The sequence below is a fragment of the Mobula hypostoma genome, chromosome X2, assembly GCF_963921235.1.
Source record: "Mobula hypostoma chromosome X2, sMobHyp1.1, whole genome shotgun sequence".
In the NCBI taxonomy this organism is placed as follows: domain Eukaryota; kingdom Metazoa; phylum Chordata; class Chondrichthyes; order Myliobatiformes; family Myliobatidae; genus Mobula; species Mobula hypostoma.
The window spans coordinates 6468612-6540700 of record NC_086129.1 but is presented as its reverse complement, the minus strand read 5'-3'; the positions used below and the strand labels follow the sequence as shown (position 1 = coordinate 6540700).

The 72089-nt window shown below is 45.7% G+C and overlaps 2 pseudogenes; one reads left to right on the top strand and one right to left on the bottom strand.

Moving 5' to 3' along the window:
* Positions 1–38406: 38406 nt before the first annotated feature.
* Positions 38407–54193, bottom strand: LOC134340840 (E3 ubiquitin-protein ligase TRIM39-like; annotated as a pseudogene).
* Positions 54194–56191: 1998 nt separating this feature from the next.
* On the top strand, positions 56192–68481 carry LOC134340841 (zinc-binding protein A33-like; annotated as a pseudogene).
* The last annotated feature ends 3608 nt before the right edge of the window (positions 68482–72089 follow it).

Sequence of the window (72089 nt, the reverse complement as noted above, 5' to 3'; positions counted from 1 at the left end):
CTCTAGGAAGAGGTACAGTCGACGTTTCAGGCCGAGACCCTTCGTCAGGACTAACTGAAGGAAGAGTTAGTAAGAGATTTGAAAGTGGGAGGGGGAGGGGGAGATCCAAAATGATAGGAGAAGACAGGAGAAGATGGAGACAAGAGCTGGACAGGTGATAGGCAAAAGGGATACGAGAGGATCATGGGACAGGAGGTCTGGGGAGAAAGACAAGCGGGGGGGGGGGGAACCCAGAGGATGTGCAAAGGGTATATTCAGAGGGACAGAGGGAGAAAAAGGAGAGTGAGAGAAAGAATGTGTGTATAAAAATAAATAACGGATGGGGTACGAGGGGGAGGTGGGGCCTTAGCGGAAGTTAGAGAAGTCGATGTTCATGCCATCAGGTTGGAGGCTACCCAGACGGAATATAAGGTGTTGTTCCTCCAACCTGAGTGTGGCTTCATCTTTACAGTAGAGGAGGCCGTGGATAGACATGTCAGAATGGGAATGGGATGTGGAATTAAAATGTGTGGCCACTGAGAGATCCTGCTTTCTCTGGCGGACAGAGCGTAGGTGTTCAGCAAAGCGGTCTCCCAGTCTGCGTCGGGTCTCGCCAATATATAGAAGGCCACATCGGGAGCACCGGACACAGTATATCACCCCAGCCAACTCACAGGTGAAGTGATGCCTCACCTGGAAGGACTGTTTGGGGTCCTGAATGGTGGTAAGGGAGGAAGTGTAAGGGCATGTGTAGCACTTATTCCGCTTACAAGGATAAGTGCCAGGAGGGAGATCAGTGGGGAGGGATGAGCGGGGGACGAATGGACAAGGGAGTCACATAGGGAGCGATCCCTGCGGAAAACAGAGGTGGGGGGAGGGAAAAATGCGCTTAGTGGTGGGATCCCGTTGGAGGTTATTTCCCCATTCAGAAATGTGATAGTGGAGGGAATGACGCTGTTCCTGAAATGTTGAGTGTGTCTTCAGGGTCCTGTGCATCGACCTTGATGGTAGCACTGAGATGAAAGCATGCCCTGGGTGATGGGGGTCCTTAATGATGGATGCCACCTTTTTGTGGCATCATCTTTTGAATGTATCCTGGATGCTGTGGAGTCCAGTGTCCATGAAGGAGCTGGCTGAGTTTACAACTTTCTGCTGCATTTTCTGATCCTGTGCAGTCGCCTCTCCACACCAGGCAGTGACAAAGCCAGTTAGAATGCTCTCCACAGTACATCTGTAGAAATTTGCAAGTGTCTTTAGTGACAGACTGATTCCCCTCAATCTCCCAATGAAATATAGCCTGTGTTGTGCCTTCATTGTAACTGCATAAATATGTTGGGCCCAGGATAGTTCCTCAGAGATGTTGACAGGCAGGAAATGGAAACGGTTCATGCATTTCACTTCCGATCCCACGATGAGGACTGGTGTGTGTTCCCTCGACTTCCCCTTCCTGAATCCACAATCAATTCCTTTGTCTTAATGATGTTGAGAGCAAGGTTGTTGCTGTGACACCACTCAACTTGCTGATCGATTTCACTCCTGTCCTCCTCCTCATCACAATCTGAATTATGAGCTCAATATTCAGCATTGTCTTGATTTCTCCTCATCATCCTTTATTGTTTGATCTTTTTGACTCTATAGGGAGCATTCTCTGGAGGATCATTCTGTTCTCGAAAGTGGAAAAAGTCTGCTTTGTGAGGGGTAAGATATGGTCCATGTAGAATTCAGAGAAGTCAGTACTAACAAGCAACACCGACGCACCTCAAGGATACATCCTTAGCCCGCTGTTCTACTCTTTCCGCACACGACTATGTGGCTAAGCACAACTTAAGTGCCATATATAGTTGCCAGTAACTCAATGTACTGTTGGCAAAAGTACAGATGGTGACAGGGAGGTGTACAGGAACAAGATAAATCAGTTGGTTGAGTGGTGTAACAACAATAACCATTGCAGTGAACATAAGCGAGACCAAAGAATTAATTGCAGACTTAAGGAAGGAGAAGGCAAGGGAATACAGACCAGGCCTTGTCCAGAGATCAGCAATGGAAAGGGTGAGCCATTTCAAGTTCCTGAGGTGTCAATATATCTGAAGGTCTAACCTGGGCCTAACATCTTGATGCAGCTACAAAGAGCGCATGACAGCGGTTATACTTCATTTGGAGTTTGAGGGGAATTGGAATGTCACCAAAGAACTCAGAAATTTTCAAATTTACCCTGTAGAGTATTCCAACTATTTGTGTCACTGTCTGGTATGGAGGAGTATTGTACAGAATTAGCAAAAGCTGCAGGCGATCATTTAAAACTCTGTCAGCTCCATTAGAAGCACGAGCCTCCCCAGGATTGAGAGCATCTTCAAAGACACCCAACACCCTCTTCTCATTGCTGCCATCAAGGAGATTGAAGACACACACTCAATGCTTCAGAAACTAATTAAACAGCGTATGCTGGTGATATTAAACCCAACTCTGATTCTGAATAAAGAAGGCTTGATGTAAACGAGGGGCAGGGAAACTATATCACAAATTCAGTCTGCAGTTAGTGAACTGGAAGGTATAAAGTGGTCCCAAGGCTGAATAACTTGTACAGGCAAAATAGAATGAGAAAGTAGAATGAATATCATGGGTCAGGACAAGAATTTTAAAAGTCGAAGCAGTAGGCATGAGTTGCGACTAGATGCCTATAAGCAGAAAACTCAGAAGGAATGTCCGGCATGTTTTGACATGCTGAGACACTGTGTGAGTGAAAATTCAGGGAGCTGCTCCAGTATACTGGAGATATTTACTACAGGTTTCACACCCAGTTAGTTGTGCTAAATGTACCAAATTCTGGTAGTTTTGCCTGTTTCTGAAATTTGCTCTATTTAACTCAATAGATCCATATTTCAGAAGTGCCCATTTAAAGGGATAACTATCCTAGCAATTGAATTTAAAGATGGTAATGTAAAAGTCATTTTAATGCATAATAGTTTGGTATAATAGTAAGCTTAGTATTATTTATGCATTTTTTTTCCTTTCAGAATACTTTGTACTGTTCATTGTGATGGCCAAATCCACCATCCAGATTTTTCATTCAATCCAACAGTTGTGTGACTTGGTGCTGATAGACATCTGAGGATGAACTGGGACATATTGGAGGTGATGTAAACTGGAGTCATTGGGTGTTTTTGGTTTTTCAATATTAGACACCCTTACCCAGGCCACCCAGCGAGGGTTGATCAGACCCGAGTTTGTGTCCCGGGCACATTGGTCACAGCTCACACTTCTTGATCCATAGCCATTTGGAGGCTCATTCTGCAGCCTCTGTGATAGTCCTGATGGCTCTTCTCTTTGTAGCCCCCTTACTGCCAGGGACAGATTAGGTTCTGCACTGTCTATTCCGGATGGTTTACGGCGATATATACACCACTGGACTAGATATGCCCAGGCATCATCTGCATTGAAGATGGCAGAGTTTCTAATCGAAACATCAGTTAAAGTCAATACCTGTGCCCACCTGGAATCAGGAGAGGAATTATTAGTTTATTATTCATTCATCACTGTCGAGATAACTTTGTTTATGTTATAAAAGTGATAGATCTTACAGAAACGCTCCTTTTAATTTCTTTGCCTCAGACTTCAGAGCATTAATTCCCCTCGGCATCGTTTCTCAGCTCTTTATCCAGTTTGCTTAGTATTTGTCCATTTCTTTGTACTCTGAGATAAACTGAAATCTTGGAATTAAGGTCACTCATTATTTTTTGACTCCTGAGAGAGCCCAAAGGATCAGAAATTGAACAGAGTAGCAACAGGAGAAGAAATCAGTCATGAAGGGATGGCAGGGCAGGCTCGATGGGCCTAATGGCCTAATTATGCTCCTGTGTCTCATGGTCTTTCAGTCCATCAACTTGCGCAGCTGCCTTGAGGGATCTATGACCAGAGGAGACCATCAGATACAGGTGCAGAATTCGGAGAGTGCTCGGTAAATACACTCCTTATACACACAGACATTGTCTTGTTGTACGGTTGTCGATCGGCTGAATATACGCACTTAATTGTCTTCCCCGGTATTTTCACCGGGTTGATATGCTTGGGTTGAATATCTGGAGCCTTTCCGATCATACGCAGAGGAATATTCGATGTCTCTGGTGATGGGGATGAGTAAATGTGTATATGTTGTTTGTATACTGGATGCAGATAGATTTTTCTGTTTATTTTGTAATATCATTGTCACTGTATTGTTTGGTGCATCATATTCTAACGTGTGATTTTAAGTTAACTTTATGGCTAATTAAAAACGGTGTGTCCTGTGCCCAATAAAATGCTGAATGGGAAGGTGAGATGGGAATCTTCACTCAGTTAGTGAGAGTGTGAACGAGCTGCCAGAGCAAATGGTTGATGTGGCTTCGATTCAACATTTCAGAGTAATCTGCACAGATACTGGAGGGGAGGAGTTTGAAGAGGTACGGGTGTCGATGGGTCAAGGCAGAATGGCAGTTTGGCACCAGATAGATGGGCTGAGTGGCCTGTTCGGGTTCTATGATTTTATGTTAACGGTCAGTAGCAGCTCTCTAACAGTGGATCCCGCAGTTCTGCCCTCTCACGGTGATTTGCCCAAGGTAAAGCGGATATGAATCAGTGACCAACTATTTCAGCTATTTTTATTTATGTTTTACATGTCGTGTGGCTCCTACATCACGATGGTAGGATGTCTGCTGATGATCAGTCCTCCACCGTGAGTGTGGCCAGTCTCACAGGGAACAACAATCCAGCTCATTATCGCAGAGGATTTTTTTTCCACAGCGTCACTATACAGACACGGCCCCATGGTACAGAATCCTCAAATGTCTTCATATTCAGAAATGTTGGGATCTGCCCAGGGAGAAGGAGGGTTAGTGTAGACCTGGCTTCTCTACAGTGAGGCCTATTACAGTCGAACAGCCTTTCCCTGAAGGCTTTAAGTTCTGGTAAAGCCCCCCATCCCACCTCTCCTTCACCAATTCCCATTCCCTTTCCACTCTCTCACCTTATCCCCTTGCCCCCTCCCCATTTGCCTCCCTCTGGTGCTCCCTTCCCCCACCTTTTCTTTCTTCCACGGCCTTCTGTCTGTTTCACCAACTTACTTCCCTGCTCTTTACTTCATCCCCCCACCCTTCAGGTTTCTCCTATCACCTGGTGTTTCTCTATCCCCTCCCTCCCCACACTTTTAAATCTACTCCTCAGCTCTTTTCCCCCCAGTCCCGCTGAAGGGTTTTGGCCTGAAATGTCGATTGCACTCTTTTCCTAATTGCTGCCTGGCCAGCTGAGTTCCTCCGGCATTTTGTGTGCGTGCTGTATCAAGTTCAAGTTCCAGTTCCAGTTTACAGTGATTCAGCCGTACACCGGTATAGAGCTAAAACTAAACAACACCCTGGTAAATTTCCAACGCACCCTCTCTAAAACTTCCACATCTTTCCTATCAGGAAGAGACCAGAACTGTGCTGTGCTGTCTAACTAGACTTTCAGAGATCTGTAACATTATCTCGATAAAATCCCCGACTAATGAGGACCTTACGCCTTTTTAAACACCCGACCAGCTTCATTGCAATGAGGTGTTTGTGCGGGCAATGGGGAAATTTTCCCTTCAGTGTTTGTCGATCTCTTACTGGAGATTCCATATCACTTCACGCTACCACTTTGTTTTGGCCCACGTCTTCATTATCCAGGTTCTGCATTTGCCTTTACGGGGATCTTCCTCCTCGTGAAACCCATTTTAAAGTTTAAAGCTACCTGTATGTTCAGGTAGAGGGGTTATTGCTGATGGACGAGGAGAGACTGCACAGTTTCGCCCTGTCCTGAGGCTTTCTCAAGGGAATCTGCTGTTCGGGCCTCAGACGGGCTCAGTTTAAAATTGGGATTCTGTGCCTCCCCCTCCCGGAGTGATCTGCCCAACCCCCAACAGTCCCGGCATTGTTTTACCAAACCTGTTTGTCTGCCTCGGCTGCAAGTCCTTACTGTTGCTGGGATACCGGCCTGTGTGTTTGTTTATTCCGCTCGAAGTACTGTCAGGGGTTCGGGTGTAGAAATACAATTGGACAGGGTGTTGGTGAGGTTGAATCGTGATATTGATTGTGGGTCAGGACCCCTGTGTAAGAAAGTGATCAGTATACTAACACTGAATAAGGTCAAACAGATATTCATTCTTCATAAACAAAAACAACTGAAACAATCAGCGCCAGATTCGTTGGTCGTTTAGAAGAAGGTTTCCCATTTTACCGAGCCGTACAATATCCCACATGAGTGTGAGTAGACGGAGAGATTCAGGTGCAGAAATAGACAACGCGGAAACACCCCCTGTCCGACTTACGGCCGGTACTGTCCATGGTCGTCACATTCAAGTGTAATTGTCATTCAGCCAGACTCCTGTATGCGAGACGGTATAAAACCATAAGATATGGGAACAGAAGTTGGCCATTCGGACCATCTATTCTGCTCCTGCATTCAGGGCTGATCCAATTCTTCCACTCATCCCCACTCCCCTGCTTTCACACCATGCCCTTTAATGCCCCGGCTAATCAAGAGCCGATCTATCTCTGCATTAAATGCACCCAATGATGGCCTCCACAGTGGCTCATAGCAACAAATTGCACAGGTTTACCACTCTCTGACTACGGTAATTCCTCCACATCTCTGTTCTAAGAGGACGTCCTTCAATCCTGAAATCTTGTCCGCTTCTCATAGACTCCCCTACCATGGGAAATAGCTTTGCCATATCCAATGTTTTCTGGCCTTTTAACATTCAGAATGTTTCTATGAGATTCACCAGGTTTTCCTGAACTCCAGGGAAGACAGCCTAAGAGCTGCCAGACGTTCCTCATAAGGTAACCCTTTCATTCTTGGAATCATTTTCATGAATCTTCTCTGAACCCTCTCCAATGTTAGTATATCCTTTCTAAAATAAAGAGACCAAAACTGCACACAATACTCCAGGTGTGGTCTCATGAGTGCCTTATAGAGCCTCAACATCACATCCTGCTCTTATATTCTATACCTCGAGAAATGAATGCCAACATTCCATTTGGCTTCTTCACCAACGACTCAACCTGGAGGTTAACCTTTAGGGACTCCCAAGTCCCTTTGCATCTCTGCATTATCAATTCTTTCCCCATCTAAATAATAGTATGCCCGTTTATTTCTTCCACCAAAGTGCATGACTGTACACTTTTCAACATTGTATTTCATTTGCCACTTCTTTGCCCATTCCCCTAAACTATCTAAATCTCTCTCCAGGTTCTCTGTTTCCTGAACACCACCAACTCCTCCACCTATCTTAGTATCTTTAGCAATTTAGCCACAAATCCATTAATCCCATACTCGAAATCATTGACATATATCGTAAAAAGCTGCAGTCCCAAACTGACCGCCCGCCATACACCAGCATACAGCTAAAAGAAACAACACTCTTGTAAATTTTCTTTGCACAACCCCACCCCTTAAAACTTCCACATCTATCTTTATTTCCTTTCTGCTTTGTGTTTTCGTCATTTAAACATGTCGTGTGGCTCCTACATCACGATGGTGGGATGTCTGCTGATGATCAGTCCTCCACCCTGAGTGTGGCCAGTCTCACAGGGAACAACAATCCAGCTCATTATCCCAGAAGCTTCTGTCTACAGCATCACTGTCCGGACACGGCCCCATGGGACAGAATCCTCCAATGTCTTCACATTCAGGAGTGTTGGAATCTGCAGTGGGAGAAGGAGGGTTAATGTAGAACTGGCCCGCCTACGGTGAGTCCTGTTACATTCCAGCAACCTTTCCCTGACTGTTTCAAGTTCAAGTTCCAGTTTTCCATGATTCAGTCGAACAGCTGCATACGGCTAAAACCAAACAATATCCTGGTAAATTTCTGATGCACCCTCTCGAAAAACATCCATCAGGAGGAGACCAGCGCTGACACAAAATTCTCACAACACACACAAAAAGTGCTGGTAAACACAACAGCACACATCAAAGTTGCTGGTGAACGCAGTAGGGCAGGCAGCATCTCTAGGAAGAGGTACATTCGACATTTCGGGCCGAGACCCGTCGTCAGGACTAACTGAAAGAAGAGCTAGTAAGAGATTTGAAAGTGGGTACGTGGAGGGGGAGATCCAAAATGATAGGAGAAGACAAGAGGGGGAGGGATGGAGCCAAGAGCTGGACAGGTGATTGGCAAAAGGGATATGAGAGGACCATGGGACAGGAGGCCTAGGGAGAAAGAAAAGGGGGAGAGGGGGAAAAAGCCCAGAGGATGGGCAAGGGGTATGGTGAGAGGGACAGAGGGAGAAAAAGGAGAGAGAGAAAAATAATGTGTGTATATAAACAAATAACGGATGGGGTACGAGGGGGAGGTGCGGCATTAGTGGAAGTTTGAGAAGTCAATGTTCATGCCATCAGGTTGGAGGCTACCCAGACAGAATACAAGGTGTTGTTCCTCCAACCTGAGTGTGGCTTCATCTTTACAGTACAGGAGGCCATGGATAGAGATATCAGTCAACTGTACCTCCTCCTAGAGATGCTGCCTGGCCTGCTGCATACACCAGCAACTTTCATGTGTGTTGCTTGAAATTCCAGCATCTGCAGATTTCCTCGTGTTTGGGTAAACACAGCAGGCTAGGCAGCATCTATAGGAAGAGGTACGGTCGATGTTTCAAGCTGAGATCCTTCGTCACGACTAACTGAAAGAAGAGATCGTAAGAGATTTGAAAGTGGGAGGGGAAGGGGGAGATCCGAAATGATAGATGAAGACAGGAGGGGGAGGGATGGAGCTAAGAGCTGGAATGTTGATTGGCAAAAGGGATTTGAGACAGCAGAAGGGAAAGGATCATGGAACAGGGAGCCTCGGGAGAAAGAAAAGCGGGGAGGGGAGCCCAGAGGATGGAGAGCAGGCAAGGAGTTATAGTGAGAGGGACAGGGGGAGAAAAAGAGAAAGAGAGAGAGAAAAAAAGAAAAAAAATAAATATTAATTATAATAAATGAATAAATAAGGGATGGGGTACGAAGAGGAGGAGGAGCATGAACAGAACTTAGAGAAGTCGATGTTCATGCCATCAGGTTGGAGGCTACCCAGACGGAATATAAGGTGTTGTTACTGCAACCTGAGTGTGGCTTCATCTTGACAGCAGAGGAGGCCGTGGATAGACTTATCAGAATGGGAATGGGACGGGGAATTGAAATGTGTGGCCACTGGGAGATCCTCTGGCGGACAGAGTGTAGATGTTCAGCGAAATAATCTCTCAGTCTGCGTCGGGTCTCGCCAATATATAGAAGGCCACATCGGGAGCACCAGATGCAGTATATCACCCCAGCCGACTCACAGATGAAGTGTCGCCTCACCTGGAAGGACTGTCTGGGGCCCTGAATGGTGGTAAGGGAGGAAGTGTAAGGGTATGTGTAGCACATGTTCCGCTTACAAGGATAAGTGCCTGGAGGGAGATCAGTGGGAAGGGATGGGGGTTGGGGGGACGAATGGACAAAGGAGTCGCGTAGAGAGCGATCCCTGCAGAAAGCAAAGCGAGGGGAGGAGGGAAAGATGTGCTTAGTGGTGGTATCCCATTGGAGGTGGTGGAAGTTAAGGAGAATTATATGTTGGTCCCGGAGGCTGGTGGGGTTGTAGGTGAGGACAAGGGGAACCCTATTCCTAGTGGGGTGGCGGGAGGATGGGGTGAGAGCACATGTGCATGAAATGGGAGAGATGCATTTGAGAGCAGAGTTGATGTTGGAGGAAGGGAAATCCAGGAATACCATATGGTGGGGCAAACTGAGAGATTAGCTGTGCAAAGGGAGTTTGGATTTGATTAAAATCTGAAAATCTAAAATTGCAAATGTCACTCCACTCATCAAAAAGGGAAGGAGTCGGTAGCTTGAGCTGAGTGGTTGGGAAGATATTGGAGTCGATTAGTAAGGACGAGGTTTCTGGGTACTTGGAGCACCATTAGAAAATGGGCCAAAGAACTGCAGTTTCCTTAAGGGAAAACCTTGCCTGACAAATCTGTTGGAATTTGTTGAGGAAATAACAAGCAAGATAGAGAAAGTAGTATCGGTGGATGTTGTGAACTTTGATTTTCAGAAGGTCTTTGACAAAGTGAGGCTGCTAAACAAGATAAGAGTGCAGGTATTACAGGAATGATACGAGCATGGACAAAGCATTGGCTGATTGGCAGCAAAGAGTGGGAATAAAGGCAGCTTTTCCTGGTTGTCTGCAGTGACCAGTGGTATTCCTCAGGGATCAGGGTTGGTCCACTTCTGTTCCGTGTTGTGTCAATGATCTGAATGATGGATTTAATGCCTCGGTGGCAATGTTTGTGGAGAATATGAAGGTAGGTGGAGGGGCAGGTAGTGTTGAGGAAGCAGGGGAGCTACAGAGGGAATTGGATTGATTAGGAATATGTGCAAAGCAGTGGCAAACATAATACGCTGTTCAAAAGCACATGACCATGAATTTTGTTGGAAGGAATAATAGTGCAGACTATTTTTTCTAAATAGTGATGAAATTTTAAAATCCATGGTGCGAAAGGACCTGTGTGTCCCTAAAGGTGAACATGCAGTTTGAGTTATGGTGAGGAAGGTCAATGCATTGTGAGCATTCATTTCAAGTAGGATATAAATGCAAGTATGTATTGCTAATGATTTTTAAGGTGCTGGTGATGCCTCACTTGGAGTACTGTAAGAAGTTTTGGTCTCAACATATAGGTAAGAACGTGCTGACATTGGGGAGGGTTCAAAGGAGTTTCACAAAACTGATCTGTACATAAAAGGCTTATAAGAAGAGAGTCTGAAGTCACTTGTCCCGTATTCACCGGAATTTAGAAGAAAAATCAGGGAGGTGCTAATTCAATCCTACTCAATATTAAAAGGCCTACAGTGGATGTAGAGAGGATCTTTGTAGTGTGGCAGCCTATGACGAGACAAGACAGCCTCAGTATACAGGGACATCCCTTTGCATTGAAATGCGTTGGATTTTCTGCACCAAGAGTATGGTGAATTTATTGAATCCATTCCTGCAGGGGGCTGTGGCAACCTTGTCATTGGGTGTATTTAAGGTAAACATGTGAAGAAGGATAGGAAAAGAGAGTGGACCATGGATAGAGCATTGGCTGGTGGCAGGAGGCAAAGAGTAAGAATAAATGGAGCCTTTGCTGATTGACTGGCAGTGACTAATGGTGTTCCCCAGGAATCAGTGTTGGGACCGATTCATTTATGTTATATATCAATGATTTGGATGATGGAATTGATGGCGTTGTGGCCAACTTTCCAGATGATATGAAGACAGACAGGCAGGCAGGCAGTACTGAGGAAGCTGGTGTTACAAGATTCACCCCTTCTAATAAAGATCAAGGGGAGTACATATCAACTAAGTTTTCCTGACCTTGCATGAATAGTCAAAGAACTGAAATTGAAATACCAGTTAAAAAGGAGTTTCTGCTGCTGGCCAGATGTTCCTCCCTGTCCTGTTTTGTATATTGTCATGTCCGAAAGGCACTTCACATCCGCGATAGTTGTTCTCCTACAGAGTTACCTTCAACCGCACACATGAAGCATCTGCTTTTATGTTCATTTGTTACCAATTGAAATATCACATTCCAGTGTCATTGGCCATAGGTCGTAGCCAGTCCTACACATCACGTGCTTTTTACAAGGTCCATAAGAAGATTTCTTTGGGAGATGAAAAATCCCAATTGCAGATGTGAAACCCACTCTTCTCTAATTTCACATACAGGCGATTCTTCAACAGGAACTGAAGAATTGGACTTATGTGCTCCCCAGAAGTGTTTCAGAAAATCAGAATGTCATCGAGGCACACAAACATGAACGTTCCTCCAGAATGCCATTGATAAGTGTCTGAAAAGACAACTGGAGGGATGAAGTAAGAAGCTGGGAGGTGACAGGGAGAAGAGATAAACAGCTGAATAAGGAATCTGATAGGAGAGGAGTGCGGACCATGGGAGAACGGGAAGGAGGAGGGCTACATCAGGAAGGTATGTGAGAAGACAGGAGGTGAGAGGGGAGCCAGAATGGAGAGGGGGCAGAAATTCCCAGCAACTGAGGAAGTCAACATTCATGGCATAAGATTAGTGGCTAGGCAGCCGTACTTTGATGTGTTACCCCTCCAACCTGGGATTATTGTCATCGTGACAGTAGGGCTGTCCATGGCATGCATATTGGAATGGGAATACTGAGTGGAATAGACAGAGGAGTAAGACAAAAGAACAGAATTAGGCCATTAAGACCCTGCATTTTTCTAAATTCTGGTGAGTACGGACCAAAAGCTGCCAAACACTCCTCATATGTTATCCCCTTCATTCCTGGAATCATCCTCTTAAAACCAGAATCATCTGTCGTGATGGTTAGAGCAAAAGTACTCAACAAAGCAGTTCCCGAATCAGTGCCAGGTGTCACTACTGCAGAGGAGAGTGGTTACTGTCTCTGACTCTGACAGATTCACAAAGTGGAGTGTCACCTCATCTGGGTGGGCTGTTCTGTACAGTGAATTATCGGTATGTGAGGAGGTGAATGGGCAGGTGTAGCAATTACTGTGACCCAACAGACATGAGAAGCAGAGATTAGACAAACGTGTGTTATTTTCTCTGGAGCTGTGGAGGCTGAAGGAAGATTTAACAAATGTTTGCAGGTTTACAGAGTTATAGACAGAATAGACGATTGGTTTTGTTGTCCCAGGATTGAAATATCACAGACTAGAGGGCATGTATTTACGCTGAGAGCGGTTAAATTGAAAGGAGATGTGTGTGGCCTGGTTTGTTACACATTGTGGTGGGTGCATGAATTGCCCTTCCGGGGTGATACTTGAGGCAAATGTAACAGAGAGGATCTAGAGGCTCTAAAATATGTACATGAATGTGCAGGGAATGCACAAGCGAGGGTATTATATTGGCAGATGGCATTTTTCCATTGAGAGTGGGGGAGATTCAAACAAGAGGACATGAGTTAGGAGTTCAAGGGCAAAAGTTTAGGGGTAACATGAGTGGGTATTTCTTTACTCAGAGAGTGGTGGCTGTGTGGAACGAGCTTCCAGCAGAAGTGGTAGAGGCAGGTTCGATGTTGTCTTTTAAAGTTAAATTGGATAGATATTTGGACAGGAAGAGAATGGAGAGTTATGGACCGAGTGCAGGTCAGTGGGACTAGGTAAGAGTAGGAGTTCGGAACGGACTAAAGGGGCTGAGATGGCCTGTTTCCGTGCTGTAATTGTTATATCGTTATGGTTATATGTTTATAGTTCAGTGGGGCATTAAATGATAAATTGCAGACATGCTTCTGGAATGTATTGTTCACCGTTTGATGCTCATCGGAATGTTGTTCCACCCTTGGACTGCATACAGAAAAACTGGCTGAATATATCACTTCTTAAGAAATATTCATCACCATCCACACCCTTACAGCAATAAATCCTTTCTTGACAGTTCCAGGTAAATTTATGATCAAAACACACATACGTTACCTCACACTTCGTGGAGGTTCAATTTCTTGAAGCTGTTTAGAAGGAAAAAAGCACAACAGAATTTATTTTAAAACTACGCAGGAAGAGACAAAAATGGAGAAACAACCAATGTGCAGGAAAAGTTAAGTTTGCAAATAAAAAAAAAATACGATAAAGACATTGAGTTGTAGACTACTTGAAAGTTAGTCTGCAGGTTGTGGAATCCTTTTAGATTTATTGGTGATTTAAATTATCCATATAGGTTCAGAGATTGATGGTTGTAGGGTAACAACTGTTCCTGAACCTGGTGATATCAGACCAAAAAGGTCCAGTATTCCTCTCCCTGATGTCGTGGTGAGAAGAGGGCATATCCTGAATGCTGGGCATCCTTTAGGATAGATGCTGCTCTCTTGTGGCAGGGGTCCATGAGAATGTATTCAATTGTGTGCAGAGCTTTGCCTGTGATGGACTGGGTTGTATCCACCACTTTCCCAACGCTTTTTCTTCACTGGGTTATTGAAGTAAACATGAAAGGATGTTGTCCAGGAATAGCTTAATGTGGAGCAAATTGAGAGATCAGATGTGCAAAGGGAGTTGTGAGTTGATTAAAAGTCTGAAGGTCTAAAATTGCAAATGTCACTCCACTCTTCAAACAGGGAAGGAGTCGGTAGCTTGAGCTGAGTGGTTGGGAAGATGTTGGAGTCGATTAGTAAGGATGAGGTTTCTGGGTACTTGGAGGCACATTAGAAAATAGGCTAAAGAACTGCACAGGTTCCTTAAGGGAAAACCTTGCCCGACAAATCTGCTGGAATTTGTTGAGGAAATAACAAATTGTTCTGGAGCTGCTCCGGCCTATGGTCAGGCCACACCTAGATCCCCTCCAGTTCGCCTACCAGCCCTGACTAGGAGTTGAGGATGCCATCGTCTACCTGCTGAACCGTGTCTACGCACACCTGGACAAGCCAGCGAGCACTGTGAGGGTCATGTTTTTTGACTTCTCCAGTGCGTTCAACACCATCCGCCCTGCTCTGCTGGGGGAGAAGCTGACAGCGATGCAGGTGGATGCTTTCCTGGTGTCATGGATTCCCAATGACCTGTGTGAGGGGACCTCAAAACCTTTCTGTTGCTCAGACCACTTCTGGTTTATAATCCGTTAATGTTTCTAAATAAGATGAAGGATAAAAATAGGAGGTTGTTGAATTAGAGTCTAGTACTGCAGGAATTTGATTGATAATCAAACATGTAAAAGGTACTGATAACATCATAGCTGATTGCTTATCCCGATGTTAAGTTGGAAACTGTAACCCTTTTTGCCTTGTCATCTGATGTTCTTCCCTGTATTGTTTAAAAACCTGTGATGGACATTTTTAAAAAATCGTCTTTGACAATTTTTTTTTTCCCTGAGCAAGGGAAGTGTGAGGGGATCCAGGAGGGCCCCTATTAACTGTTTGAAGAGAGACAGAGAGAGACATTCATCATTGAATGGAGAGAGAGAGAGACGAAGATTGACAGTTGGATTGACATGGAAGTTAACTTTGGAGTTTTACTTCGGAGATAAAAACTGAACAGCTCAAAGATTGCTATGGTGACTAACAGGACATTATTGATGTTACTTCCAAGGACTTGTTGCCTGCTCGCATTCCTTTACAGACAAAGGAAGGAGGGACTCTTTGAATGACAGGTGATGTTCAGCCTGGTGGGATAAATGGGAGGTCAGATGATACAGACCTCAGACACATGATCTGGACACTGAATGAGCATTGTTGTGCCCACAGAGAAAGTGGGTTTTGGAGGATCGATTAGGCGGATCGATTCCAAATTGCTATTCCAGTTAAGAAGAAGGGGTCGATGGGTGAGGAGTTGTCTATGTGTCCACCGTTGCCGGGGTGATAACTCCACCACAGGAAAACCGGTCCCCTGGTTAAAGTCACAGTCGGTGACTTGTAAAGGATTTCGGAGGACGACGAGAAGATCAACGGCATCAGCTCACCTGAAGACTCAACTCTCTCTCTCTCTCTCCATCACTACTCAACAACATACCATGAACTGAACTGAACTGAACTTTACTCAACATCATAAGACTGTATCTTTTTACCCCTAGACTTAAAGAAGCTTGGTTTTCATATATATATTTCCACACTTACTGACTTGCGTACTTATATATATATATATATATATATATATATATATATATTCATTGCTAACTTGTGTGAATTATTTACTTTGATATTACTGTATTGCGTGGTTACTAATAAATATTATTAGTTGTTAGCAATACGAGACTCCAAAGTGGTTTCTATTTCAGCTGGTTCTTTATCCCCGTCACGGGGTGAATGACACCTGACTGGCAGACCACAGTACATGTGCTTGCAGCACTGTGTGTCTGACAGAGTGATCAGCAGCACTGGGGCTCCACAGGGGACTGTCTTGTATCCCTTTCTCTTCACCATATACACCCTGGACTTCAACTACTGCACAGAGTCTTGTCATCTCCAGAAGTTTTCTGATGACTCTGCCATAGTTGGATGCATCAACAAGGGAGATGTGGCTGAGTACAGGGCTATGGCAGGAAACTCTGTCACATGGTGTGAGCAGAATTATCTGCAGCTTAATGTGAAAAAGACTAAGCAGCTGGTGGTAGACCTGAGGAGAGCTAGGGTACCGGTGACCCCTGTTTCCATCCAGAGTGTCAGTGTGGACATGGTGGAGGATTACAAATATCTGGGGATACGAATTGACAATAAACTGGACTGGTCAAAGAACACTGAGGCTGTCTACAAGAAGGGTCAGAGCCGTCTCTATTTCCTGAGGAGACTGAGGTCCTTTAATATCTGCCGGACGATGCTGAGGATGTTCTATGAGTCTGTGGTGGCCAGTGCGATCATGTTTGCTATTGTGTGCAGGGGCAGCAGGCTGAGGGTAGCAGACACCAACAGAATCAACAAACTCATTCATAAGGCCAGTGATGTTGTGGGGATGGAACTGCCATCTTGGTCAATGTCTCCCATCCACTACATAATGTACTGTGTGGGCACAGGAGTACATTCAGCCAGAGACTCATTCCACCGATATGCAACACAGAGCGTCATAGGAAGTCATTCCTGCCTGTGGCCATCAAAGTTTACAACTCCTCCCTTGGAGGGTCAGACATCCTGAGCCAATAGGCTGGTCCTGGACTTATTTCATAATTTACTGGCATAATTTACATATTACTATTTAACTATTTATGGTTCTATTACTATTTATTATTTATGGAGCAACTGTAATGAAAACCAATTTCCCCCATGATTAATAAAGTATGACTATGACTATGACTATAGTTAATGTACTGTTCACTTTCTTACACGGGGGATCCGGACACCTGAACCACAATCAATATTAAGATTCAGCCTCACCAACACCCTGTCCAATTGTATTTCTAAACCTGAACGCCTTACATACCTGGAGCGGAATAAACAAACACAGCAGGCCGGTAACCCAGCAACAGTAAGGATTTGCAGCCGAGGCAGACAAACAGGTTTGGTAAAACAATGCCGAGGACTGTTGGGGGTTGGGCAGATCACTCCGGGAGGGGGAGGCACTGAATCACAACTTTAAACTGAGCCCGTCTGAGGGTCGAACAGCAGATTCCCTTGAGAAAGCCTCAGGACAGGGCGAAACTGTGGGGGCTCTCCCAGTCCATAAGTAATAACCCCACCACCTGAACATACTGGTAAACTTTAAAATGGGTTTCACGAGGAGGAAGATCCGAATAAAGGCATTATGTGGGGAACCTGGATAATGAAGACATGGGCCAAAACAAAGTGGTAGCGTGAAGTGATACGGAATCTGCAGTACGAGATCGACAAACACTGGAGGGATGTTTCCCCGCTGCCCGCACAGTCACATCCTTAAAATGAAGCTGGTCGGGAGTTTAAGAAGGCGTGGAACGTTTTGGCTTCATTAGTCGGGGCTTTTATCGAGAGAATGTTGTCGTTTTGTAAAAGTCTAGTTAGACGACACTGCGATCCTCCTGATAGGAAAGAGCTGGATGTTTTGGATTGGGTGCGTAGGGAATTTACCAGGGTATTGTTTTGGTATAGCTGTATGCTGGTATACGGCTCAATCACGGTAAACTGGAACTTGAACTTTATGCTGCACACACAAAATGCTGGAGGAACTGAGCAGGCCAGGCAGCAACGAGGAAATCTACAGTGCAACACATATTCAACATATCAGACCAAAACCCACCGGCAGGACAGGACAAAAAAAGCTGAGGGGTAGAATTAAAATATGTGTGTGTGTGGGGGGGGGGGTGGTGGTGAGGGGAGATGGATACAAGGGGTGATAGGTTCAACCTGAAATAATCTGCAGATGCTGGGGTCAAAGCAACACTCACAACACGCTGGAGGAACTCAGCAGGTCGGGCAGCATTCATGGAAATGACCAGTCAACGTTTTGGGCCGGAACCTTCATCAGGACTGAAGAGGGAAGGGGCGGAGGCCCTATAAAGAAGGTGGTGGTGGGGCGGGGGGGTAGGGTGAGAAGGAGAAGGCTGGGAGGTTCCAGGTGAAAAACCAGTAAAGAGAAAGAGAAAGGGATGGGGGAGGGGAAGCAGGGAGGTGAGAGGCAGGAACGGTGAAGAAGGGATCGGGGAAAGCACACTGGGTAGTAGAAGGAGGCGGAACCATGAGGGAGGTGATAGGCAGCTGGGGGAGGGGGCAGAGCGAAACTGGCATGGGGGAAGGAATTACTGGAAGTTGGAGAATTCAATGTTCATACCGAGGGGCTGGAGACTACCCAGATGGTATATGAGGTGTTGCTCCTCCAACCTGAGTTTAGCCTCATCAAGGCAGCAGAGGAGGCCATGTATGGACATATCCGAATGGGAATGGGAAGCAGAGTTGAAGTGGGTGGCGACTGGTAGATCCTGTTTGTGGCAGACAGAGCAGAGGTGCTCGACGAAGCGGTCCCCCAATCTGTGTCGGGTTTCACCGACGTAGAGGAGGCCACACCAGGAAGGGCTGTTTGGGGCCCTGAATGGTGGCAAGAGAGGAGGTGTAGGGACAGGTGCAGCACTTATGCTTACAGGGATAAGTGCCGGATGGGAGATTTTGTGGGGAGGGGCATGTGGACCAGGGAGTCGCAGAGGGAATGATCCCTGTGGAAAGCGGAGAGGGGTGGAGATGGAAAGATGTGCTTAGTGGTGGGGTCCTGTTGAAAGTGGCGGAAGTTGTGGAGGATAACGTCCTGGATCCGGAGGCTGGTGGGGTGGTAGGTGAGGACAAGGGGAACTCTGTCCATGTTGTGGTGACAAGAGGATGGGGTGTGGGCCGAAGTGCGGGAAATGGAGGAGATGCGGGTGAGGGCATCATTGATGACGACAGAAGGTAAACCACAATCCTTAAAGAAAGAGGACACTTGAGGTGTCCTGGAATGGAAAGTCTCATTCTGGGAGCAGATGCGGCAGAGACGGAGGAACTGGAAATAGGGAATGGCATTTTTGCATGTTGCAGGGTGGGAAGAGGTATAGTTGAGAACACAGAGGGGGAGCAGTGAGAGAGGGTCTCACTGAACTCCTGTCGAAGGGAAGATTTAAACTTCTTCAGGGTAGGCATACCGTGAAGAGACTTTGCAGCGGAGTAGCGAATCGTAAACACAAAATACTCTGCACGTGCTGGAGTCAAAGCAACACTCACAACGAGACACTTCATCAACTGAAAGAAGAGATGGTAAGAGATTTGAAAGGGGGAGGGGGAGGAGGATATCCGAAATGATAGGAGAAGACAGGAAGGGGAGGGATGAAGCTAAGAGCTGGACAGTTGATTGGCAAAAGGGATACCGGTCTGGAGAAGGGAGAGGATCATGGGACGAGAGGCCTGGGGAGAAAGAAAGGGGGAGGGGAGTCCAGAGGAAAATATAGTGAGAGGGACAGAGGGAGAAAAAAGAGAAAGAAAGAAAGGGGGAAAAATAAGAGAGACTGGCCACACTCAGGGTGGGCACTGATCATCAGCAGACAGCCTACCATCCTGATGTAGGAGCCACACGACATGTTTGAATGAAGAAAACACAAAATAAAAAGCAAATAAAAACAGCCAGATCGCTTCTACATGTTGGTCACTGATTTATATCCGCTTTAACCTGCGCAAATCACCGAGAGAGGGCAGATACGCGAACCCACTGATACAGAGCTGCTGCTAGTTGTGGTGACCATAGAATCATAGAAACGAAACAGGCCATTCGGTCCATTTACACGGTGCTGAACTACCATGCTGCCTAGTCCCATCGACCCGGTGTATAAGTATTCGAACCTCTCCCATCCATGCACCTATCCACATTACTGTTACCTGTTGAAACCGAAGCCACACCCACCACTTGTGCTGTTAGCTCGTTCCACACACCTATCACCCACTGAGTGAAGACGGCCACCTTCATATTCCCTTTAAGGATTTCAATTTTCACGTTCAGTTCATCACCTCCTGTACTTGTCTCACAGCTACATTGAGCCACTGAGTTAGTTATTCATTGTAACCGTGATAACTGTGGCAGAAATCGGTCAGATTGATTAACACCTTCGAATCAATCTCCTACCATTGTCTGGGATCGAGTCAGTGTTTGCTGCCTATCAACATGATTGACATCACCGTTAACCCCTCCCACCTGGACGGCTGATCCGCCCACCATCTGCCGCGCAGATTCGCCTCATTTCACTTTGCGCTCCGAATAGAGCTATTGCGTGCGGACTTAATTTGATTTCTGCCTTTTAATATGTTCCGTCGATGCAAAAATCTGTTTTTCTGCTGATCTATTGTCTTTTCCATCCTGCTCTTTTGGAATATTCTGTGTAGTTTTTTTTCTCTCTAAATCAGCGAGTTCTCGTTTCAAAGTATCGATCAGCATCTTTAACTCAATAAATTCTCGGCTTCGTAGCTCCGCTAAAGTCGCCCGTGCCCAAGCTGTCGTTTTAGTTACCCACCACATCCTTCTGATTTTACAACATACCGGTTGAACATCACTGATAAGCCCGTCCTCTCCAGACTGAGCATCGATAGCACATTCCTTCCGTGTTTCTTTACCAACGGTGTCAAGTTTATCTGCATCACTTAAGGAGGCGCTTAAAATTCCAGTTAACGTTTCTCTCTCAGCTCTGGCCATTGTATTGGTTTCGACCGCAAGGAGTATTTCTTTCTTTTACACGTCAGATACCTACGAAAACTAACAACACAGTGGTGGAGATATCAGATTACAACCATCCGTCTGAAACATCGGGGCAGATCGGCAGGAGTTCGGGTGGGTTTAAAATATTTTGGCAGGAGAGTGGGAACCGGAGTGACCCCGCTGAAGAAGAGGTCATTCGTTTGGAAGCAGTGAAGGTGCGGGGGCGAGGGGAGAGAGAGAGCGAGATTTAAAAAGAGAGAGAGAGATAGTGAGATGGAGATAGGGAGGGAGATAGTGAGACATAGAGAGGAAGAGAGGGAGAAAGATACCATTAGACAGATAGAGAGGGGGAGAGAAATAAAGGGAGGTAGAGAGAGAAATACTTCATTGATCCCCAAAGCAATTTAAGTATCACAGTGACATTACCAGTGCACTGATATACAAATAGTAGAAGAGATGTAAAGAAGAGTAAAAAATATGTTCCCTTAAAAATAAGATGTACGAGGCTTCCAGGTGAAAGATGACAAGACTTCCAAGTTCACACTGATAATTTGGTAGTGCAAGAATGACCATAATTTATACAGCGACGTGTGCACACTCACACCGTCCGGATAAGAAGTGATAGTAGTATCCTGCATTGTGCGTTGTACAATGAAACAGAATTTATTAGAGAGTTTAAGGTACAGAAACTCTTAGGGGAATGTGATCAAAATATGATGAAATTCACCCCACAATTTGAGAAGGAAAAGCTTCTGCTCATATATCTTTTGGTCTTATGGTACAACAGAATGATGGGGCGAAAGGTCTGTTTCCATAGTCTTGTGACTGTAACTAACTCTGAAGGGACAGGAATGGCATGGTGATGGGCTGAAGGATATGTTTCTGTGGTGTTGTGTCTTTAACTAGTTCTAACACGAAGAGAACAGCAGGATAATGGCCAAAGGATTGGTTTCTCTGCTCAGTTGTCTATCACTGACTGTAAAGTGCCGCAAACAGCAGCCTGTTGGGCCGAACGGCCTGTTCCTGTGTGGTGGTGTCTGTGTCTCACTCTAATGGGACAGGAACAGCAGGATGATAGGTCGAAAGGTCTGTTCCTGTGTGGTGGTGTTTGTGTCACACTCTAATGGGACAGGAACGGTAGGATGATAGACCGAAAGGCCTGTTCCTGTGTGGTGGTGTTTCTGTCACACTTTTTCTTTGCAATGGTGCCTGGGACTGATTAACAGGAGAGAACTATCCAGTATTATGGGCCAAAAGGTTTGGTTATGTGCTGCACTGTCTGTGACTCACTCTAATGGGACAGAAACGGTAGAATGATGGACCGAGCAGTTTGTTTCTGTGCTGTAGTGTCTGTGACTCACTCTAGATGAACAGGTTCAGCTGGATGATGGGCCAAATAGCCTTTATCTTTCCCGTCATGTCTGGGACTGACTAACGGGAAAGGAATGTAAGATGATGGGTCGATGGGTATTTTCATCTACTGCTGTGTCTGTGACTGACTCTAACAGGACAGGTCAGCCAGGGTGATGGGTCGAAGACCCTTGTTCTTTCCAATCATGTCTGGGAATAACTAGCGGGAGAGGAACGTCGAGATAATGGGCCGACGGGTCATTTCCTCTACTGCCGTGTCTGTGACTGACTCTAACTGGATAGGAATGGCATGGAGATGGGCTGAAGGGATTGTTTCTGTGCTATCGCATCTGCGATTCAGTCCAGCAGGACAGGAACAGCAGAATGATGTGCTGAATGGTCTGTTTCTGTGCTGTCGTGTCCGTGACTGACTCTGGCAGAACAGGTACAGCCGGATGATGTGTCAGAGAGCCTTTTTATTTGCTGTGGTGTCTGTGTCTGTCTCTACCGGGAGAGGAACAGTGTGATGATGGGCCGAAGGGCTGTTCTGATGCTGTAGAGTCCGTGACTGACTCTAATGGGACAAGAACTGCAGAGTTAGAGACAGGTAAAGATAAATAGATACAGCGAGATACAGAAAGATAGATGGAGACAAATACAGATATATAAATAAATTTACCTGGAACTGCCAAGAAAGGATTGAGGGTTTGATTTATTGCTATAAGGGTGTGGATGGTCATGAAGATTTCGCAAGAACTGATATAATCAGCCGGATTTGCTGGATCCAGTCCAAGGGTGGAACAACATTCTGATGAACATCGAGCACTGAACAATACAGTCCAGAAACATGTCATTAATGGATCATTGAATGCCCCACCTAACTAATATAATCTGCCAGTAATATCCCCGCTTGCCCATTTTCTGCACATTCATCTACCTGTTTAACAGCCTTGTGATCCTCTCTGCCATATTTGCCTCGAGTATCACCCCTGGAGGGGCATTTCATGCACCCACCAAAATGTGTCAACAAAAACTTGTCCTGTTCATCCCCTTTCATCTGAACCCCTCCCAGCAGAAATGCATTCCACCTAGTCTCTAATCTCCGGGAAAACAAAACCAATTGTCTATTCTATCTCTGCCTCTGTAATCTTACTAACATTTGTTAAATCTTTCCTCAACCTTCACTGCTGCAGAGGAAGAAACACATGTTTGTCCAGTCTCTCTTTATAATCTGTGTTGGGTCTCAACATGTGCCACACCTGCCCATTCACCTCCTCACATACCAATATTGAAGGTCCCAAACACCCCCCTCAAGGGAGGTGGCACTTCACCTGTGAGTTTGTCGGGGCTACCGACTGTTTCCAGTCTCCTCTGTAGTGACCAGACCTGTCAATCACTGGGGAACAGCGTTGCTGAGAACTTTTGCTCTCTCCACCACACAGATGATTCCGGGTGCACAAGGATGATTCCGGGAATGAAGGGGTTAATGTATGAGGAGCGTTTGGCAGCTTTGGGCGTCTGCTCACTGGAATTTAGAAGAATGCGGGGTGATCTCATTGAAACCTACCAAATGCTGAAAGATTAAATAAGGTGAATGTGGGAGGATGTTTCCAATGGTGCAGGTATCCAGAACTAGAGGACACAGCCTCAAAATTTAGGGGAGTCCTTCTAGAACAGAGGTAATGAGGACTCTTTTCAGTCAGAGAGTAATGAATCTGTGGAATGCTCTGTGGAATGTGGTGCAGTCCAAATCTATGGGTAGATTTAAAGTGGAATTTGATAGTTTCCTGACTGCTCAGGACGTCAAGGCATATGGCGAGCAGTCAGTTGTATGGTGTTGAGTGAGATCTGGGATCTGCCATGATGGAATGGCAGAGCAGTTTCGATGGGCTGAATGGCCTAATTTTGCTCCTATGTCTTGTGGTCTTAAGGCCAGGATCTGCTGTTGGCTATCCATTGTAATTCCAATTCCCATTCCCCTTCCAACACTCCTGTCCATGGCCTCCCCTCCTGCCATGATGAAACTACTCCCTGTTTGGAGGAGTAACATCATACTCCGGCTGCCTAGCCCCAACTTGGTGGCATGAACATTGATTTTCCAACATTCAGGAATTTCTCCCCCCACCATTCTCCCATTCTACATTCTGGCTCCCCTCTCACCTCCTGTCTTCTCCTCACATCTCCATCACCTTCCTCTGGTACCTCTCCTCCTTACCATCCTTCATAGAAACAAAGAAAATAGGTGCAGGAGTAGGCCATTCGGGCCTTTGAGCCTGCACTGCTATTCAGTATGATCATGGCTGATCGTCCAACTCAGAACCTTGTACCTGCCTTCTCTCCATACCCACTGATCCATTTAGCCAGAAGGGCCATATCTAACTCCCTCTTAAATATAGCCAATGAACTGGCCTCAACTGTTTCCTGTGGCAGAGAATTCCACAGATTCACCACTCTCCGTGCAAAGAAGTATTTCCTCATCTCGGTCCTAAAAGACTTTCCTTTTATCCTTAATCTGTGACCCTTCATTCTGGACTTCCCCAACATCGGTAACAATCTTCCTGCATCCTTTTAGGATTTTATATGTTTCAATAAGATCCCTCCCAATCTTCTAAATTCCAGTGAGTATAAGCCTAGTCGATCCAGTCTTTCATCATATTAAAGTCCTGCCATCCCAGGAATCAATCTGGTGAATCTTCTTTGTACCCCCTCGATGGCATGAATGTCTTTCCTCAGATTAGGGGACCAAAAGTGCACACAATACTCCAGGTGTGGTCTCACCAAGGCCTTGTACAACTGCAGTATACCCTCCTGCTCCTGAACTCAAATCCTCTTGCTATGAATGCCAGCATACCATTTGCCTTTTTCACCGTCTGCTGTACCTGCATGCCCACTTTCAATGACTGGTGTATAATGACACCCAGGTCTCGTTGCACCTCCCCTTTTCCTTATTGGCGACCATTCAGATAATAATCCGTTTTCCTGTTTTTGCCACCAAAGTGGATAACCTTACATTTATCCACATTAAATTGCATCTGCCATGAATTTGCCCACTCACCCAACCTATCCAAGTCACCCTGCATCCTCTTAGCATCCTCCTCACAGCTAACACTGCTGCCCAGTTTCATGTCATCCGCAAACTTGGAGATGCTGCATTTAATTCCATCATCTAAGTCATTAATATATATTGTAAACAGCTGGGGCCCCAGCGCTGAGCCTTGCGGTAACCCACTAGTCACTGCCTGCCATTCTGAAAAGGTCCCGTTTATTCCCACTCTTTGCTTCCTGTCTGCCAACCAATTCTCCACCCACACTAATACCTTACCCCCAATACCGTGTGCTTTAAGTTTGCACACTAATCTCCTGTGTGGGACCTTGTCAAAAGCCTTTTGAAAAGCCCTTCCATGATCTCTTCTCACTATCAGCTCTCAGCTTCTTACTTCAGTCTCCTTCGTCCACCCACTCACCTTCCCCTCACCTATTGCCTGCCCGTTTTGTAATCCTTCCCCTCCCGCACCATTCTTATTCTCGCTTCTGCCCCCTTCCTTTCCTGACTGCAAGAACTGTCTGGACCAGAACCATCGACTCATTATTCATCTGCCTGATATGCTGAGTTCCTCTTGCATTACACTGTGATTAAAATGACGAAGAACAACGATCTTGAGCAGATCCCTGCAGAACACCTGGCATAGTGAATTGGCTTTGCTGTACATCATTATTTTATTAATCATCAGGACCAAGTCTGTTAGTTCATTAATTCTTTCTGTAATCAGCAATGTTCTCAGTTGCCAGTGTCACATTGCTGATTGTGACATTATCATCATCCAGAGGGAAGTCTAGTGGCTGTAATGTGTCCATCCTGTTGGATGCAATCGACTCGGGTTTGTTCCAATATCCGGTCCAAGTAACGTCTCCAGGTATGGTCTCCAACAGCCAGTTGTCTTCTCAGTAATCACGTGCGGGAATTTCCTGTCCAACTCAAAGTGCCTAGTCAATCTACTTCAAACTGGCTGAACAGATTATTCTGCACTTCCCTCCATAGATCTCTTTTCAGGAGGTCTGTGCAAGATAACTGATTCGTGTTCATGAGCAGCATTGCAGGTATTTGATTTGTTGTCGCATGAACAGAGTTCGAATGCACAAAAAAGAAAGCTGTCCAACTTATGCTTTAGAGAAATGTCCTTCTTGTCCATAGTTGTTTTTTTTCTTCAGAAAAGTACAGCCCCTTCGGCACACAATGTTGTACCAATCCTCAAACTCTGCCTCCCATATAACACCCCCACCTTAAATTCCTCCATATACCTGTTTAGTAGTCTTTTAAATTTCACTAGTGGATCTGCATCCTCCACTGACTCAGGCTGTGCATTCCATGCACCGACCACTCTCTGAGTAAAAAACCTTCCTGTAATATCCCCCTTGAAATTCCCACCCCTTACCTTAAAGCTATGTCCTCTCATATTGAGCCGTGGTGCCCTAGGGAAGAGGCACTGACTATCCACTCTATCTATTCCTCTTATTATCTTGTACACCTCTATCATAGAAACATAGAAACATAGAAAATAGGTGCAGGAGTAGGCCATTCGGCCCTTCGAGCCTGCACCGCCATTTATTATGATCATGGCTGATCATCCAACTCAGAACCCAGCCTTCCCTCCATACCCCCTGACCCCTGTAGCCACAAGGGCCATATCTAACTTCCTTTTAAACATAGCTAATGAACTGGCCTCAACAGTTTGCTGTGGCAGAGAATTCCACAGATTCACCACTCTCTGTGTGAAGAAGTTTTTCCTAACCTCGGTCCTAAAAGGCTTCCCCTCTATCCTCAAACTGTGACCCCTCGTTCTAGACCTCCCCAACATCGGGAACAATCTTCCCGCATCTAGCCTGTCCAATCCCTTTAGGATCTTATACGTTTCAATCAGATCCCCCCTCAATCTTCTAAATTCCAACGAGTACAAGCCCAGCTCATCCAGTCTTTCTTCATATGAAAGACCTGCCATCCCAGGAATCAATCTGGTGAACCTTCTTTGTACTCCCTCTATGGCAAAGATGTCTTTCCTCAGATTAGGGGACCAAAACTGCACACAATACTCCAGGTGTGGTCTCACCAAGGCCTTGTACAACTGCACTAGTACCTCCCTGCTCCTGTACTCGAATCCTCTCGCTATAAATGCCAGCATACCATTCGCCTTTTTCACCGCCTGCTGTACCTGCATGCCCACTTTCAATGACTGGTGTATAATGACACCCAGGTCTCGTTGCACCTCCCCTTTTCCTAATCGGCCACCATTCAGATAATAATCTGTTTTCCTATTTTTGCCACCAAAGTGGATAACTTCACATTTATCCACATTAAATTGCATCTGCCATGAGTTTGCCCACTCACCCAACCTATCCAAGTCACCCTGCATCCTCTTAGCATCCTCCTCACTGCTAACACTGCCACCCAGCTTCGTGTCATCCGCAAACTTGGAGATGCTGCATTTAATTCCCTCATCCAAGTCATTAATATATATTGTAAACAACTGGGGTCCCAGCACTGAGCCTTGCGGTACCCCACTAGTCACTGCCTGCCATTCTGAAAAGGTCCCGTTTATTCCCACTCTTTGCTTCCTGTCTGCTAACCAATTCTCCACCCACACCAATACCTTACCCCCAATACCGTGTGCTTTAAGTTTGCACACTAATCTCCTGTGTGGGACCTTGTCAAAAGCCTTTTGAAAATCATGTCTCCTGTCATCCTCCTTCTATTCAAAGAGTAAAGCCCTAGCTCGCATAACCTCTGATCATAATCCATACTCTCTAAACCAGGCAGCATACTGGTAAATCTCCTGTGTACCCTTTCCAATGCTTCCACATCCTTCCTATAGTGAGGTGACCAGAACTGGACACAGTACTCCAAGTGTGGCCTAACCAGAGTTTTATAGAGCTGCATCATTCCCTCGCGACTCTTAACTCCATCCCTTGACTTATGAAAGCTAACACCCCATAATTTTCTTAACTATCCCATCTACCTGTGAGGCAACTTTCAGTGATCTGTGGACATGTACCCCCAGATCCCTCTGCTTCTCCACACTCCCAAGTATCCTGCCATTTACTTTGTATTCTGCACTGGAGTTTGTCCTTCCAACCTGTACCACCTCACACTTCTCCTGGTTGAACTCCATCTGCCACTTCTCAGTCCACTTCTGCATCCTAATCAATGTCTCTCTGCAACCGTCGACAATCCTCTACACTATCTACAACACCACCAACCCTTGTGTTGTCTGCCAACTTGCCAACCCACCCTTCCACTATCACATCCCCGTCGTTAATAAAAATAATGAAAAGTTGAGGTCCCAGAACCGATCCTTGTGGGACACCACCAGTGAAAACCCTCCAATCCATATGTACTCCCTCCACCATGACCCTCTGCCTTCTGCAGGCAAGCCAATTCTGAATCCAACTGGTCAAACGTCCCTGGATCCCATGCCTTCTGACTTTCTGAATAAGCCTACCATGTGGAACCTTGTCAAATGCCTTACTAAAATCCATGTAGATCACATGCACTGCACTACCCTCATCTATATGCAAGGTCACCTCCTCAAATAACTCTATCAGGCTTGTTAGACATGATCTGCCCTTCACAAAGCCATGCTCACTGTCCCTGATCAGATCACAATTCTCTAAATGCTCATAAATCCCATAACTAAGAATCTTTTCCAACAGCTTTCCCACCAGAGACGTAAGGCTCAGTGGTCTATAATTAACCGAACAATCCCTACTACCTTTTTTGATCAAGGAGACAACATTCGCCTCCCTCCAATATTCTGGTACCATCCCCGTCAGCAACGAGGACATAAAGATCCTAGCCAGAGGCTCAGCAATCTCTTCCCTCGCCTCGTTGAGCAGCCTGGGGAATATTCTGTCAGGCCCCGGGGACTTATCCGTCCTAATGTATTTTCACAACTCCAACACCTCCTCTCCCTTAATATCAACATGCTCCAGAACATCAGTCTCACTCATATTGTCCTCACTGTCATCAAGTTCCCTCTCATTGGTGAATACTGAAGAGAAGTATTCATTGAGGACCTCACTCACTTCCACAGCCTCCAGGCACATCTTCCCACCTTTATCTCTAATCAGTCCTACCTTCACTCCTATCATCCTTTTGTTCTTCACATAATTGCAGAATGCCTTGGGGTTTCCCAGTCCATAAGTAAGGAACTTCAGCACTTGAACATACAGGTAACTTTAAACTTAAAAATGGGGTTAACAAGGAGGAAGAGCCCAATAAAGACAAGTGGGGAACCTGGGCCAAAACAAAATGGCAGAGTGAAGTGATATGGAATCTCTAGTACGATCTTGACAAACACGGGAGGATATTGTCCCCACTGCCCACACAAGATACATCCTTGCAATGAAGCTGGTAGGGCGTTTAAAATGACGTTAAGGACTCATAAGTCGGGGATTTTATTGAGATAATGTAAGGAGATCGCTAAAAGTCTAGTTAGACGACGCAGAATTTTGTGTTCCGTTCTGGTCACCTCCAGATAGGAAAGAGGTGGAAGATTTAGAGAGGGTGCATAGGGAATTTACCAGGGTGTTGTTTCAGTTTAACTGAATGCTGGTGTACGGCTGAATCACGACAACCTGGAACTTGAACATGATGCAGCACAAACAAAACGCTGGAGAAACTCGGCAGGCCCGACAGGAACTAGGAAAAGGGTACAGTCGACATTTCAGGCCAAAACACTTCGGCAGGACCGGATGGGGAAAAAAACGCTGAGGAGTAGATTAAAAGCTGGGGGAAGGGGAGAGAGAAACACCAGGTGATGGGAGAACCTGTTTGTATGAAGAAAAGACGAGTTGACGAGCAGAGATATATAGATAGATAGATTAGATAGATAGATAGATAGATACTTTATTGATCCCAAAGGACATTACAGTATCACAGTGGTATTACAAGTGCAGATATACAAATAATAGAAGAGATGTAAGAAAGCATAAAAATAAGCCCCCTTAAAGATAAGATTTACAATATTTACAAGTGAGAGGTGACAATATTTCCAAGTTCACACTGATCAGATGATAGTGCAAGAATTATTGTAATATTCTACAGCAATGGGAGCACATTAACACCGTCCAGATAAGAAGTGATGATAATATTGCACAGAGTGTCCGCGATGGCAGGGTGTGGTAAACAGAGGTTAATAACAGTCTAACGGGAGGGAAGAGGGTGGTCATCATATTCCCTGTTTTAGATTGTCTGATTATTGAGCCGAATGGCGAGGGTATGGATGGCCTCATATAGCGCTCTATGGAGTAAGAGTCGCGGAGTTGTCTTGGTCCATGACTAAAAGTGCTCCTCTGTTCAGCCAATGTGGCTTGCAGAGGGTGAGAAACATTGGTGATGGATAGTGAGACTGCTGGCAAGAAGAGGCTGATGACAGAACAAAATAGCAGTCAGCAGACCGAGTTGCAGCGTTAAAGATGGACAAAACGGAAAAGGGCGAACACAGGACTGAAGGTGTCCTATTTGAATACGTGCAGTATGTCCAGGACAGGGTCGATGAACTTGTAGCATAGTTGCAGATTGCCAGGTATGGTGTTGTCGGCATCACAGAATTATGGCTGAAAGAAGATTATAGACAATAAGACCATAAGACAAAGGAGCAGAAGTCGGCCATTCGGCCCATTGAGTCTGCTCCACCATTTTATCAGGAGTTGATCCATTCTCCCATTTAGTCCCACTCCCCCGCATTCTCACCATAACCTTTGGTGCCCTGGCTACTCAGATACCTGTCAATCTCTGCCTTAAATACAGTACACCCAATGACTTGACCTCCACTGCCGCCCGTGGAAACAAATTCCAAAGATTCACCACCCACTGGCTATAAAAAAGTTCTTCACATCTCTGTTCTGAATGGGCGCCCTTTAATCCTTAAGTCATGCCCTCTCGTACTAGACTCCCACATCATGGGGAACAACTTTGCCACATCCACTTTGTCCATGCCTTTCAACTTTCGAAATGTTTCTATGAGGTCTCCCCTCATTCTTCTAAACCCATGGAATACAGTCCAAGAGCGGTCAAACGTTCCTCATATGTTAACCCTCTCATTCCCGGAATATTCTAGTGAATCTACTCTGAACCCTCTCCACCGTCAGCACATACTTTCTTAAATAAGGAGCCCAAAACTGCAAACAGTACTCTAAGTGAGGTCTTACTAGTGCTTTATAGAGCCTCGACATCACATCCCAGCTCCTGTACTTTATTCCTCTAGAAATGAATGCCAACTTTGCATTCGTCTTCTTCACCACCGACTCAACCTTAAGGGTATCCTGCAGGAGGACTCCCAAGTCCCATTGCATCTCAGAACTTTGAATTGTCTCCCCATTTAAATAGTTGTCTTCCCGTTTATTTCTTCTACCAAAGTGCATAACCATACACTTTCCAACATTGTGTTTCATTTGCCACTTCTTTGCCCATTCTCCCAATCTATCCAAGTCTCTCTGCAGACTCTCTGTTTCCTCAGCACTACCGGCCCCTCCACCTATCTTTGTATCATCAGAAAACTTAGCCACAAAGCCACCTATTCCATAATCCAAATTGTTGATGTACAGCGTAAAAAGCAGCAGCCCCAATACGGATCCCTGTGGAACACCATTGGTGCACTGCGGCCAACCAGAATGGGATCACTTTATTCCCACAGTCTGTTTTCTGGCAATCAGCCAACGCTCTATACACGTATGTAACTTTCCCGTAATTCCATGGGCTTGTTTAGCAGCCTCATGTGTGGCACCTTGTCAAAAGGCTTCTGAAAATCCAAATATACAACATCCACTGCATCTCCTTTGTCTAGCCTACTTGTAATTTCCTCAAAAAATTGTAATAGGTTTGTCAGGCAGGATTTTCCTTTAAGGAATCCATGCTGAGTTCTGCCTATCTTGTCATGTGCCTCCAGTTACTCCATAACCTCATCCTTGACAATCGACTCCAACAACTTCCCAACCACCGATGTCAAGCTAACAGGTCTATAATTTTCTTTATGCTTCCTTGCTCCCTTCTTAAACAGTGTAGTGACATTTGCAATCTTCCAGTCCTCCGGAATCATGTCAGAATCTATCGACGTTTGAAAGATCATCGCTAATGCCTCCGCAATCTCCACAGCTACTTCCTTCAGAACACGGGGGTGCATTCCATCTGGTCCGAGAGATTTATCTACCTTTAAACTATTCAGCTTCCTGAGTACTTTCTCTGTCGTAATTGTGACTGCGCACACTTCTCTTCCCTGCCACCCTTGAGTGTCCGGTATACTGCTGATGTCTTCCTCAGTGAAGACTGATGCAAAATACTCGTTCAGTTCCTCCGCCATCTCCTTATCTCCCATTACAATTTCTCCAGCATCATTTTCTACCTGTCCTATATCTATTCATTTTCTATCGGTCCTATATCTACTCATTTTCTATCGGTCCTATATCTATTAGAACTGGGAGCTTAATGTCCAACGATACACGTTGTGTCGAAAGGACAGGCGGGAAGGCAGAGTGGGTGGCACTCTGTTGGTCTAAAAGTGAAATCAAATCATTAGAAAGAGGTAACATAGGATGGGTGGGTTTGAATGATTGTGGATGAAGCTACGTGACTGCAGGGGTGAAAAGACCCTGATGGGAGTAATATACAGACCGCAAACAGTAGGAAGCATGTGGTCTACAAATTACAATGGGAGATAGAAAATGCATGCCAAAAGGACAACATTACACTAGTCATGGGGGATTTCAATTTCCAGGTAGATTGGGAAAATCAGGTTGGCTCGATTACAGGAGGCGGCTTTTTCAAACATCTCATGGTTAAGGCCACAAGGGGATCAGTGATCCTGCACTGGGTGTTGTACAATGAACCAGAATTTATCAGAGAGTTTAAGGTTCAGGAAGTCTTCGGGAAAAGTGATCATAAAATGACAGAATTCACCCTGCAATTTGAGAAGGGAAAGCTTCTGCTGATATAACTGTAACCCCCTGATAAGCCTCAGGCTCGCTCAGCTCGCTTTCGTCTAGAGGGAGCAGCCTTCAGCCCCAACAAACTGGGTAATCAAGTTTGTGTGGATGCTGTGTGATGTACCCCACCCCGCCAAATAACAGACAATACACCATATGTAATTAAATGATTACACTTTATAAATCTGACTGGAACGATGTAGTTAATAGAGATAAAATATAAAAGGAAAGTAAAAGGCGCCAAACTTATCAAAGTTCAACCACTTCGTGCAAAACAGTTGGAGCTGAATTAATGGAGTCCTGTTTCCACCATCCGATCCCCTCCAACCCCCTCGACCCGTCGCCTGGGACCAACCACAGTGGTCGACCAGACGCTCCACACGAGTCTGTCCTCCTCTCCTCTCCTCGCCAAAGACCCCGGGCATCGGACTCCCACACGAGATTGGTCCATCGCCCAGATTACAGCATCGCGTCTCCTCTCTCCGTCCCCATCGCGCCTTCTGCCCCAAAGCCCGTGAAAACAAATAGCTTACAGACACACAAGAAAGAATAACATCTATCCCAATTAGTCAGCAAATGAATAAAATTCTCTTATCAGTAATATAATTCAAACAAACTGCGAGAGAGAAGCACTTTGTCAGCAGTAAGCATAACAAATAAGCCATTTTATTTTAACATAACAAAGAAACCATCTTTATTCACCTTAGCAGTAACATAAATTATAAAAAAACCCTTACATACCTTATTGTCTTATGGAGCAGCAGAATGAAGGACTGAAAGGTCTGTTTCTGTAGGTTTGTGGCTGTAACTGACTCTAACGGCACAGGAGCGGCCGGTGATGGGCCGAAGGGTTGTTCCTGCGCTGTTGTGTAGGTGACAGGAACTTCAGGGTGATGGGCCGAAGGGTTGTTCCTGTGCTGTTGTGTAGGTGACAGGAACTTCAGGGTGATGGACCGAAGGGTTGTTCCTGTGCTGTTGTGTAGGTAACAGGAAATTCAGGGTGATGGGCCGAAGGGTTGTTCCTGTGCTGTTGTGTAGGTAACAGGAAATTCAGGGTGATGGGCTGAAGGGTTTTTCCTGTACTGGTGCATCTGTTACTGTCTCTGATGGGACAAGAACGGCAGGGTCATGGGCTGAAGGGGCATTCCTTTGCTGTTGTGTGTGTGACTGAGTATAATGGGATAGGAGCATCAGGATGATGGGCTGAAGGACTGTTCCTGTGCTGTCATGTCTAAGATTGACTAGAGCGGTTCAGCAACTTCAGTGTAAACACGAGGAATTCTGCAGATGCTGGAAATTCAAGCAACACACATCCAAGTTGCTGGTGAACGCAGCAGGCCAGGCAGCATCTCTAGAAAGAGGTACAGTCGAAGTTTCGGGCCGAGACCCTTTAGCAGGACTAACTGAAGAAAGAACTAGGAAGAGATTTAAAAGTGGGAGGGGGAGGGGGAGATCCAAAATGAAAGGGGAAGACAGGAGGGGGAGGGATGGAGCCAAGAGCTGGACAGGTGATAGGCAAACGGGATATGAGGAGATCATGGGACAGGAGGCCCGGGGAGAAAGACAGCGGGGTGGGGACCCAGAGGATGGGCAAGGGGTATAGTCAGAGGGACAGAGGGAGAAAAAGGAGAGAGTGAGAGAAAGAATGTGTGTATATAAATAAATAACGGATGGGGTACGAGGGGGAGGTGGGGCATTAGTGGAAGTTAGAGGTCAATGTTAATGCCATCAGGTTGGAGGCTACCCAGACGGAATATAAGGTGTTGTTCCTCCAACCTGAGTGTGGCTTCATCTTTATAGTAGAGGAGGCCATGGATAGACATGTCAGAATGGGAATGGGATGTGGAATTAAAATGTGTGGCCACTGGGAGATCCTGCTTTCTCTGTCGGACAGAGTGTAGGTGTTCAGCAAAACGATCTCCCAGTCTGCGTCGGGTCTCGCCAATGTATAAAAGGCCACATCGGGAGCACCGGACGCAGTATATCACCCCAGCCGACTCACAGGTGAAGTGTTGCCTCACCTGGAAGGACTGTCTGGGGCCCTGAATGGTGGTAAGGGAGGAAGTGTAAGGGCATGTGTAGCACTTGTTCCGCTTACAAGGATAAGTGCCAGGAGGGAGATCAGTGGGGAGGGATGGGGGAGACGAATGGACAAGGGAGTCGCGTAGGGAGCAATCCTTGTGGAAAGCAGGGGGTGGGGGTGGAGGGAGGGAAAGCGTGTTGGGCCAAAGGTGTGTTCCTGTAGTGTCCTCTCTGTGGGTTTCCCTCATGGGACGGAAACATCAGGGCAATGGGTCAAAGGGGTGTTCCTGCCTTTTGTTTCTGTGACTGACATTAATGGGACAGGGACGGCCTGGTGATGGGCCGAAGGGGTGTTCCTGTGTTGTCGTGTCTGTGGCTGACTCTAATGGGACAGGAACATCAGCGGGATGGGCTGAAAGGGGTTTCCTGTACTGCCGTGCCTTTGAGTGACTCTGATGGGACAGGAAGTCCCGTGCTAGTGCGTCTGTGACTGACCCGAATGGGACAGGAACATCAGGGTGTTGGGCCGAAGGAGTGTTCCTTTGCCGTTGTGTGTGTGTGTGGCTGACTATAATGGGATAGGGGCAGCCTGGTAGTGGGCCTAATTGTTATTCCTGTGTTGTCGTGTCTGTGGCTGGCTCTAATGAGACAGGTATATCAGGGTGATGGGAAGAAGGTGTGTTCCAGTACTCGCTTGTCAGTGACTGACCATAATGGAAAAGGAGATATCTGGTGATGGGTAAAGGGGTGTCCTGGTGCTGTTGTGTCTGTGACTGACTCTTACGGCACAGGAAAATCAGGAAGACTGCTTCAGCCCATCATGTGCTTCTGTTATCCCAATAGAGTCAGTCACTGACAAGCCAGTACTGGAACACAAATTCAGCCCATCACCCTGATTTTCCCGTCCCTTTACAGTCAGTCACAGACACAACAGCACAGGAAGACACTTGGGCCCCTCATCCTACTGTCCTGTTCCATTAGAGTCAGTCACTGACACGACAGCACAGGAACACCCCTTCAGCATGTCACCCTGATGCTGCTGTACCAGTACAGTCAGTCTCACACAGACACAACAGCACAGGAACACACTTTCGGCCTATCCACCTGATGTCCCTTTCTCATTAGAATCAGTCACAGACAAAACAACACAGGAACACCCCTTCAGCATGTCACCCTGATGCTCCCGTCCCATTACAGTCAGTCTCACACAGACACAACAGCACAGGAACACACTTTCAGACTATCATCCTTCCGTTTCTGTCCCATTAGAGTCAGTCACGTGCATAACAACACAGAAACCCACATTCAACCCATCATCCTACTGTTTCTGTCCCATTAGAGTCAGTCACGTGCATAACAACACAGAAACCCATATTCAACCCATCATCCTACTGTTCCTGTCCCATTAGAGTCAGTCACGTGCACGACAACACAGAAACCCATATTCAACTCATCATCCTACTGTTCCTGTCCCATTAGAGTCAGTCACGTGCACGACAACACAGAAACCCACATTCAACCCATCATCCTACTGTTCCTGTCCCATTAGAGTCAGTCACGTGCATAACAACACAGAAACCCACATTCAACTCATCATCCTACTGTTCCTGTCCCATTAGAGTCAGTCACGTGCACGACAACACAGAAACCCATATTCAACCCATCATCCTACTGTTTCTGTCCCATTAGAGTCAGTCACGTGCACGACAACACAGAAACCCACATTCAACTCATCATCCTACTGTTCCTGTCCCATTAGAGTCAGTCACGTGCAAAACAACACAGAAACCCACATTCAACCCATCATCCTACTGTTTCTGTCCCATTAGAGTCAGTCACGTGCATAACAACACAGAAACCCATATTCAACTCATCATCCTACTGTTCCTGTCCCATTAGAGTCAGTCACGTACAAAACAGCCCAAGGAAAACCCCTTCGACCCATCACCCTGATGCTCATTAAATTCAGCAACTGACACAACATCACAGGAATTGATGATGGAGATTATGAAAGGAAAAGGAGGTTTATCTTCAATTACCAAATCAGAAAGAAATTCCGGTAACTGAAACGAAGTTAAGCGAGGGAGAAAATGGAGAGAGAGAGAGAAAGCATATGTGTATATAAATAAATAATGGATGGGGTACGAGGGGGAGGTGGGGCAAAGGGGATATGAGATGATCATGGGACAGGAGGCCCAGGGAGAAAGACAAAGGGGGGAGGGAACCCAGAGGATGGGCAAGGGGTATAGTCAGAGGGACAGAGGGAGAAAAAGGAGAGTGAGAGAAAGAATGTGTGTATAAAAATAAATAACGCATGGGTAGCCTCCAAGCTGATGGCATGAACATCGACTTCTGTAACTTCTGCTAATGCCCCACCTCCCCCTCGTACCCCATCCATTATTTATTTTTATACACACATTCTTTTTCTCACTCTCCTTTTTCTCCCTCTGACTATACCCCTTGCCCATCCTCTGGGTTCCCCCCCACTTTGTCTTTCTCCCTGTCCCATGATTCCCTCATATCCCCTTTGCCAATCACCTGTCCAGCTCTTGGCTCCATCCCTCCCCCTCCTGTTTTCTCCTATCATTTCGGATCTCCCCCTCCCCCTCCCACTTTCAAATCTCTTACTCACTCTTCCTTCAGTTAGTCCTGACGAAGGGTCTCGGCCTGAAACGTGACTGCACCTCTTCCTACAGATGCTGCCTGGCCAGCTGTGTTCACCGGCAAATTTGACGTGTGTTGCTTAAATGTTTGAATTGTGTTTGGAGATCAGGCCATCTTCCTGCCTGATGGAATATGGCAGCAGTTGTGACTGTTCTGAAACCTGGGAGATCCCTGTCTGATCCTTCTCGTTTTGGGCCTATATCGTTAACTACTCATTTATGTAAACTGACGGAATGTATGGTAATCGAGTGCTTGAGTTATATTTTGGAAAAGAGTGGTGATATGGCGTTTTATCAGAGTGGATTCTGGAAGGGCAGAATAACATTAGATTCGGTTTTAGATTTGGAAGATGATATCAGGTAAGAACAGTTAAATAAAGATGTTGTAATAGCAGTTTGTTTTGCTATTGTAAACGCATATGATATGTTATGGACGGAAGGACTTTTGAATGAACTTTGGAAAATAGGAATGAGGGGAGATTGCATAATTTATCTGCGTTTTTTTTATTTGGACGGACTGTGCAGGAATGGGTGGGCAAGTTATGTTTGTGTTTCTACGAGATAGTGAATGGGACCCCACAAGGCAACATTTGTAGCCCTTCATTGTTTAATATTATGATTAATGATATTTTCTCTGAGATGGGTACTCTGGTGGGTAAATCACTATATGCAGATGATGTGATGTTATAGTTTAGAGGTGGTATTTCAATTTTACTGTAAGTAGGATGCAATTTACAATTAATAGGTCAAACAGTGGAGAAATGGATGCAGATTTTAAGTTTTCAGTCACTAAAACTTGTTATGAGTTTTACTAACAGGATTAATAGACCAGCACTTGATTTGAAATTATATGGTCAAACTCTTGAAAATATGTCAGTGGTGAGATTTCCAGGCATGTGGATGGATAATAAGCTGACATGGAAGCACCATGTCAGTAAAATAATTGATAAATGTAAAGGAGCATTAAATATCCTCAGGCATCTGTGTGGGTATTCTTGGAGTGCAACATGAAAATCTTTGTTGACCGTTTATATTTGTTTAATTCATTGTTCTTGATTCTGGCTGAGTGGCGTATGGATCAGTTTCATGTTCAACTTTTAAATGTTTGTGTGTGATATGAGCACAGGGTTTAAGATCGTGTTGTGGTGTAGTAAGGTCGTCCCCTGTTTCAGCTTTACTGGTTGAAATGGGACAATTGCCCTTACAGGGACAGAGGCTGAAGTTGATATTAACAAATTGGGTTAATTTGGGGGGGGCAAAGAAATTATCATCTTGTGCTAGAGGACAGTTGGGAACATCACAAGAAGTTTGATTTTAGTTTTAGGTGACTGGGTTCATATCACACTGGGAAGATGGGTGTATTGGATGATACATACGTCCCACTGTAGCTTTCTTAGTAACTTTACTTTGTTTTTTTTCCGATGACTTTAGTTAATTTTTGGTTACACAACTGGATTCTGTTCTGCCTGAGAGTCTGCTGGTTCATGAGTATATTACTGAAAGTTATTATCATACGGTAACCATTTTTACTGATGGATTGAAACATAATTTAACTGGGAATGTTGGTGTGGCTGTTTTCTTTGTGTGTGTGTCTGAATTGCAGGTAATGATAAAGAAATCACTTACCAGCCATTTATGGGTATATGAAGCAGAATTCTTTGTCATCATTACAGTGGGTGGAGGAAATTGGTCCTTACAAACTTGCAATTTGTTCAGAATCATTTTCGGATTTGATGAGCCTTAAAACAGGTCATTCCAGCAGTGGGTCAGATGGGCTGTTGGAAACTCATCAAGCAGTATTTCATGTACAAAGTTTGGTTTATGTTTCTGCACCTTATGGCCCCTGCACATCGCACTGGTGAGGGAAATGATGGGGCTGACTGTTTAGCAACAAAACCTGTTAAAAGTTCAACTGTGGATATAGACCTTCCACTTAGCAAATCAGAAGCTAAGGGGTTGGTAGTGTTAAGAATTAGGGACTTATGGCAAGACTTGTAGGATAAAGGACAGGCACCTTTACAGAATACATAAACCAGTTGGGCTTATAGAAGAAGGGCTTTAAACAAGAATGGAAGAAATGATATTGACACGACTTAGAAATGCCCAGACAATGCTTAATTATGCCTTGTATCTAACTGGAAAACTTCATTCTGTGTCGTGTACATATTGTCATTATGAAACTGGTAAACACATACTATTTCAGTGTGAAGCAGATATGGCTGAAAAAAATCAAATGCAGTCTTCAGTACAATCTTTGGGCGGGGGTGGGAATTGATAGTTTTCAGATAAAAAACTTTATTCAGTTAAGGGTCTGACTTTAAATTAATTCACAGTATTGAACGGGAAAAGGCCTATAATAACAGTAATGTCACAATTATATCGGGGGCATCAATATACAAAGGGTTGGGAAAATCAGGTTGTTGTTAGATCATGATAGGGCATTTGTTGAATGCCTATGAGACGACTTCTTAAAGCAGCTTGTGTTTGGGCCTACTTGTGGGAAAGACCATCTAAGATTGGGTGTTGTACAATAACCCTGATCTTATTTGGGAGCTGAGAGTAAAGGAACCGTTCGGAGGCAGTGATTATAATATAATTGAATTCGTTCTGCAATTTGAGAGGGAGAAGCCTAAGTCACATGTATCGGTCTGGCAATGGAATGAAGGGAATTACGGAGGCATGAGAGAGGAATTTGCCCGGGTGAATTGGAGGAGGATACTGTGGGGATGTTGGCTGAACAGAGGGGCTGACGTATCTGGGAATAGTTTACAAGGCGCAGGAGAGACATGTCCCACAGAAGAATTTCTCAAATGGCAGGGGTAGGAATTGGTGGCTGACAAGGGAAGTTAAGGACTGGGTATTACCGGAGGGAATGGCATATAAGGTAGCAAAGGTAAGTGAGATGTTGGATTATTCGGATGCTTTGAAAATCCAACAAAAAAGCCATAAAAATGGTAAAGATGAAATATGAGGGAAAACTAGCCAATAATATAAAGCAGGATACTAAAAGTTTTGTTTTCAGTTACATGAAGAGTGAAAGGGAGATGAGAGTTGATATTGGACCACTGGAAAATGATGCTGGTGAGGTAGTAATGGGGGACAAAGAAATGTCAGATGAACTTAATGAACACTTTGTATCAATCTTCACTGTCTTTTCCAGTCAGCACCGCCCCCACTTGTCCCATTTAACCTCTCTCAGTGCGGGTGGACTTTAGGACCCGGGGGAGCTCAGGACCCGCCGCCCGCGGCTGCGGCTGAATCCGCGGTGTTTCTGTTCGGTTGTCGGATGCGATGAACGAGTTAAAATTAATGGATCGATAATTCTCATCTCGTGTTTATTTTACTCTCCGGACATTTATAGGGACTTTACTCCTGACGCCGGTCCCGGGACCCGACCCGTTTACAGATCCGGAGCGGAACCGGAGCAGATTCTCAGCCACTGGTTTGCACCCCGAGGCCAGAAGAGAGGATAACGTTTCCCCGTGAATTTATTCCCAGTGAAGGTGTGGAGATGGGACTTGGTCTCTGCGTTGTAAAATGAAACTGTCCCGGACTGGTAACTGAGATAAACTCCCACCCTCCCGGGGATGGGACCGGCAGGGAGACGGGACTCGGGGGAGGGGATCACGTCACAATCCCGATGTAACACGTCACCAACCCGCCCGATGACCCAGTATCCGGTCTCCGGACTCAGTCTGACCCGTCCCTTCCTCTTCACAGACTCTGCGGCGACTCCCAGAAACCAGCCCCGAATCCCCGTCACCTCCACCTCCCAGTAATGTCTCCCCGATGTGAATCCCTCCGATCCCAGAACACAAGACCAGTCTGTGAATCTCTTCCCGGTGTCTGGGAGATTCCTCCGGGTCCGGGTCCGGGTTAGTCTCACACTCTTCCGATCCTCAGACACCTCGAGCTCCGGATGCGCTTTTTTCACATCCAGGGTGACAGAGACTGGGGGGAGAAGCAGAGAATTAGAGAGTCCCCGGGGATCGGGGGGAGACTCGGGCAGCGCGGCCCCGGGGACCGGGGGGAGACTCGGGCAGCGCGGCCCCGGGGATCGGGGGGAGACTCGGGCAGCGCGGCCCCGGGGATCGGGGGGAGACTCGGGCAGCGCGGCCCCGGGGATCGGGGGGAGACTCGGGCAGCGCGGCCCCGGGGATCGGGGGGAGTCTCGGGCAGCGCGGCCCCGGGGACCGGGGGGAGACTCGGGCAGCGCGGCCCCGGGGATCGGGGGGAGACTCGGGCAGCGCCGCCCCGGGGATCGGGGGGAAACTCGGGCAGCGCGGCCCCGGGGACCGGGGGGAGACTCGGGCAGCGCGGCCCTGGGGATCGGGGAAAGGCCGCTGGGCCTCAGGCGCGGTCGGATGGCAGACAGGAACCTTTCCCGAGGTTTGACCCAACGAAAGCGGACGGACAACTAATGTCTCCCCAAGGGTTTCCGCTGGACGGAGAGCAGAGATTTCCCGATCAAACAGACACAAAATGCTGGAGGAACCGAGCGGGTCGGGCAGCATGTGTAGAGAGAGATGGACAGTCTACGGTTCAGGTCGACATCTTCCCTCAAGAACAGAAATAAATGGAGAAATAGACTGCAGTTTAGTTTTTTTTTAGTTTAGGTTTTTTTTCCTCTTTATAAAATATCTTTTCCATGGTTAGTTAGATTGGGAGACTAAACGACATTTGTTACTTGGAACCTGTGCTTGTACATGCTAACCGTTATTCATATAATCCCGATCTCTTTGTATCATTATTATTGTGTTTATTAATTTTGAAACTTTAATAAAAAGATTGAAAAATAAATAAAGACAGCAGAAACAAGTGCCGGAAAGGGTTGGATTAAGATGAGAAGGGGGTGAGTGAACGGATTTAAACAACAGGTCATATTGTTACTTCGGCCCAAATTGTTCGTGTCGACCAATTTACTTTAATGAGCGAGTCCCATTTACCCATTATTCCTTTCACCTTTCTTATCCATGTACCTGGCAAGATGAATTTTGAAACATTGTCACTGTACCCACTTCTACAGTTGATCAAGGGCCTGGTGTATACAGAGAAAACCCTCTTCCCTGTCCACTATACCATGAATTGTAGTGTCATTAGCAAAGCTACTAACGATGTCACCTACAGTATCATACAAATCATTAATAGGAATGACAAACAACCGCGGCCCCAGCACCGACCTGTGCACGTCACAGGCCTCCAGTCCTCTGTGCTTAAGAGACACTTGGACAGACACTTCAACAGGCAGGGCACAGAAGGAGACTGACCTAATGCCGGCCAATGGGATGAACGTAGATGGGTAAATCGGTCAGCACAGAGGTGATGGGTTGAAGGACTCATTTTTATGCTGTACGACAAAGGGCTTTGTGATTTTAACTGAACTGAATAACTGAGACACCACCACCCACCCCGCCACGGGTGCAGACAATTCCAAACTGACCCTTGACTTCTCAGACAGAGGAAACATCCTGCCCGTTGAGCCCTGAAATAATTTAGTGTTTCTCTGAGATCTCGTCTCATTCTTCTGATCAGGGAACAGAGAACAGAGAACATAGAACAGTACAGCACAGGAACAGGCCCTTCATTCAATGTTAACATTCATTTGTGAGTGTGAAGTGTGAAGTGGTGGAGGGTGAAGGTTCGAGACAGTAAAGGAGGTGATAATGGGAAACAGCAGGGGAGAGATAAACGGCAGATTGAACCAGAACCAGGTGGGGGAGGGGTGGAAAGCCTGTGGGTGAACTCTGTGTGTAGACGTAACAAGAAGGTAGCAGGGGACAAAGATGGAGATGAGGATTCCTTTGTCCCCTTTCCCACAACCTCATCACCCGCAGCCCCTCATGAGGAAAGGGGAGGAATTTTCAGGGACACTTAAGCAACACAGGACCTGATGAAGTGTTTCATTCTGAACTGTCGACTGTTCACTCTTTTCCATAGATGCTTCCTGACCTGCTTAGTTCCTCCAGCATTTTGTGTTTGTTGCTCTACTTTAAATATACTCAATTATTTGCCTCCACAGCTGCCTGTGACAGATTCACTGTCCTGTGGATAAAGGAATTCCTCCTCATCTCTGTTCTAAATGGACATCATCTGGTCGGAGGCTGTGCCTTCTGTTCTCGACCCATCCACTATAGGAAACATCCTCCCGACATCAACCCTCTCCAGACAGGTTTCAGAGAGATCGGGCCGAGACCCTGCATCAGGCCCTGTGTTACTTGGATTACCAGCATCTGCAGATTTTCCCCTGTTTCATATTTAAAGCTAAAGTTGATAGGGAATCATTCTCGTGAACCTCTCCAATGCCAGCACATCTTGTCCTATATAAGGGACCCAAAGCTGCTCACAATACTCCAAGTGTGGTCTGACAAATACCTTATAAAACATCAGCATTACATCCTTGTTCCTGCATTCTAATTCTGACAAAATAAATGCTAACATTGAGTTTGCCGATCTTACCACTGACTCAGACTAAAAGTTAACCTTTAGGGAATCCTGCACAAGGACACCCAAGTCCCTTTGCATTTCAGAATTTTGAATCTTCTCCCTGTTTACAAAATCATCCATGCCTTTATTCCTTCTACTAAATGCATGTGTGACTTCCCTACTTGATAATCCATCTATCACTTCTTTGCCCATTTTCCTGATCTGTCTTCCACAGCACTATTTGCCCATTCACCTTTTTCATAACCTCTGAAAACCTGGCCACAAAGGCATCAATACTGTTCCAAATCATTCTTTGTCTATCTTGCCTTTGTATTCCTTGAACTATTCCAACAGATTTGTCTGGCAAGATTTCCCCTTAAAGGAATCCATGCTGTCTTTTCTATTTTATCATGTGCCTCCATGTACCCAAAAGCTCGTCCTTAATACTGGACTCCAACATCTTGCCAAGCACACCACATCCAGACTAACACACCGATAATTTCTTTTCCTCACCTGTTCTCCCTTCTTAAAGAGTGAAGTGACCTTTGCAGTTTTCCAGTCGTCTTGAATGATCCAGAACCTAGTGATTCTTGAAAGATCATTACTAATGCCTCCACATTCTCCTCAGCTGCCTCCTTCCGAACACACCGGTGTAGTCCAACTGGTTCAGGGGATTTATTTACCTTCAGACCTTTCATCCTCCCACGTACTTTCTCCTCAGTAATAGCAACAACACTCATTTCTGTCCCCTGACACTCACTTTTCTGACAAACTTCTGGGACAGTATCTTCCAGTGAGGATTGACACAAAATACTAAATAAGCACCACTGTCATGTCTCTGTCTCCCATTCCTACCTCTCCAGCCTCATTTTCTAGGGGTCCAATAGGCACTCTCACCTGGCTTTTACCCTTTACATTTTGTGTTCTCTTTTTCATTGTTGGCTTGTTTTCCCTCATATCTTATCATTTCTCTTCTTATTGCAGTTTTATTACTTTCTTTTGGTTATCAAAACCTTCTCTATTATCCAACATCCTGCTAATTTTTGCAACATTGAATGCCCTCTCTTTCGCTTTTATGCTGTCTGTGACTTCCCTTGTCAAACACAGTTACCTCATCCTCCCTTTGGAATACTTCTTCATATTCGGGACGTGTCTATCCCGTGCCTTCCGAACTGCCCCCAGAAACTCCAACCGCTGCTGTTCTACCATCGTCCCTGTTCTTGTCCACTTCCAACCTACTTTGGTCAGCCCCTCCCTCATGCCTCTGTCATTCCCTTTACTCCACTCTAATACTGATCCATCTGACTTTATCTTCTCCCTCTCAAACTGCGGCGTAAATACTATCATTGTAACATCACTGTTTCTGCAGGGTTATTTAACCTTAATCTCCCTAATCATATCTAGTTCATTATACAAATCCCACTCCTGAATTGCCTTTTCTCCCATTGGACCCAACCACAAACTGTTTGAAAAAGCCATCTCGGGGGCATTCTACAAATTCCCTCTCTTGGGATGCAGCACCAACCTGATTTTCCCAATCTACCTGCATGTTGAAATCCCCCATTCCTATTACCACCCTGCCCTTTTCACGTGCCTTTTCCATCTCCCGGTGTAATATGTATCCCTTTAGTATCCAGGTCACTATTTGCAGGCCTGTAAATAACTCGCATCAGGATCTTTTTACCCTTATCGTTTCTTACTGATGCTGTAGCGCCGGTACCCACAAAGATTCTACATCTTCCAAACTGATATCATCTGTCTCTAATGATTTCATTTCATTTTTTAACAACCAGAGCCTCCCCATTCCTTCTGCTTACCTGCCTGTCCTTTGAATGCAAGGTGCATCCTTGGACATTAGGCTTCAAGCCAGCATTTCCTTTCAACCACAACTCAGTGATGCCAACAACATTATACCAGCCAATCTCTACCTATGCTACAACATCTACCTTATTCCGTATACTGGAGCATTCAAATATGACACATTAAGTCCTGTATTCATTAGCCTATTCGACAGTGTCCACATGAACTTATCATAAGGAGGTGGCTGGGAACGGAACCAAGTGCAAGACACAGACGCTGAAGTACTAGGGACAGGACTAGGATACAGGCTGAGGGCAAGGACATGGACACGAAAACCGGGAACCCGGAACAGGGCAAGAGAACTAGGAGCCCGGGCTTGGACTCCGAGCCAGAGACTGGACAAGGACCCAGAACCTGGGTCTTGCCTCTGGCTCGGACCCCAGATGTAGGCAAGGACGAGGCTTGGCAGGCCGGCAGAACGAGGCTGGAGTCTTCAGGCTTGAGGCTAGGCAGGAGGCTGGAGTCTTCAGCCTTGAGGCTAGGCAGGCTCCTCTTGGGCAGGGCGCGGATCACCATCTGACGGAGGCAAGGGACAGGAAGGGAGCTAGGTACAGGCTGAATCCAAGACAAGACTGCAGGCGAGACGAGGCGAGAATACCAGCAAGAGAAGGCAAGGCTTCAGGCAATGCAAGGGAAGACGAGAACTTCAGGTGAGGCGAGAGTTACCGGCGAGACAAGGCAACGCTTCAGGCAAAGCAAGGCGAGACAAGAACTTCAGGCGAGGCGAGAGTTATCAGCAAGACAAGGCAAGGTTTCAGGCAATGCAAGGTGAGACGAGAACAGGGCTTCAGGCGCGGAAACAGAAGGCAGGGGAAGGGATACAATGAGTAAGGACAAGAACAATCCAACAGCCATGCCCTGGTCTCTGAAGGTATTTATGCAGCCAGCTCAGCGAGCATCAGCTGACTGAATTAGAGCTCAAATAGACAGAAACAGGGTTGACAGGAAAACCTGGAGCAAGTGTCGATGGACTGGACCGTGAACCGGAATACAAACTTCATTGACCGGACCATGACAGAACTTAAGCAAGGTCTTTGATATTGATGATAGACCACACTGGGGTTATTGTCTGCATTTCTGCTGCCCCGACTCTCGGGGGCGGGGGGCGGGTAATTGTTACACTGGACAGGAAGCTTCAGGGTGGGGTTACAAGGGCTGGGAGGGTCGGGTTAGAAAGAGACAGATTGGATGTGCTTGGGCTAATTCCCTGTAGTGTAGGATGTCGCGGAATGACTTCTTATCCAACTCCATAAAACCATAAGGGGCCGAGATAAAGTGAGAGTTTTTTTTTACCCATTACATAAGAGTAGACAAACAGGGGGTTTAGATTTAAGGTGAGAGGTGATCTACGGGGTAACTTTCTCAGAGAAAGGGAGAGGGAGGTGAGCAGATGGAATTTGCTGTCAGCGGAAGCTGTAGAAACAGGTGTAATTAAAATATTTTAAAATACATTTAGACAGTACACAGAGGGATATGGGACAAACACTCACAAACGGGACATGCTCAAGAAGACATCTTAGCCAAGCAGATGGATGAAGTGGGCCGTGGGTTCAGCATCTGCGAAACCCTTCCTAGATCATCCTCCTGAGGAATCTCACCCTGGAGTCTGTCTGTGAACTGTTGATGTGACGTCACGTCAGAGGGCAGCTCAGTGCACAGAACAGACAGACTGGGTAAGGACGGCAGATTTCCTTCCTGAATAGGAATTTTAACCTGTCTTTGACCGTGTGTCACACTCTGATGGTCTCTGTGTGTTATGGTGTTATTTGCTTTCACACCCTACAGTATCATAAAATCAGTATTAATTTCCCAACTCCTGTGGTAGGATTCAAACTAATGTCCTGGCGTGTTAGTGCAGTGGCCTGGGATTGGGACACAGTGGTTCATCTAACAATCCCACTGTGTCCTGATCTCAGGGACACTACACTAATAATTAAATAATTAATTATTACTGATTTGTGAGTTTTACCTCGATAATTGGCACCAAGTGTTTCTCTCAGCACGGTGTTCAACAAAGTGAAGTGATCGAATTTTTCAACCGGTAGGGCCTCGTCTGTCACTGACAATTCCTAGACATCATCATTAATCCTGTATATATTAAACAGCTGGTTATAAACTGTAATTTTGAACTATTTTACAAATCCATACAGGGTTTCAGTAAAGAGCATGTCCTACCTTCTGTTCCGACGAGCTTCCTTCTGAAATAAATAAAACACAAATCTAAATAGACTGAAACTGTCGACATCCTGAATTTCATCCAAATCATTGGAACATAAAATAGTACAGTGTACTACAGGTCTTTCGGCCCACAATGTTGCGCCAACCCTTAAACCCTGCCTCCCATATAACCACCCATATTAAGTTCCTCCATATACCTGTCTAGTAGTATCTTGAATTTCACTAGGGTTTCTGCCTCCACCACTGACTCAGACAGTGCATTCCACGCACCAAACACCCACTGAGTAAAAAACCCTCCTCTAATATCCCCCTTGAACTTCCCAGCCCTTACCTTTAAGCCATGTCCTCTTGTATCGGGCAGTGGTGCCTTGGGGAAGAGGCACTGGCTGTCCACTCTATTTATTCGTCTTAATATCTTGTATACCTCTATCATGTCTCCTCTCATCCTCCTTCTCTCCAGGGAGTAAAGCCCTAGCTCCCTTAATCTCTGATCATAATGCATACTCTCTAAACCAGGCAGCATCCTGGTAAATCCCCTCTGTACCCTTTCCAATGCTTCCACACCCTTCCTATAGTGAGGTGACCAGAAGTGGACACAGTACTCCAACTGTGGCCTAACCAGAGTTTTATAGAGCTTCATCATTGCCCCGCGACTCTTAAACTCTATCCCTCGACTTATAAAAGCTAACACTCCATAAGCATTCTTAACTACCCAATGTACCTGTGTGGCAACTTTTAGGGATCTGTGGACTTGTACCCCCAGATCCCTCTGCTCCTTCACACTTCCAAGTATCCTGCCATTTACTTTGTACTCTGCCTTGGAGTTTGTCCTTCCAAAGTGTACCATCTCACTCTTTTCTGGTTGAACTCCATCTGCCACTTCTCCGCCCACTTCTGCATCCTATCAATCTCTTTCTGCAAGCTTTGACAATCCTCTACACTATCCACAACACCACCAACCTTTGTGTCGTCTGCAAATTTGCCAACCCACCCATCTACCCCCACATCCAGGTCGTTAATAAAAATCACGAAAAGTAGAGGTCCCAGAACCGAACTTTATGGGACACCACTAGTTAAAACCTTGCAATCTGAATGTACTCCCTCCACCACGACACTCTGCTTTCTGTAGGCAAGCCAATTCTGAATCCACCTGGCCAAACCTCCCTGGATCCTATGCCTTCTGATATTCTGAATAAGCCTAACGTGTGGAACCTTGACAAATACCTTACTAAAATCCATATAGATCACATCCACTGCACTACCCTCATCTATATGCCTGGTCACCTCCTCGGAGAACTCTATCAGGCTTGTTAGACACGATCTGCCCTTCACAAAGCCATGCTGACTGTCTCTAATCAGACCATGTTTCTCTAAATGCCGATAGATCCTATTTCTAAGAATCTTTTCCTTCAGCTTTCCCACCACAGACGAAGGCTCACTGGTCTATAATTACCCGGACTATCCCTACTAACTTTTTTGAACAAGGGGACAACATTCGCCTCCCTCCAATCATCCGATACCATTCCCATGGACAACGAGGACATAAAGATCCTAGCCAGAGGCTCAGCAATCTCTTCCCTCATCTCGTGGAGCAGCCTGGGGGATATTCCGTCAGGCCCCAGGGAATTACTCGTCTTAATGTATTTTAACAACTCCAACACCTCTTGTCCCTTAATATCAACATGCTCCAGACTATCAACCTCACTCATCTTGTCCTCACCATCATCGAGTTCCCTCTCATTGCTGAATACCGAAGAGGACCTCACTCACTTCCACAGCTTCCATGCACATCTTCCTACCTTAATCTCTAATCGATCCTATCTTCCAATAGGTCCTATCTTTACTCCTGTCATCCTTTTGTTCTTCTCATAACTGAAGAATGCCTTGGGGTTTTCCTTTACCCGATTCGCCAAGGACTCCTCATGCCCCCTTTTTGCTCTCCTCAGCCGTTCTTAAGCTCCTTTCTTGCTACCCTATATTCCTCAATAGACCAATCCGATCCTTACTTCCTAATCCTCATGTATGCTGCCTTCTTCCACCTGACTACATTCTCCACCTCACTTGTCACCCATGGTTACTTCACTTTATCATCCTTACCTGGACTAATTTATCCCTAACATCCTGCAAGAGATACCTAAACATCGACCACATGTCCATAGTACATTTGACTGCAAAATCATCAGCCCAATTCACACCTGCAAGTTCTAGTCTTATAGCCTCATAACCTGCCCTTCCCCAATTAAAAAAAAATCCTGTCCTCCCTGATTCAATCATTGCAAGGTGTTGAAAATTCCCACTCCTGCAGTCACTCACAAACAATACAGAACCAGGGGTTCAATTGCAGGGAAAGTTTTTGAAAATTAGACCATTGCTGAGGGTATGAAACTTTCAAGGGAGACAGGACAGGTTGTGAATTTTCATCTGGATAAGGCATTAGAATGATGAGACGGAGGAATTCAAATCAGTGATGGATTTGATAATAAATCCGAGAATAAATTTAGTGAAGAGAACGTGGAACTCTCTGGCACATGAGTGGTTGAAGTGGAACAGCAGAGATTGAATGTCATGGGTAAACTAGATAAACAGATGAGGGACCGTGGAGTTCAGAGCACTGTCGCTGGGTGTGGTGAGTAGGTGGGAGGAGGCTTGTGAAGCAGGGAAATTGATAGCAGAATATGGACCGAATGGCCTGTTAATGATGGAAAATGGGATATAATCCCGTGTGAAACTGATCTGGAAAAAGTAAAGAGACAGTGAACGTTTCTGTAATCTGACGAAAACTGGATATAGAGGATAAGTCTGATGTGTGGGTCACATTCTTTGTTCTCACTGGTTGACAGAGAGACCCTCACACCCACCGCACCAGACACACTCACAGTCTGTGACTGGAACTGTGTGTCAATGTGAGATTTAGAGAATATTTAATGTGATAATCAAGGACACAATTAACAGGACTGCATTATAATCAGAGTTAATTACTTCAGAGAAGATTGGATTCTGTCCTGGGACGTACAGAAGTTGTGGAAGTCCAGTTTCAGGACAGTAGCAACACTGAATAGTTGTATCAATTGTCTGGTGAGTCAGTTAACTGCCATTTGTAAATGTGTGTGGGAGCAACGCATCTGTTTTCTCTCTGCATTGTATTCTGTGTTACATGGTTATTATGGTAACTAGTTACGTGAGTGGGGGCCTGGTAAAAAGAAAAGGAAAAGGTTCGGTTTTCGGGCTTTGTTCTGGGCAGTTTTGAGCTGGGGGTGGACAGCTGTCATATATTTCATTGACCACTCAGTTGCAGCTTACTTTATGATTAATTAACCTGAAATTTCATGCTTTAAAGATTATCTGTTGCTGATAAAGGATCAAATATATATCTTCGACATATTGGAACATCATTATTGGAATGATTTGATGGCGCGTCATACAAGTATAAAAATCTGTGCAAGGTCACCAGCAGCAGCAATTGACTAGTTAGAAATGGCTGCTATGCTGTGTTTATTTCAAATATACCACTGTTCATTAAGTGTCCTTTGACAGAAACAAATTGAAATATAATCCCTCACCTTGAGAAATATCACACTGTCTTTTTGATCCATCTGTTCCTTTACCTTTGAGATTTCCTCCTGAATACTCCTTATATTCTTCTGAATCTCTCGAAGATTTTCTTCATTGGATTCAGAATCCTCTTCTCTTCTTCCCTGAGATCCCTGAGTAAGCTCTGCTCTTTCTCAGTGATAATCTGGCGCAGTTCAGTAAACTGGGATGTGATGTGGGTCTGAACGCTGTGTGACTGTTCCTGTCGAATGAAAGGTGAAGATGAATTTACTGTATTGTTATGTGTATTTCCTTATGACATTAAGGAGACCATTCGGTCCATTAATGTCCATGCTAGCTCTGAAACATTCCCATCAACCCCATTCACTCACGTTTTCCTGAAACCTATTCTCCCCATTGACCCATTAACTCCCACTTGATTCACATACACACTCCCCCACCTACACAGGGTTAATTGTATTTAGCCATTCATGCAGTATGTCCGTGGAATGTGTCTAAAACTGTCGCGGTTACAGGGAGGAAATGCAAACTCCACACAGAAAGCACAAGGGGTCAAGAACGAACCCAGGTCACTGGAGCTGCGATACTCTGCTATTCCGCATTAAAGGGAGCAAAACTATACAGTAATATCAGAAATTCCGCTCAGGAAGCCTCACCCGAACTCCGGAAATCTTCTCTTTTTGTTGCTGCTCCTTTTTCTGGAAGTCTGATTTCTTTTTTGTGAGAGAGTCTAAGGAAGATTTTAGTTGATCCTGGAAGTCAGAGAGTGAAGGAAATAGAAAAAAAATGGATAAAAATAAACAGGCGATCAATCCTGATAATCCACACAAAATGCCGGAGGAACTCAGTGAGTGAGGCAGCATATATGCAGGGGAAATAAACAGTCGACATTTTGGGATGTGACCCTCCATTAGGTCTGGGAAGGAATGGGGCAGAAGCCAGTATAAAAAGGTTGGGAATACGAACCAACTGACAGGTGACAGGTGAGACAACGTGAGGGGGAACGTGGGGGAGGTGATGAAGTGAGAAGCTGAGAGGGGACGGGTGGAAGAGGAAAAGAGCTGGATGAAGAAAGAATCTGATACGAGAGGACAATCGACCATGGAAGAAACGGGAGGAACTGGGGCTGTTTGGGGCCCTGAATGGTGACGAGCGAGGAGGTTAGGAGTCGGGTGTAGCACTTGTCCCGCTTCCAGGTGTCAGTGCCAGGAGGGAGATCAGTGGGGAGGAGCGAGTGGAATAGGGCGATACAGTGCGGGGAGCGATTCCAACAGAGAGCGGAGAGTTGTGGGGTGTGGGAGTCTGTGGGACGGATAGATGCTTGAATCCCGTTGGAGATGGTGAAAGTTGCAGAGAATGATGTGTTGATTATGGAACACACGTCAAAGTTGCTGGTGAACGCAGCAGGCCAGAGGGAGGGAGAGGGGGAGATCCAAAAAGATAGGAGACGACGGGAGGGGGAGGGATGGAGGGATGGAGTCTATTCACGGCCTCCTCTACTGTAAAGATGAAGCCACACTCAGGTTGGAGGAACAACACCTTATATTCCGTATGGGTAGCCTCCAACCTGATGGCATGAACATTGACTTCTCTAACTTCCGCTAACCCCCCACCTCCCCCTCGTACCCCATCCATTATTTATTTATATACACGCATTCTTTCTCTCTCCTTTTTCTCCCTCTTTCCCTCTCACTATGCCCCTTACCCATCCTCTGGGTCTTCCCCCCACCCCCTTTTCTTTCTATCTGAGCCTCCTGTCCCATGATCCTCTCATATCCCTTTTGCCAATCGCCTGTCCAGCTCTTGGCTCCATCCCTCCCCCTCCTGTCTTCTCCTATCATTTTGGATCTCCCTCCACCTCCCACTTTCAAATGTCTTACTAGCTCTTTCTTCAGTTAGTCCTGACGAAGGGTCTCGGCCCGAAACTTCGACTGTACCTCTTCCTAGAGATGCTGCCTGGCCTGCTGCGATCACCAGCAACTTTAATGTGTGTTGCTTGAATTTCCAGCGTCTGCAGAATTCCTCGTGTTGGTTATGAAGGCTCCTGTGCTGGTATATCGGACAAAGGAAATGTGTTGAGTATCAAATTAACGTTAGATTTACCTTGTAGATTTTAACAGCTTCTTTAATCGGCAGGAAGCGGTGCTCTCTGTGTTCCTCCGCAACTGCACAGATCACACAGATCGGTGTCTTGTCCGTTTCACAAAACAGCTTCAGTTCTTCCTCATGTTCCTCGCAGTGAAGTTTACTCTCCTTGTCTTTCGGATTCAGGTTTAGGTTTCGAACTTTTTCAGCGAGATTTGCTAAGACCCGATTGACCCTGAGGGTGCGGTCTGCAAACACCTCTCTACATTCCGGGCAGGAGTTTCTCTCCTCCTTTTCCCAACACCGTGTGATACAAGAGCGACAGAAGTTGTGTCCACACTCCAGTATAACCGGATCGGTGAAGAAATCCAGACAGACGGGACAAATTACCTCCTCGGTTAAACTCTCGGCCGGTGCTTTCGAAGCCATGTTAACTCCCAGCACTTCCTGATTCAGAATGCTTTCACTTTCGGGGAGCTGCCGATCCCCTGCAGTACCGCGATTGTCCACTACACGCGCTGCAGTCTCGGGAGATGAACATGGTTTTGCGGGATGTGTTCAGTGGAAATTCTGGCCATTTCTATGTTTAGTGTGGGATCAAAAACACATTAGACAGGCAACAGATAAGAAAACGTGGCCATGGACTGTCTATGCCCGGCTACGAACGGAGAAGGGTTGGCTATATGGATAGCAACCACATCTCGTAAAAAACTCGTGCGACAAAAATGTCAGCTGAATCTTCATAGGCCCCATTCCAAACTGGGATCCATTGTTAACGGTAGTGGTTCATGACATAAAAACGGTTGGGATCCCCTGATCTCACTTACAGGCGAGAGGAGCCTCCCAGTCTGATCCTTGCTGCATGCCCGGAGATCGCTCCCACAGCGCGCTGCCCCGAGATTACTGCAGTGGAGACGAGACGGTCACTCAGCTGTTTGCGGACTGTGGGCTGGCGAAGATATGTGGAGAAAGATGCAAGGGCCTGTACCACAGCAGCTGCGTGACAGAAGGGTCACTGATCTTCGGGCTGTTCCCAGGACGCACAGGAAAACGGACAGCAAGTGCTGCTGGAAGATCATCAACTTGGAGAAAGACGCCCGAAACTTGTTGGTCTGTCATCACATCGAGATGTCCGGAGAGCAGGGGTTCACACCCTGGGGTCCAAGGTTAATGGAATTGGAATTGGTCTTTGGCATAAAAGAGTTGGTGAATCCCTGTCGTAGAGGAATACAGCCGACTGGCACATTCCAGGCTGCAGGGACACCATTGAAACTATAGAGATCCTCTAGTACCGGACCGGGAGGGGCCGGGTTGGCTCAGGAAGCCTCTCAGTTATTGTAGGAGTGACCCCCCGGGGGGGGGGGGGGGCACATGCGCGACAACAGTCCTATCGGTTTTACTGAATGTAAAACACTAAACACCGCATAGACGACAAATGTAAATTCTTTGGGGGAAAGGCATTGCACGTTTTATCATTCTGATTATTTTACGTAAAGCTTACTTTGATACAAAAAAGTATCAACATCTGATCTGTGCCCAGAGTGAGGGAGACTGGGCTTCTATTGGAGACAGGACGGACAAGGGTTAAGTCACGAAGTTTTTCACACGAAGGGCTGTTGAAATCAGGACCTCGCCGAAAAATATAACATTTTCCACCCTGTGATGTAGAATGTCCAGTGCTGTGCTTTTTCCTGCAGCCACAGGTCGGTCATCACCACTGCACAGCACAATATTCTCTCCACATCCCCACTCTCCTGGCATGAACTAATTTAATAGTTATTGTCACTGTTCACAAATCCACCGTTTTACACTCCACTCTGACTCTCTTTAGACCTGAAGAAAGATTTAAAAAAAAACACGAGCTGCTGGAGGAACTCAGCGGGTCAGGCAGCATCTGTGGAGGGAAATGGACAATCGACATTTCGGGTTGAGACAGCCCTGATGAAGGATCTCAACCCGGAAAGTCGATTGTACATTTCTCTCCATAGATCCTGCCTGACCCGCTCAGTTCCTCCAGCATCATGTTTCTCACCAGAGATTCTAGCATCTGCAGTCTCTCATGTCTTTAGAACTCCCCCCTGAGCCCTGCCTCAGACTGAACCAGGCTCTTCTCTCCGGCTTCATTTCTGTTCAGCTTCTTTTTCAGCCCACCACGCCCACTGGGGCACAGGCCGCCAGCAGCAGCCCTTTTAATTTAGAAAACTTGTGGAGAATACTCCAAATATTCACCGCACTGTGCGTGGGGAAATTTCTCCTCATCCTCGGTCCGAGGATGATCACACGACTTCAATCGTCTTCCAGGTGAAGGTCCTCCGGATCGCAGCGATGGGGCCGTTGGAGATTCAGCTGACATTTTTTTGTCGCACAAGGTTTTTACGAGATGGGGTTGCTATCCCTATAGCCAACCCTTCTGCGCTCGTAGCCGGGCTTAGACAGTCCATGGCCGCGTTTTCTTATCTGTTGCCTGTTTAATGTGTTTTTGATCCCACACTAAACATAGAAATGGCCAGAATTTCCACTGAACACATCCCGCAAAACCATGTTCATCTCCCGAGACTGCAGCGCGCGTAGTGGACAATCGCGGTACTGCAGGGGATCGGCAGCTCCCCGAAAGCGAAAGCATTCTGAATCAGGAAGTGCCGGGAGTTATCATGGCTTCGAAAGGACAAGTCGAGAGTTGGACCGAGGAGGTAATTTGTCCCGTATGTTTGGATTTCTTCACCGATCCGGTTATCCTGGAGTGTGGACACAACTTCTGTCGCTCTTGTATCACACGGTGTTGGGAAAGGGAGGAGAGAAACTCCTGCCCGGAATGTAGAGAGGTGTTTGCTGACAGCACCCTCAGGGTCAATCGGGCCTTAGCAAATCTGGCTGAAAAAGCTCGAAATCTAAACCTGAATCCGAAAGGGAAGGAAAGTAAACTTCACTGCGAGGAACATGAGGAGGAACTGAAGCTGTTTTGTGAAACGGACAAGACACTGATCTGTGTGATCTGCGCAGCTGCGCAGGAACACAGAGAGCACCGCTTCCTGCCGATTAAAGAAGCTGTTACACTCTACAAGGTAAAACTAACGTTAATTTGATACTTAACATATTTCTTTTGTCCTACATACCATCACCCAAGCCTTCATAACCCACGCATCATTATCTGCAACTTCCGCCATCTCCAACGGGATTCTAGCATCTATCCGTCCCACAGCCCATCCCACACCCCACAACTCTCCACTCTCAGTCGGAATCGCTCCCCGTACTGTATCACCCTTGTCCACTCGCTGCTCCCCATTGATCTCCCTCCTGGCACTGACACCTGGAAGCGGGACAAGTGCTACACCTGACTCCTAACCCCCTCCCTAGTCACCATTCAGGCCCCAAACAGCCCCAGTTCCTCCCGTTTCCTCCATCTCGTATCAGAATCCTTCTTCAGCTCTTTTCCTCTTCCGCCTGTCCCCTCTCAGCTTCTAATTTCATCTCTCACAACCCCACGTTCCCCCTCACGTTGTCTCACCCGTCACCTGTCAGGTGGTTCTCATCCCCAACCTTTTTATTCTGGCTTCTGCCCCATTCCTTCCCAGTCCTAATGAAGGGTCTCATCTCGAAACGTCAAGTGTTTATTTCCCCTCGTAGATGCTGCCTGACTCACCGAGTTCCTCCAGAATTTCGTGTGCGATGATCGGGTTTGATCACCTATTTGTTTTGATCCTTTTTTTTTTTACTTTTTCCTCCGCTCTCTGACTTCCAGGATCAGCTTAAATCTTCCTTAGACTCTCTCACAAAAATGAAATCAAACTTCCAGGAAAAGGAGCAGCAACAGAACGAGAAGATTTCCGGAGTTCGGGTGAGGCTTCCTGAGCGGAATTTCTGATATTACTGTATAGTTTTGCTCCCTTTAAAGCAGAATAGCAGAGTATTGCAGCTCCAGTGGCCTGGGTTCGATCCTGACCTCTGGTGCTGTCTGTGTGGAGTTTGCATGCTCTCCCTTTGACCACAACAGTTTCAGACACATCCCAAGGACATGGTGGATGAATGGTTAATTACAATTAACCATGCGAAGGTGGGGGAGAGTGTATGTGAATCAGGTAGGAGTTAATGGGTCAATGGGGAGAATAGGTTTCAGGAAAACATGAGGAAATGGGGTTGATGGGAATGTTTCAGAGCTAGCATGGACATTAATGGACCGAATGGTCTCCTTAATGTCATAAGGAAATACACATAGCAATACAGTAAATTCATCTTCACCTTTCATTCGACAGGAACAGTCACACAGCGTTCAGACCAACATCACATCCCAGTTTACTGAACTGCGTCAGATTATCACTGAGAAAGAGCAGAGTTTACTCAGGGATCTCAGGGAGGAAGAGAAGAGGATTCTCAATCCAATGGAGAAAAATCTTTGTGAGATTCAGGAGCATATAAGGTTAATTCAGGAGGAAATCACTACATTAAAGAAACAGATGGATCAAAAAGACAGTGTGATATTTCTCAAGGTGAGGGATTTTATTTCAATTTGTTTCTGTCAAAGGGCACTAAATGAACAGTGGTATATTTGAAATAAACACAGCACAGTGGCCATTTCTAACAAACCAATTGCCGCTGTTGGTGACGTCACACAGATTGTTATAATTGTATGACGAGCCCTCCAGTCACTCCAATAACGACCTTCCAAAATGTCGAAGACAGGTATTCGATCCTTTATCTGCAAGATACAATCATGAGGCAATGAAACTTCAGCGTAATTAATCATAAATTAATCAGCAACGAACTGGTCAACAAACAACAAGATATCTTCCGTCCTCAGCTCAAAACTGCCCAGAACAAAGCACGAATACGTAACTTATTCCCTTCACTATTAAAACACTCCAACGCGTGACTAGTTACCGTAACAAACACTCAACACAGAAAACGATGCAGACAGGTCTATCAAAGACAGAAAACAGATGCATTGCTCCTACACACAGCATTTACAAATGGCAGTAAACTGTTTTTCACCAGACAATTGATGAAACTATTCAGGGTTGTTGTTGTCCCAAAACTGGACTTCCACAACTTCTGTGCATTCCAGGACAGAATGCAAATTTCCCTGAGATAATTTATTCTGATCATAACACAGAGCTGCTGATTGTGTCCTTACTTATTACATTAAATATCCTCTAAAACTCCCATTAACACCCAATTCCAGTCACAGGCTGTGAGTGTGTTTGGTGCGGTGGGTGTGAGGGTCTCTCTGTCAATCCGTGAAAACATAGAATGTGACCCACACATCAGACTTATCCTCTATATCCGGTTTCCTTCAGGTTTGGGAAACTTTCAATGTTTCTTTAATTTTTCACATAAGTTTCATCTTAGAAACGTAGAAACAGAAACATTGAAAACCTACAGCACAATACAGGCCCTTCAGTCCACAATGCTGTGCCGAACATGTCCTTACTTTAGGAATTACCTAGGATTACCCATGTCCCTCTATCTTTCTGAGCTCCATGTGCCTATCTAGGAGTCTCCTAAAAGACCCTATCATATCGGCATCCACTACCGTTGTCGGCAGCCCATTCCACGCACTCAGCACTCTCTACGTAAAATTATTACCCCTGACATCACCTCTGTACATACTCCCAAGCACCTTAAGACTGTGTCCTCTCGTGCTAGCCATTTCAGCCCTGGGAAAAAGCCCCTGACTCTGATCAATGCCTCTCATCATCTTATACAGCTCCATCAGGTCACTTCTCATCCTCCGTCGCTCCAAGGAGAAAAGGCCGAGTTCACTCAACCTATTCTCATAAGGCATGCTCCCCAATCCAGGCAACATCCTTGTAAATCTCCTCTGCACCCCTTCTATGGTTTCCACATCCTTCCTGCAGTGAGACGACCAGAACTGAGTACAGCACTCCATGTGGGGTCTGACCAGGGTCTTATGTAGCTATAAGATTAGCTCTCGGCTCCTAAACTCAGTCCCGCAGTTGATGAAGGCCAATGCCCCGAATCCCTTCTTAACCACAGAGTCAACTTATGTAGTAGATTTCAGTGTCCTATGGACTCAGACCCCAAGATCCCTCTGATCCTCCACACTTCCAAGAGTCTTACCATTAATACCAAAGTCTGCTATCAAATTTCACCATTATCTGGTTTGAACTGCAAATTGCCACTTCTCAGCCCAGATTCACATCCTATCGCTATCCCGCTGTAAACTTTGACAGCCCTCCACACTATGCACAAAACCCCCAACCTTTCTGCCATCAGCAAATGTACTAACCCATCCCTCCATTTCCTCATCCAGGTCATTTATAAAAATCACAAAGCGAAGGGGTCCCAGAACAGATCTCTGAGACACACCACTGGTCACCGACCTCCATGCAGAATATGTCCCATCTACAACAACTCTTTGTCTGCTGTGAGAAAGTCAATTCTGGTTGCACAAATCAATGTCCCCTTGGATCCCTTGCTGAAATCCATATACACTACATCTACTGTTCTACCTTCATCAATATGTTTTGTCATATCCTCAAACAATTCAATCAGTGTCATAAGGCATGACCTGCCTTTGACAAATCCTGGCTCTCAGAATCATCTCCATCAAATTAACAACCACAGAAGTTGACTCAGTGGTCTGTAATTATCTGGGCTATCTCTACTCGCTTTCTTGAATAAGGGAACAACATCACCAACCCTCCAATCCTCAGGAACATCTCCCGTCCTCATTGATGATGCAATGATCATCGCCAGAGACTCAGCAATCTCCTCCTTCACCTCCCACAGTGGCCTGGGGTACATCTCATCCGGTCTCCATCATAAACAGGCCATTCGGTCCGTCATCCTCTACCAATTTCCCTGCTTCAGAATTCTCTTCCCACACCCAGCAACAGTGCTCTGAACTCCATGGTCCCTCACGTGTTTATCCAGTTTTCCTATTACATTCAATCTCTGCTGTTCCGCTTCAACCACTCCTGTGGTAGCGAGTTCCTCTTCACTAAATTTCATATGGGATTTATTAAAATCCACCTGGAATTTCATCTCCCACAATTCTTCCCATAGAGGTACATCCTCCCCCCAAAACACACACACACACACACACACACACACAATTAAATCCATCACTGATCTTAAATTCCTCCATCTTATCACCCTAATGTCATACCCAGATTAAAATGCACAACCTGTCCTGTCTTCCCTGTAAGTTTCATCTTCTCAGTAATGGTCTGACATTCAGAAACTTTCCCTGTAATTTAACCTGTGGTTCTGCATTGGTTGTGTTTGTGAGTGACTGCGGGAGTGGGAATTTTCAACACCTTGTAATGATTTGGATGAAATTCATGATGTGGACAGTAAGTCCAAGTCTAATCAGATTTATGTGTGATTTATTTCAGGAGGAAGCTCGTCGGAACAAGAGGTAGGACATACTCTTTATTGGAAACCTGTATAGTTCAAACTTGCAGTTTATAACAAGCAGTTTAATATTTACAGGATTAGTGACGATGTCCAGGAATTGTCAGTGACAGATGAGGCCCAACCGTTTGAAAAATTTGATCACCCCTATTTGTTGAACACAGTGCTGAGAGAAACACTTGATGCTGTTAATCGAGGTAAAACTTACAAAGATTCATTTCTCCTTGTTTAATTAAGTTCCAATGTGAAGCGAGAATTTTCTGTAATTTGGTTTGCGGGGTGGAGGTTGGGAACGAGTGAAGGGATAGGACTCATGGTAAAAATGTAAAGATAGTGTGCAGTCGGACTGTCAGATAGGGCGGACAGATGAGAGGACAAAATTGCAGCCAGCAGAGTCAGTATCAGTGCATTAGGGATGCAGAATAGAAAGGGTCGCAGATACACTACACAAGGTGTTATATCTCAATGCATGGAGTGTGAGAAATAAGGTGGATGATCTTGTTGCTCGATTACAGATTGTCGGGTATGATGTTGTGGCCATCACTGAATCATGGCTGAAGGATGGTTGTAGTTGGGAGCTGAATGTCCAAGGTTACACAATGTATCGGTGGTATAGGAAGGTAGACAGAGGGGTTGGTGTGGTTCTGCTGGTAAATCGGTAGAAAGATGTGACATAGGATTGGAAGATGTTGAATCCTTGTGGGTTGAGTGAAGGAACTGCAAAAGTGAAAATGAGACTGATGACAGTCATATACAGGATCCCAACAGTAGCTGGATGTGGACCACAGATTACAACTGGAAATAGAAAAGGCCGATGAAAAGGACAACGTTATGATCGTCATGGGAGATTTCAACATGCAGGTCAATTGGGAAAATCAGGTTGGCAATGGATCTCAAGAGAGTGAATTTGTTGAATGCTGTGTGATGGATTTTTAGAGCAGTTTGTCGTTGAGACTACTCGGGGAACAGGTCTACTGGATTGGGTGTTATGTATTGAACCGGAGGTGATTTGGTAAAAGAACCCTTCGGAGAGAATGCTCACAACATGACTGAGTTCAACCTGAAATTTAATAAGAAGAAAGTGACGTCTGACATTTTAGTAATCAGAGGAGTAAAAGAAATTACAGTGGTCCGAGAAAGGAGTTGGCCAAAGTAAATTTGTCAGAAATGGTGTCAGTTTCTGTGAAAATGAGGAAGGTGAAGGATAGATGTATTCCAAAAATAAACAAATACTCAAATGGCAAAATGGCTGAAGGGAAGACAAGCTAATGTAAATGCAAAAGAGTGGGCATACAACAAAGTAAAAATTAATAGGAGACAGAGAATTGGGAAGCTTTTAAATACCTACAGAGAGGAACTGAAAGAATGATTGGGAGGGGAAAAATGAAATATTAAATTGAATTGAACTGACTATTACTTACATCTTTCATATACACGAGCAGTAAAATTCTTTGCGTTACGTTTCCGTCTAAGTGTGCTATTTACAGTATCTGTGCTGGGTTGAGTGTCGAGCTAGCAACTCGGCCTCATAAAAATAAGAAAGCCTGCTTAAAAAACGCCATCATAACAGCATCCCGATGACTCCACTTGCAGTTAAGGGCTTTCCTCTTCTTCTCTTCATGATAAACTATATGTATAACATGCTTGTCAATATAACGTAGAAACACAGTTACCTCAGCATGAGTTAAGCACTCTGATGGCCTGGTGGAAGAAGATGTCCCTGGACACTTTTGGTCCTGGCTTTTATGCTGTGGTACCGTTTCCTGGATGGTAGCAACTGGTACAGTTTGTGGTTGGGGTGACTCGGGTCTCCAAAGATCCTTCAGGCCCTATTTACACACCTGTCTTTGTAAAACAAATGAGCAAACAATATCAAATTGTTTTTCAAGTATTGTACAAAAAATAAAATAGAGATGAGAGTGGATATAGGACCACTAGAAAATGAGGCTGGATATATAATAACAGGGGACAAAGAGATGGCAGATGGACTAAATGAGTATTTTGCATCAGTCTTCACTGTGGAAGACACTAGCACTGTGTCAGGTGTTGAAGAGTGCGAGGGAAGAGAAGTGAGTGCAGTTACTGTTACACGGGAGAAGGTGCTCAAAAAGGGACATGAGTCACTCAGACCAGATGAACTGCACCCTAGTGTTCTGAAAGAGGTAGCGGTAGACATTGTGGAGGCATTTGAAATGATCTTTCAAAAATCATTGGGCTCTGGCATGGTGCTAGAGGACTGGAAAACTGTAAATGTCACTCAACTCTTTAAGTAGGGAGGAAGGCAGCAGAAAGGAAATTATAGACCAGTTAGCCTCACCTCTGTGGTTGGGAAGATGTTCGTGTTAATTGTTAAGTATGAGGTTATGGAATACTTGGTGACACTGGACAAGATAGGACAAGTCAGCATGGCTTCCTTGAGGGAATATTTTGCCTGGCAAACCTGTTGGAATTCTTTGAGGAGATTACAAGTAGGGTAGATAAAGGGGTTGTAGTGCATGTTGTATACTTGGACTTTCAGAAGCCTTTGACAAGGTTGCACACAGGTTACCAAGTAAAGAGCCCACGGTGTTACAGAAATCTTATTGGTATGGGTAGAGCATTGGCTGGTTGGTAGGATATACAATGCTGGAAAATTCATGGTCATGTACTTTGGTAGTCGACATAATATGCAGATTATTTTAAGTGGGGAGAAAATCCAAAAACCTGAGATGCAAATAGACCTGGGAGTCCTTCTGCAGAACACTCTAAAGGTTAACTTGCAGGTAGAGTCAGTTGTGAGGAAGATAAATCCATTGTTAGCATTCAGTTCAAGGGGTTTAGTATGCAAGAGCAGGGATGTGATGCTGAGGATTTATAAGGCACTGGTGAGGCCTTACCTTGGGTATTGTGAACAGTTTTGGCCTCCTCATCTGAGAAAAGATGTGCTGGCATCATTGAGCAATCAGAGGAGGTCATAAGGATGATTCCGGGAATGAAAGGGTTATCAGACGTGAAACATTTGATAGCTCTGTGTCTGTACTCGCTGGAATTTAGAAAGATGACGGGGGAATCTCATTGAAACCTTCTGAATGTTGAAAGGCCAAGACAGAGAAGATGTGGAAAGGATGTTTCCCATGGTGGGGGGAGTCTAGGACAAGAGGGCACAGCCTCACGATAAAGGCGTGTCTATTTAGAAACAGAGTTTGAACACAGTATCAAACGTTGTGGGGAGAAGGCCAGAAAGTGGGGTTGAGGAGGAGAAAAAAAGGTTCGGCCATGATTGAATGGCGGGGCAGACTCAATGGGCCAAATGGCCAAATTCTGCTCCTATATCTTATGGTCTTATGGTTATCAGACCACAACATTGAAGCATTGTGAGAATGAGCCCAGACACACCAACCAGCATTGACATCATTCAGGATTTCATCTCAGGACAAGCACACACAGCATAACCGGCCTGGCAAAACTCCCCCACACACATACACAAGAGGAATTGGCAGACTGTAGGCAGAGACGCAGCAATGTACGTTGATATTTCCTTCAGTAACCTGGAAACTATTCTCTTCAGACACGGTAATTTACTTATTTAAACAACTCACACATGTCACACATTGTCAGCACACACCAGACATGTGATGACACACTGTGACATACAAATATTTCAATGTGCACACTCTCCCTCAATGTGTACACACAAACACACTGATATTTACCACAATCAACACATACACACTATCAGAGTGTGACTCATGGCCAAAGAGACAGGCACAACTTTCCATTTGGGAATGAAATCTGCCGTCCTTACCCAGTTGTCTGTTCTGTGCACTGAGCTGCCCTCTGACGTGACGTCACATCAACAGTTCACAGACAGACTCCAGGGTGAGATTGCTCAGGATGATGATCTGGGAGGGTTTGACAGATGTTGAACCCACGGCCCACTTCATCCATCTGCTAGACTGAGATGTCTTCCTGAGCATGTCCCGTTTGTCTGTGTTTGTCCCAGATCCCTCTAACCATTTCCTATCTATGTACCTGTCCAAATGTATTTTAAAATATTTTAATTTTACCTGTTTCTACAGCATCTGACAGCAAATTTCATTTACCCACCGCCCTCTCTGCGAGAATGTTACCCTATAGGTCCCTCATACAAACTTCCCCTCTCACTTTCAATCTGAGCCCTCTGGTTCTGTACTCCCATTTCTCAGAAAAAAGACTCACTTTATCTCAGCCCGTTGTGAATGTATTTACCTCGATAAGGGGTCATCCCTCAACATCCTACACTACAGCTAAATAGCGCAAGCTTAACCACTCTCCACTTTTAACCCAAGACCACCACTCCCCCCCACCCCCCGCCCCAGCCCTGGTAACATCCTCCTGAAGCTTCCTGTCCAGTGTAATGACATCCTCCCCATATTCGGGGAACCGGAAATGCAGACAGTACCACACTTGGAGTATTGTGAGCAGTTTTGGGTCCCTTATATCTGAAAAGATGTGCTGGCTTTAGAAAGGGTCCAGGAGTTTCACAAGAATGATTCCAGGAATGAAAGAGTTAACCTGTGAGGAGTGTTTGATGGCCTGGGCCTGCACTCCCAGGAGTTTTGAAGAATGGCAGATGATTATCTGTCTCAACCCTATTCACCCGCCTCCTCCACATAACTTTTGACGCCCTGACTAGTCAAGAAGTTTACGTATCAACTTCTGCTTTAAAAATCAAACATGAGAAAATCTGCAGAGGCTGGTAATCCAAGCAACACAGGTCCTGATGAAGGGTCTCGGCCTGATCTCCCTTAACCTACTTGGAGAGAGTTATGTTGGGAGGATGTTTCCCATAATGGGTGGGTCGAGAACAGAAGGCACAGCCTCTGACGAGAGAATGTCCATTTAGAACAGAGATGAGGAGGAATTCCTTTATCCACAGGACAGTGAATCTGCCACAGGCAGCTGTGAAGGCCAAATAATTGAGTATATTTAAAGTGGAGCAACACACACAAAATGCTGGAGGAACTCAGCAGGCCAGGAAGCATCTATGGAAAAGAGTAATCAGTTGACAGTTCAGACTGAAACACTTCATCAGGACCTGGGTTTCTTCAGGGTCACTGCAACTTCTCCCCCTGTCCTAATGAGGGGCTGCGGGCGATGGGGTTGTGGGAAAGGCGACAAAGGGATCCTCATCTCCATCTTTGTCCTCCGCCAGCTTCTCGTTACGTCCACACACACAGATCACCCACAGGCTTTCCACCCCTCCCCCACCTGGTTCTGGTTCAATCTGCCGTTTATCTCTCCCTTGCTGGTTCCCATTATCAACTCCTTTACTGTCTCAAACCTTCACACTCCCCCACTCCACACTTCACACTCACAAATTAATGTTAACATTGAATGAAGGGCCTGTTCCTGTGCTGTACTGTTCTATGTTCTCTGTTCCCTACTCAGGAGAATGGAGGAGATCTCAGGGAAACACAAAATTATTTCGGGGCTCAACAGGCAGGATACAGGGAGGAGGTTTCCCCTGTCTGAGGAGTCACGGGTCAGAGGTCACTGTCTGTTTGGAATTCTCAGCACCCGTAGGGGGAGGGAGTTTGGGGGTTCTTATCCATTCAGTTCACAGAGCCATCGCCGTACAGCATAGAAATGTGCCCTTCGACCCATCACATCTGTGCTGACCGATTTACCCATCTACATTCATCCCATTGGCCAGCATTAGGTCAGTCTCCCTCTGTGCCTTGCCTATTGAAGTCTCTGCCTAAGTGTCTCTTAAACACAGAGGACTGGTGGCCTGTGACCTGCAGAGGTCGGTGCTGGGGCCGGGTTTGTTTGTCATTCATATTAATGATTTGCATGATAGTGTAGGTGACATAGTTAGTAGGTTTGTAGGTGACACTAAAATTCATGGTATATTGGACAGCGAATAGGATTATCTAAATTCACAAAAGTCCCTTGATCAACTGTAGAGATGGGTATAGGGAGAATGTTTTCAAATAGATCTTGCCAGATACGTGGATCAGAAAGGTGAAAGGAATAATGGGCAAATGGGACTAGCTCATTAAAGCAAGTTGATCGGCACGAACAAGTTGGGCCGAAGAAACTTTGTGACCTCCTGTTCAAATCCATTCACCCACCCCCTTCCCATCTTTATCCACCCCTTTCCCGCGCTCGTTTCTGCTGTCTTTCTTTTTCAATCTTTTTATTAAGTTTCAAAATTAATAAACATAACAATAATAATATACAAAGAGACTGGGACTACATTAATAACGGTTAGCATGTACAAGTACAGATTCCAAGTAACAAATGTCGTTTAATCTCCCAATCTCTTAGTAACTAGCCATGAAAAAGATATTTTATAAAGAGAAAAAAAAACCCTAAACTAAAAAAAACTAAACTGCTGTCTATCTCCCCTATTTATCTCTGTTGTTGAGGGAAGATGTCGACCTGAAATGTAGACTGTCCATCTCTCTCCACACCTCCTGCCTGACCCGCTCGGTTCCTCCAGCCTTTTGTGTCTGTTTGATCGGGAAATCTCTGCTCTCCGTCCAGCGGAAAGCCCTTGGGGAGACATTAGTTGTCCATCCGCTTTCGTCGGGACAAACTACAGGAAAGGTTCATGTCGGCCACCAGACCACGCCTGAGGCCCAGCGGCCTTTCCCCGATCCCCGGGGCCGCGCTGCCCGAGTCTCCCCCGGTCCACGGGGCCGCGCTGCCCGAGTCTCCCCCCGATCCCCGGGGCCGCGCTGCCCGAGTCTCCCCCCGATCCCCGGGGCCGCGCTGCCCGAGTCTCCCCCCGATCCCCGGGGCCGCGCTGCCCGAGTCTGCCCCCGATCCCCGGGGCCGCGCAGCCCGAGTCTCTCCCCGATCCCCGGGGTCACGCTGCCCGAGTCTCCCCCCGATCCCCGGGGACTCTCTAATTCTCTGCTTCTCCCCCCAGTCTCAATCACCCTGGATGTGGAAACGGCGAGTCCGTATCTCGAGGTGTCTGAGGATCGGAAGAGTGTGAGATTCACCGGGACCCGGAGGGATCTCCCTGTCACCGGGAAGAGATTCACATTCTGGCCTTGTGTGCTGGGATCGGAGGGATTCACATCGGGGAGACATTACTGGGAGGTGGAGGTGACGGGGAATCGGGGCTGGTGTCTGGGAGTCGCCGCAGAGTCTGTGGAGAGGAAGGGATGGGTCAGACTGAGTCCGGAGACCGGATTCTGGGTCATCGGGCGGGATGGTGACGTGTTACATCGGGATTGTGACCTATTCTTTGGGTTTATCCCCTCCGCTGGGCCCCGTCTCGCTGCCGGTCCCATCCCCGGGAGGGTGGGAGTTTATCTCAGTTACCAGTCCGGAACAGTTTCATTTTACAACGCGGAGACCAAGTCCCATCTCCACACCTTCACTGGGAATAAATTCACGGGGAAACTTTATCCTTTCTTCTGGCCTCGGGATGAAAACCAGTGGCTGAGAATCTGCTCCGGTTCCGCTCCGGGTCTGTAAACGGGTCGGGTCCCGGGACCGGCGTCAGGAGTAAAGTCCCTGTAAATATAAATGTGCTGAGAGTGAAATAAACACGAGATGAGAATTATCGATCCGTTAATTTTAACTCGTTCACCCGCGTCCGACAACAGAACAGAAACACCGCGGATTCAGCAGCAGCCGCGGGGCGGCGGGTCCTGAGCTCCCCCGGGTCCTAAAGTCCACCCGCACTGAGACAGGTTAAATCGGACAAGTGGGGGCGGTAGTGACTGGGAGAGGGGGGTCAGGGTGAATCTTGGTCAGACCATAACACACAGGAGCAGAATTAGGCCGTTCAGCCCATCGACTCCGCTCCGCCGTTCCATCGGGGCTGATCCCGGATCCCTCTCAACCCCATACACCTGCCTAGTCGCCATATCCGTTGATGGCCTGATCGATTAGGAAATGACCAACTTCCGCCTTAAATATACCCACAGCCAGCCTCCACTGCAGTTTGTGTTAGAGTATTCCACAGGTTCACTACTCTCTGACTAAAAATATTCCTCCCTACCTCTGTTCAAAAGGTCTCCCCTCAGTGTTGAGACTGTGTCCTCTAGTCTGGATATCCCCACCACATGAAACAACCTCTCCAAATCCACCCTATCTAGTCATTTCAACACCCGGTAGGTTTCAATGAGACTCCCCTTTCCTTTCTGAGATATGGGACCCAAAAGGTTGATTAAACTCCAAGTATGTCCTAACTTCTGTCTTATAAAGGCTCAGCATTATTTCCTTGCTTAAATATTCTATTTCCCTTCAAAGAAAAGCCAGCATTGCATTTCCCTTCTTTACCACAGACTGAAAATGTGAAATAACCTTCTGGGACTCTTGCAGGAGAACTCCTAAGCCCCCTGCACCTGTGAATTTTCTGTCTATTTAAATAACACTGAGCAATATTATTCCTTGGACCAAAATGCATGATCATATATTTCCCAACACTGTCTTCAATCTGCCAACTTTTTAACCATTCCTCCAATTTGTCTAATCCTGCTGCAATCGCATTGCTTCCTCAGCACTACCTACCCCTGCACCTATCTTTACATCATCCACAAACGTTGCCACAAAGCCATCAATTACATTATCTAAATCATTGACAATGTGGCAGTCCCAATACTGACCCCTGAGGAACACCACTCGTCACTGGCAGCCAACCTGAAAAAGCCCTATTGATTCCCACTCGCTGCCTCCTGCCTGTCAGCCATTCCTCTGTCCATGCCAGTATCTTTCCTGTAATACCATAGGATTTTATCTTGTTCAGCAGCCTCGTGTGTGGTACCTTATCAAAGACCTTCTGAAAATCCAAGTAAATGATATCCACTGCCTCTCATTTGTCCACTCTCCTCTTCACTTCCTCAAAGACCTCTAAAGGTTTGTTAGGCCCGGTTTTCTTTTACTGAAATCATGCTGACATTGATTTATTTTATCATTATGCTCCAAATACCTTGAAAACCCAACTTTGATAAAGACTACAATACTTTCTCTACCACTGAGGTCAGGCTAACTGGCCTATAATTTCCTTTCTTTTGCCTTCCTCCCTTCTTAGAGAGTGCAATTTTCTATTTCCCAGTCCTCCAAGACCATGCAAGAATCAAGTGATCTTTGAAAGATAGTGAGCAATGCATCTATTATCTCTTCAACATCCCTCAGGACTCTGGGATGTTGTCCAACTGCTCCAGGTGACTTGTCCACCTTAAGACCTTTGAGTTTGTCCAGCACTATTTCCTTTGTAACAGCAAAGTCAATCCTGTTACTCAATCCAATTACTCAATCCTGCTGTGTCTTCCACAGTGAAAATTGTTGCAAAGTATTCATTAAGTTCATCTGCCATTTCTTTGTCCCCCATTACGACCTCACCAGTATTATTTTCCAGTGGTCGAATATCAACTCTCATCTCCCTTTCACTCCTTATTTAACTGGGGAAAAACTCTGACTGTCCTGCTTCATATTTTTGGCTAGTTTGCCTCATATTTCATCTTTAACATTCTTACTGCTTTTCAGTTGCCTTTTGTTGGATTTCAAAGCATCCAATAATCGAGCATCCCACTCACTTTTGCTACCTTATGTGCCATTTCCTCAGGTTTTACACAGTCCTAAACTTCCCTGGTCAGCCAGTGGTGCCAACCCCCGCCATTTGAGAACTTCTTCTATTTGAGAAACATATGCTAATACAATTTAATGTAGTGCATAGGGCCCATATGTCTAAAGATAAATTAGCCCGTGTTTATTCCCATATAAACGCTATTTGTGACAGATGTCACTCTGAGGTGGCTTCCTTAACGCATATATTTTGGTCCTGTCCTCTCTTGGAAAAATTCTGGAAGATATTTTTGATATTATTTCAACAGTTTTCCATTTTGATTTACAACCTCATCCTATTACGGCAATTTTGGTTTCCCAATGATAGAACATAGATTTTTATCCTCTTCAGTCTGTTGGATGATCACATTTGTTACTTTAATGGCCAGAAGATCCATTTTATTGTACTGGAAGGAGACAATCCTCCTACCACATTTCAATGGTTTTCCCAAACTATATCATGTTTAAATTTAGAAAAAAAATCAGAAGTGACGTTTTTGATCCTTCGGTTAAATTTGAAGAGACTTGGGAATCATTTATTCAACATTTTCATGTGATGTAATTTGATCTTTCCGAATCCTTCTTATTAACTCCAAATATATGAATAGAGGAGCGGAGTTGACAACATTACTGAACGTGTTCGATTTAAGATATTGGTCCAGCCCTGCTTTGTTCCGTTTGCTTTTTTTGGGGTTTAGTATTTAGGTTTTTTTTGTTGTTTTTTTTGAGGGGAGGTTCCTTTATTTTTTTTTTCTTTTTTATTTCTTTCTTCTCTATAATGAATTATATTAAGAGTTTGGAAGTCTATTACACCTGTACTATTCAAAATCTTTTTGGTACATGCTTATCAACAATCAGATTATTCCAATCTCTCTGTATCAATATTGTTATTCTGTTTATAATTTTGGAAAATTAATAAAAAGATTTAAAAAGAAAGAAAGAACTTCTTCTGTGGGACATGTCTATCCTGCACCTTGTAAACTGTTCCCGGATGCTTCAGCCACCTCTGTTCACCGTCATCCCACCAGTATCCTCCTCCAATTCACCGGGGCAAGTTCCTCTCTCATGCCTCTGTAATTCCCTTTGTTCCATTGCGAGACTGATACATGTGACTTAGGCTTCTCCCTATGAAAATGCAGTATGAATTCAATCATATTATGATCACTGCCTCTGACGGGTTCCTTTACTTTAAACTCCTGAATAAGGTCAGGGTTATTGTATAACACCCAATGAAGGATGACCTTTCCCCAAGTCGGCCCAAGCACAAGCTGCTCTGAAAAGCCGTCTCGTAGGCATTCAACAAATTCCTTCTCTTGTGATCCGACACCAACCTGATTTTCCCAATCCCCTTGCATATTGAAATCCCTCATTACAATTGTGACATTACCATTATTACATGCCTTTTCCCAGAAAATGCTGTGAATTAGCTTAAAGGCACTCCCATCTGCCCCCCAAAGTTCGTACTGAGACTGCAATTGATTTTTCAGCCTGATATGCTTCACACTGAAATAGTA